The sequence below is a fragment of the Gymnoscopelus microlampas genome (assembly GCF_963454915.1).
Source record: "Gymnoscopelus microlampas genome assembly, chromosome: 6".
Classification (NCBI taxonomy): domain Eukaryota; kingdom Metazoa; phylum Chordata; class Actinopteri; order Myctophiformes; family Myctophidae; genus Gymnoscopelus; species Gymnoscopelus microlampas.
In genome coordinates, this window is record NC_139943.1 from 6,604,691 (window position 1) to 6,659,924 (window position 55,234).

General features: G+C 41.9%; 1 protein-coding gene across 1 annotated transcript; it reads right to left on the bottom strand.

Moving 5' to 3' along the window:
- Positions 1–3,280: 3,280 nt before the first annotated feature.
- Positions 3,281–48,922, bottom strand: LOC311046843 (mucin-5B-like; the record flags this gene model as incomplete). Its single annotated transcript, XM_084059418.1, has 50 exons — positions 3,281–3,539; positions 4,363–4,486; positions 5,275–5,314; positions 5,767–5,895; positions 7,089–7,190; positions 7,445–7,567; positions 8,436–8,476; positions 8,682–8,786; positions 9,411–9,588; positions 10,033–10,064; positions 10,363–10,463; positions 10,715–10,784; positions 11,441–11,616; positions 12,676–12,886; positions 13,788–13,971; positions 15,302–15,549; positions 17,157–17,331; positions 19,569–19,686; positions 20,035–20,423; positions 21,817–22,096; positions 22,301–22,538; positions 22,628–23,719; positions 24,608–26,520; positions 27,178–27,562; positions 28,660–28,785; positions 29,716–29,872; positions 30,674–30,913; positions 31,398–31,583; positions 32,139–32,249; positions 32,991–33,132; positions 34,059–34,210; positions 34,923–35,026; positions 35,130–35,182; positions 36,179–36,437; positions 36,916–37,042; positions 38,188–38,282; positions 38,954–39,118; positions 39,331–39,468; positions 40,249–40,318; positions 40,526–40,639; positions 41,131–41,281; positions 41,814–41,928; positions 42,225–42,350; positions 43,688–43,878; positions 44,281–44,333; positions 44,881–45,014; positions 45,687–45,774; positions 46,094–46,208; positions 47,201–47,444; positions 48,847–48,922. The coding sequence occupies 50 exons, from the start codon at positions 48,920–48,922 to the stop codon at positions 3,329–3,331; spliced, it is 10,197 nt and encodes a 3,398-aa protein (XP_083915544.1). The 3' UTR covers positions 3,281–3,328.
- Between the last annotated feature and the right edge of the window lie 6,312 nt (positions 48,923–55,234).

Consider the following 55,234-nt stretch of genomic DNA (forward strand, 5'->3'; position numbering starts at 1 on the left):
GTTTTGCACCTATCAGGTTATTTACATTTCCTACACATTTTACACTGTAATTCTACTCTATTGTCCCTTGTATTATTTATGTCTGGTTGGCTTGTGGATTTTAACACTAAGCTGAACCCTGTCTTTTAACCATTCTTCCTTGGCTCCAAATCCTATTAATGACTGCCAGTAGATTCTGGATCGTCCATTCGTTGATGTGTTCAATGCATTTCCTCAGTGCTTATTGGACCATCATGCTCAGTGATATGGTTATGATATGGATTATGTAAAAGTGTGAGCCACGCCAACATTAAAGTTCAAATTCTCCTCCCCCCCATCTCGGTGAAATACACATAGGCCATTCATCTACACTTCTATCTACTTACTGCTAACTAAAGCTCTCATTGGCAGCCTAATTGTAACACTTATTCTCTAGGCTACATCGTAACAATATTCCCGGATTATTTGATCATAGATTAATGTCATAAAATCTTGTTGTACCCTGGCCTGCGTCTGTACATTTATCTCCCGGAGATTCAAAGGTGTAGTGAGTAAACAGGGTAATTCAATTAGAATAAAAAACTATGTGACAGAGATGGATGGAGAGAGAGAGACAGAGAACCAGAGATTAGATCAGTGGTCTTCAACAGGGGGTCCGGGACCTCTAGGGGGTCCTCAGAGTTACTACAAGGGGTCTGCAAAATCTTTGTGTGATATGATTCTTTTTTTTTACTTTAACCACTTGAACCCTAGCATCCTTTTTCTGAGGAGAACTTTAGCCAAAAATAGCCGATCTACAAGCTCACAACGCCTCGTAGCGCGCGAGGCGTTGTGAGCTTGTAGATCGGCTATTTTTGGCTAAGAGGTATAGGTGTAGAGGGAAAAAAGAGCAGACCAAGTAATCAAATAAAGTTGAATCTGAAACACAATTTTATACAATATAGAGGGGGTCCCTGCTTCATCTCTATCTCAGCTAGGGGGTCCTTGGCCTGAAAACGTTGAAGACCCCTGGATTAGATTATGTTAATTAACTTTACCCTGTGAAGCTTCATAAATCTACCTCCCACCACCTTGCTTATAGTCTATAGACCATTTAAATATAAACAGGTTTACCCTGGACGTGGGCATTATTTTCTATCATAGCCGAGCTACAGCTCATTCATAACAACAGGGCTTAAATTACACTACAGGTGCACATGGATGGACTCTTAACGCACTCGTCTTCTTTTACAACAACAACACTACTATATAAACAACATAATGATCAGGAGGAGGGCTTATGACTCTTGATGCAACAGCCTACTATTCAGTGTAGGCTATATGCCAATGAGACAGACAGAGAGACATGACATGAGTTACTAGACATTCAACACGTTCACAAACACACATTAGATATACCAGTCCACGTAAGAGCAGTGAACAAGGGAAAGACTGCTTTCATGTATTATGCTCCACACAACTTCAGGACTCTCTGAAACTGGTGCGATTGGGTCTCAATAGAGACATTCAGGGTGCTTCTCGAGGACACACTACATAGTGACTGCACATGTTTCATGTATATGTTTATTTGCATCTGCGACATTGTAATGTGATTCAAATGTTTGTTATTGTTCTTCATTATGTATGTATTGTATTTTATATGCTGTTATCTATCAGGGCGTCCTTGAAAAAGAGAGCTTTGCTCTCAATGGGCTTCCCTGAATAAATAAATAAAGAGAAAGAAAGCTGCTTCGTTACCTGAGGAGCTGTCCAGGTGCTGAAGGGTCTGACCGCTCACCTCCATCGATAAGGACTGGACGCGTTGCTTTCAATAGAGCTATATGGTTCCATCTACACTAAGGACCGTTATGTAGCCTATACACATAATAATAATACATATGACAGTCCTGATACAGCTGGTGCTGACAGACAGACAGCACAGTGCAGACTCTCTGTGAATGTATGGGTGGAGTTTAAGTTGTGATGGCTTGTTGAGAGGCTCTCTCTCTCTCTCTCTCTCTCTCTCTCTCTCTCTCTCACAGTTAAAATCTTAAAGCTAATATTGATTGGTGTTCATATCGATTGAGCTTCACTTTCCATCCAGAGCGCACTACATCATCCTCATCATCATCATTATGCTTAACAGTAAGTTAACACTGCATAACACTGTGTAAACTTGACTTTGGAACCCCCCCCCCCCTTAACTAACCCTACCCCTTTAAGTCAGTGGTTCTCAAACTTTTTCATGTCAAGAACCCCCAAAATAATATGTGTTTAACCGCGGACCCCCATCTGAAAATGTTTTGTTCCAGGGACCCCCCAGAAGAGAAGATTTGAATTAAATGAGCTCAAATGCATGTAATATTTGTTCCAATACTTTCAAGATTTAAAAAAAAGTATTAGTATTAAAAAATAGCAGATGTACAAGCTCGCAGCACGGCACTAAGTGTAGATCTGCTATTTTTGAATAGCCAAATTTAGCTGGGGACCCCCTTTTGACCGGAGTCAAATATGTATTAATTTAGGGGTCCTTGATATGAAACACGTTGAGAAGCACTGTTTTAAACATTATGAATATAAATGAATGTGAGTGTCTGGCTCTGAACAGCAGTCTAATCTAATGGCATTTCTTGGCACCGGTACCAGAGCCAGCTTTGCTTTTAGAGATAAAACCATTTAAGATAAAACTCCTCACTACAGGCTGCACCGGAGGTGATTCTCTGGAGATTCAGAAGCTGTTGTCTGAAAACATTGTAAGTAATGCTGTATAGGGCATAGCAGTGGCAGCCATTTTGTGGTTCCACTTCAAAATAGTCAATGCATTTTTCCCATTGACATTTCCAAAAATATTTATATCAATTATTTTAAGCCTAGAATCAAGCCATCCAGGGTCCTGGTGAATCATGACCATAAAACGTTTGATTCTGTGAAAAACATAATTGAAAACGGCAAAACAAAGGGTATTTAGTAAATATAGTATATCATATAATTAAATATAAAATAAATAAAAAATCACAGAAACAAATGTTATGCATAACACACACAGATGTGTGGGGAGGAATTAATTGGCATTAACGACTAAATTGGACTACATTGGGGAGAAAATTTGGTAAAAATAATTGGCTACTCTAAATTAAAAAATAATAATAATAATAATAATTTTAATCCTTGGACATAATGAGGTTTCCACCATACAGCTAAAATCTGAAAATGACACACATGCTGACATTAAATATGATAAATAAAAGAGCAGAGACGTGGATATTATAGTTGCATCTTTATTAAAATATGATAAATATAATTTCTCTGTAGGGACCCCCCCAGTCAGTCAGGTGACCTAGTATAGGGGGGAGGGGTGGGGTGGGTGGTCTCAAACGAGGCTGAAACTCCGCCTCTTCCTGGCGGTCAACGCGGCGTTCCTGTTGCATTCCGACAGGCTGCAGCGACACTCCTCCAGGTGGACGTAGGTGAACGGGACGATGTCTCCGTTCAGGCAGCGCAGATCCACCGTTCTGTTACTCGACCGTGAGCCCTGGCAGCACGAACACGAGTGTTGCATCACCGCCGAGAGCTCAGAGTATCTGAGAGGAGAGGAGAGGAGAGGAGAGGAGAGGCATTACATCTGACACTGACACTTTTTCAGTGGCGTGCACAGAGATTTTGAGGGCCAGGTGCTCAAGTAAATTATACTTTTTTTTGTTTACTTGGTCGGCTATCTTTTCCCTCTACACCTATACCTCTTTGCCAAAAATAGCAGATCTACAAGCCCACAACGCCTCGCAGCGCGAGGCGTTGTGGGCTTGTAGATCTGCTATTTTTGGCTAAAGTTCTCCTCAGAAAAGGGATGCTAGGTTTCGAGTGGTTATGGTAAAAAGAAAAATCATATCACATAAAGAATTGGCGGACCCCCTGTAGTAACTCTGAGGACCCCCTGCTGAAGACCCCTGCTGTAAACTGAAAAAAAAAAAATGAAAAAAAAAATCTTTAATTTTTCTTTTTTTCAGAAGGGCACTTCTAAAGGGCAGGTGCTCTTTAAACACCCTTTAAACACAATTTATGTCTGTGTGTGGGTTTTACAAATACTAAAATACAAATACTTCTGACTAAACCTTCTAACTCCATTGGATCCTCAACTCCCAACGTGTGGAGGTAGTTGTGTTGTCCATCATTGATTAGAATGACCAAGTCAGATGGGGGGAAAAAAATAACTATCTCCACATTAATGGTCAAAAACCTCCACTTGAGCTGTATGTGGGTAAAGTGATGATAATATAACGTATCTGACAATGTGTAAAGTCACCATACCAACTTTGATGAGGCAGTGTTGTGTTTGTTGAAAAGTTCATATTTTGGACATGGTTTCTGCCCGACAACAAAGAGGAATGATATGAATATAATAATTACTTGGTAAAGGTGTTGCAGGCTCCCTGGCAGTAAGGCATGTCCACCTCCTCTACAGACTGACATCCTCCATGACTGATCCTGGTCTTCATGCTGCCTATCTTACAGGCCTTCTCCCTCTCCACACCTGATGAATATTCATACATCATTTACATATATCATATACATATTAAACAGATCATGCTGCCTAAAGCTTACAGGCCTTCTCCCTCTCCACACCTGATGAATATTCATTTAAAATGTACACTCATAATCCAGAGTGATTTACAGTAAGCAAGGTACTGTAAAAACGAGGTAATACATCAAATGCATAGTAATCTTATCTATCATAGGTAAACCAAGAACCTGTCAGCAGTCTAAACAGTATAATACCAAAACATTAATAATCTGTACATTGAAACTATACATGCCAGGTCAACAAATGAACCTGGCATCCTGATGGAAAATCTCTGAGGTTGAATACAGATTTATTTTTGGTCCATTACTTGCACCTTATACTGTGACCAAATCCTGTGTTTGTATGTTTCCTTTAGGACACACACACACACACACACACACACACACACACACACACACACACACACACACACACACACACACACACACACACACACACACACACACACACACACACACACACACACACACACACACACACACACACACACACACACACACACGCATGTAGATAACATGCTATCTAAATGACATTTTAACCTACATTAACATGACTAACTAATTTTCATTCATTTACATATCATATAAATATTAAACAGATCATTCATTTCATTTACATATTATATACATATTTAAACAGATCATTGATGGCATTTACATATTATTTACATATTTAAACAGATCATTCATTGAATTTACACATCACATACATGTTCAAAAGAACATGGTCATACTCACACATGGTACAGCATCCATCCGCAGCTGTCTGTAATGTATCCTATGAGTAAAAGTACAAAAGTATCCAAAATTACAAAAGCAACTCAGAACGACTGTATTTTGCATTGTGATATATATATATATATATATATATATATATATATATATATATATATATATATATATATATATATATATATATATATATATATATATATATATATATATATATATATATGTATATATGTATATATATATATATATATATATATATACAGCAGCATATCAATTTGGAACCATGATAATAGTTTCATTTGATCAAATGTAATTAGGTCATTTATAACACAAAATGTCTTGAATGACCACAAATGAGTCTAAAAGACCTCTAACACCCCCTAGAGGCTGTTCTGCTCCATACCACCAACCATAGCAATCTGCCTATCATAGGCTCTGTGCATAATAAGCATAAAACATGTAAATATACATCATGTGTTTGTTATAAACCATACTTACAGGTTGACAGTTGCTCTCCTGGAAGGGAGGGCAGAGGGTGCTGGATCTGCTGGTCATGAAGGATCCACCGTTCTGGACGCAGGTGTAGCGCTCACATTTGTTCTCTGGTGGAGAGTAGCTGTGTCCGGGCTGCAAGGACAAGTTACACACAGAGACAGTGAGACAGAGAGACAGTGAGACAGTGAGACAGAGAGACAGAGAGACAGTGAGACAGTGAGACAATGAGACAGTGAGACAGTGAGACAGAGAGACAGAGAGGCAGAGAGGCAGTGAGACAGTGAGACAGAGAGACAGAGAGACAGAGAGACAGTGAGACAGTGAGACAGAGAGGCAGTGAGACAGAGAGACAGAGAGACAGTGAGACAGTGAAACAGAGAGACAGTGAGACAGTGAGACAGTGAGACAGAGAGGCAGTGAGACAGAGAGACAGAGAGACAGTGAGACAGTGAGACAGAGAGGCAGTGAGACAGAGAGACAGAGAGACAGTGAGACAGTGAAACAGAGAGACAGTGAGACAGAGACACAGTGAGACAGAAAGACAGAGAGACAGAGAGACAGTGAGACAGAGAGACAGAGAGACAGTGAGACAGAAAGACAGAGAGACAGAGAGACAGAGAGACAGAGAGACAGAGAGACAGAGAGACATAGAGACATAGAGACAGTGAGACAGAGAGACATAGAGACAGTGAGACAGAGAGACAGAGAGACAGTGAGACAGTGAGACAGAGAGACATAGAGACATAGAGACATAGAGACAGAGAGACAGAGAGACAGTGAGACAGAGAGACATAGAGACAGAGAGACAGACAGACAGAGAGACAGAGAGACAGAGAGACAGACAGACAGAGAGACAGAGAGACAGACAGACAGACAGACAGACAGACAGAGAGACAGACAGACAGACAGACAGACAGACAGACAGACAGACAGACAGACAGACAGACAGACAGACAGACAGACAGAGAGACAGAGACACAGAGACACAGAGAGACAGAGAGACAGTGAGGTGTGTTTGGTTCTGATGGTGAGGTTCTTTAGCCTTGTGGCCAGACTATATCACTGCGTGGATATGAGTCTGGTGCTTCTATGAGGACGTTATTTTTCCAAGGGGCGGGATCAAAGCAATGGCTCTGCAGGCAATTGGTTAGACCTACAACCAACCAACAACTACAGTCTCGCATATTTGAATACTGGGGCCTGATTGGTCACCCCAGACTTCGGAAACAGGAAATGGATTCACAACGGAGCGGTGCCAGACCCAAATCATTTTTTTTTCTTTTTGCACTGGCAGATTGGTCTGGTCCCAGGCTAGAGGTTCTTACCTGTAACAGAACGATGTGTTTGGTCTGCTTGTCGTTGAGGAAGCAGTGGGTCTGGACGCATTTTCCACAACAGTCATCCAGATCATCCACGTACTCATATCCCTGAAAGCAATGACACCAACCTTATGTATTGTACAGTACGTGCATACAACCTCATGCATTCCACATGTACATACATGTTTCAATCTTTAAAAACACTTTCAACTTGGAGTCCCTATTGTGGGCTTGTCATCATAGGAGAAAATGGGATATATACAAAATTCATTTTCAATAAATGTGTGCGTGCGTGTGAGCATGTGTGTTTGTGTGAGCGTGCGGGTTATAATATGAACCATAAGGTACTGTAGGAGTCTCACCTGGTCACAGTTCGTCTCACAGGCCTGAGGTTTACATTTGATCATGAACAGGTTGTTGTTGGGATCCAGCTCTCTGGAGCAGACACAGTCCTGGCATACTGCCATGGGTACTGGAGAGCCAGGCTAGAAGAACACACACAACAATACACTATCACTGGTACTGGAGAGCCAGGCTAGAAGAACACACACAACAATACACTATCACTATCAATGGAGACCCAGGCTAGAAGAACACACACAACAATACACTATCACTGGTACTGGAGAGCCAGGCTAGAAGAACACAAACTACGCACACACTATCACTATCAATGGAGACCCAGGCTAGAAGAACACACACACACACACACACACACGCGTGCTATCACTGGTACTGGAGACCCAGGCTAGGAGGATAACACACACACACACACACACACACACACACACACACACACACACACACACACACACACACACACACACACACACACACACACACACACACACACACACACACACACACACACACACACACACACACACACACACATTAAACTTTCACATGTTCCACAGCTGCATTTTTATTTAAAATTTAAAAAAGCAATAACCTTAAAGGAGTCGTTCACAACAAAAATTACTCCTATCAACTACTACCTTCAATTCATGGATATTTCTTTGTCTTTGTAATAATTTGATGACCGGGTCATCGGTCAGTAGGAGAGTCGACTCCACCGGTCATGAAATTATTGTCTCAGGAATGCGACAAAAACAAGAAAATCTCCATGAATTCAAGGCTTCAACTTTAACAACAAAGCGTATTTGGTTAATAGAATTTCGAGGATAACACGCAATTAAGTCTAGGACTTATTTCCATTGTGCTCCTCAACATAAAAACACAACAAATACACACAAATACAATACATAAACATATTTCTCTGGCTGCAGTCAGTGGACTTCACTATATATAGTAATATGATGGTGATGATGATGATGATGGTTCATTACGTACCTCAAACTCCATGTTCTTGTGGACACAAACACGTTTGGGCTCTAAGGACACATAGAGACACAAATAGAAGTAGTCATGCAGTGATTTTAAATGATTGAATCAAACATGACAACTTAGCTTGGAGTAAAAGTTCATACATAATGACAATTATAATATAATTACAAAATGGTCATTATGATGAATGATAATGACAATCCAAGTCAAGACAAGACAATTACATGCCAATGTCATCCAATCAGAACTTACTGCAGGTGTGCTCTGGGCAGCACTTTCCGTCTGGGACGTTGACCTCAGGGACGTGACCCACTGGACAGTTCATGTTGACCGGTGGACACTTACTGCTGTCACATTCTGACCACCAGAGGGAAACATAAAGACATTTACTACTGTCACATTCTGTTCACCAGAGGGAGACCTAAGACATTTACTACTGTCAGTGTCACATTATGTCCACAGTAAGACATCAGACAGTCAACTATAAAACATAGTATGTGGTTTGCAAGATTAGCTCCGGACACGCAGACAGACAGACAGACAGACAGACAGACAGACAGACAGACAGACAGACAGACAGACAGACAGACACGCAGACAGACAGACAGACAGACAGACAGACAGACAGACAGACAGACAGACAGACACGCAGACAGACAGACAGACAGACAGACAGACAGACACTCTTACAGACAGTTAGCCTCTTGTAGAGCCACACCATAATGAAACAAGAAGCCATCTTAATGTGGATCTCAGACTTCATGTGTCCCAACCCAAGTTAAATATTTAAAATTAAGTTGTGAGGAAAACTATGTGTGGGGTCCAGGGGTTTGCGACATACACATACACACACACACACACACACACACACACACACACACACACACACACACACACACACACACACACACACACACACACACACACACACACACACACACACACGGTACATGTGTATCAGTGATAGTTATGCTCTCTTACGGCAGACATAGGCAGCGCAGCAGGGATCGTGTGGGTTGGTTTGGTTGACCAGAACAAAGCCCGGTGCGGTGCAGTTCTTGGCGGACGGCGCCGGACAAACTTTGGGTGAACAGTGGACAGCCTTGGTGGAGCCGTCACACACACACTGCTGACAGTTCAGCTCGAACCTCTCGTTGAACTGAGACCACAGACACAACAGACAGTAAGGTCATTAAACTGAGACCACAGACACAACAGACAGTAAGATCATTAAACTGAGACCACAGACACAACAGACAGTAAGATCATTAAACTGAGACCACAGACACAACAGACAGTAAGATCATTAAACTGAGACCACAGACACAACAGACAGTAAGATCATTAAACTGAGACCACAGACACAACAGACAGTAAGAACATTAAACTGAGACCACAGACACAACAGACAGTAAGATCATTAAACTGAGACCACAGACACAACAGACAGTAAGGTCATTGAACTGAGACCACAGACACAACAGACAGTAAGATCATTAAACTGAGACCACAGACACAACACAACAGACAGCAAGAACATCATCATGAAATGTCAACAAGAGAACAACCAAAGTTAAGGTTGTAGAACTGTGACAGCGCTCACCTCACGTGCGTTGCCCTCGGCGTCAATACATCCTGAATGAATGAACACACACATCATGTTAGGATGACAAGATAAACATTTATGAATGAGATAATAATAAGAATCTATCAGTGAAAATACATCTATATAGACAATGGATATAATGAATAGATCATTTACAATTTTGGCATTTAGCAGACAATCTACAGTTAAACTTACCACATGTATCTACACGTATAAAGTTAAACTTACCACATGTATCTACACGTATAAAGTTAAACTTACCACATTTATCTACACATATAAAGTTAAACTCACCACATTTATCTACACATATAAAGTTAAACTTACCACATTTATCTACACATATCCCAGACTCCTTGTTGAACAGTTTCATGCCATCAGGACAGAAGCAGCCTTCAGTAGTAATGTTCAAGATGGATTCAGTCGGACTGTAAGATTAAAGACAGCAGGTTACATGTATTCTCTGCGTCACTTCCATACAGCTGAGCTGGACATGGATGCTACACTTGAAATTCATATTCTTTACATTACTAGAGTAGACATGACTTTTGGGACTACAATATACGTGATAGAGTCCATCCTATTAAAATTGGCCAATGGGAGTCACTGTGACTCAGTGTGACGTAGGTGTGAGGGCCGAACCCCTAGTATTTTAAAAGTCCATTTAGTAGGAACGTACTTGTCTTCACAGGTGGGCGGTTCGGCGGGACCGCATGGCTTGTAAACCTTGTCAGCTGGGCAGGTACTGGCTGTTAAAGAAGAAACAAACTATTATATTAGAAGTTATACAAATAAAACCTTTCCACCATAATACTATTATTGTATTAATGCCGCAACGTTTCGACCTTAAATGCCTGATGAGGACCTATAAGTTGTGCCATTAATACAATACGTTCTGGGAGCTTTAAACCAGTGTGCGGATGTTTTACGTTTTCCTTGATTCTTGCCTCGATGTCCAGCACCTGGCCTAAATACAGGTACAAGATGTGCAAACAATCTCCTCTGCTAAAGGAGTCTTACCACAAGATTAGTGTGGTTTAAAGGGGTATTACCACATAAAGTAGTGTGGTTTAAAGGGATAAAGTAGTGTGGTTTAAAGGGGTCTTACCACATAAAGTAGTGTGGTTTAAAGGGGTCTTACCACATAGAGTAGTGTGGTTTAAAGGGGTATTACCACATAAAGTAGTGTGGTTTAAAGGGGTCTTACCACATAGAGTAGTGTGGTTTAAAGGGGTCTTACCACATAAAGTAGTGTGGTTTAAAGGGCTCTTACCACATAAAGTAGTGTGCTTTAAAGGGGTCTTACCACATAGAGTAGTGTGGTTTAAAGGGGTATTACCACATAAAGTAGTGTGTTTTAAAGGGGTCTTACCACATAGAGTAGTGTGGTTTAAAGGGGTCTTACCACATAGAGTAGTGTGGTCCCTCCAGTTCAGACACACCCCAGCCTGGGCGCAGGCACCAGCGTAGGCCTGCAGGCTGGTACACTCCACCGCAGGGTTCACGACGTGGCAACTATCGAACACACAGCCTTCGTAGAACTTGTCAGGAGAGACCAGGTGATGGCAGGCTTCAAATACACTGTGGAAATTACACACAGATCAGAGTCGATACAGTTTTTTAAAAACCTTCTAGGTTCTGGGGAAGTAATATTCTGTCTGTGGAACAATGAAAATATGCATAACTGTGGCTGTTCTAAGTCCAAAACCATCAGAAAATGGGAAAAATGAAGCGTTCCAAATGGCTCTGGGCTGTTTTTGGTATAAGTTTTAGTATAAGTCAGGCATTACGACACCATCAAGACCTGTCAACATAACATTTTGTCGACTAAAACTAGACTAAAAGTAAAACAAATATATATTCAGAAGATGGAAAATATTATGACTAAAACTAAATTAAATTGTATTCAATAGAGTGGTTCTCAAAGTGGGTGCCGGGCACCCTTGGGTGCTGTGATGAAAGTCCAGGGGCACCGCGGTATAATTTGATCATTTAAGATAATCCAGATCACTTCAGTTTAACCACTTTCAAAGACCCTCCTAGGCCAAAAATATCAGATCTACAAGCGTCGCAACGTGACGCGTTGTGAGATTGTAGATCAGATATCTTGCACGCGCACGTCATTCCGTGCATAGTCGCCTAAAAAACCTGTGCATATGTACGCCGAGTCCCACAGTGGGCGTAACCAGTTGCGACCCGGAAAAAGCCGGAAGCAGAGCAGTCCCCACAACAAAATGTACGATTTTGTGCCTATCGGTACATAAACGGCGCTGAGTAGGCTCAAGGGAACTGGAGCCACGTTGAGGGACCATCAAGTGAGCTAAAGCGAGCGAGTTGCCGTCCCGAACGTTGCAACGTTCCCTGCGCGCCTCCGAAATGGTTTAGTCAATGGGAGAGATGCGAGGCGGCTATGCACGGATTTTCGGGTTTTTCAGTTGTCTATGCACGGAATGACCACTCTGTGCAATGTATACTAAGTTGTGTGAGATCGGGTTGGTGGAAATATCGTGGCCCTCTACATCATCAAAGTTGCATCACCCCTGAGCTAGACTATGACTAAAACTAAATGAAAATGTATTCAATAGACTGACCAAAACTAAATGACATTGTATTTAAAAACACAGTGGTGAGTGACGGTACCTGGTCTTCAGCAGGTCACACATGGAGTGAGGTTTGCAGGGTTTCTGTGTGGGTGGTGCCGGGGGGATGTTGGTGGGGGTGACAGAGGGCACGGGGCAGTCAGGCTGGTAGATGTGTGTGGCGGGCCAGTAGTCTGCCATCACCGCACAGCTGTGGACCAGCTGACCGCTGGGCAGCATGCAGTCATCAGCCTGGTTGTTGTTGCACGTCCCTGAAAGAGACAGACATGCAGAGCAACAACTATCACTATATACACTTTACTGTCATGTCACATGATCGCAGGTGTGAAACAGTGGTTGAATTTTTTTTTTCTTTTTGTGTGATCTCTCAACACCGTTACAGAAAGAGTTAGGATATGTAAAGAGACAAGAGAGAAGAAAGGAACACACAAGTGAAATGACAGGAAGGCACAGTCCATTAACATCCATAAGTATATCATGGACAGTATCGTGCGTAGCAAAAAATCCTGAAGGGGGCGTCAACAAGTGTCATTTGGAGCAGTGGACATGTTGGTGCGGGATAAACAGGTTGACTTAACATTGACCCCCACCAGTATGTCTGTAGCTACTGTACTATGCCACACCCCCCCGTGGTGACGACACGTTGCCAAGCACTATACGTCTGCTGCTATGCTCCTATTCTGATTCTGATTCTCAAATATCTCTGCTGTCGGGCAGGGGAGCCAGATATGCTCCCTATGCAGCTAGACAGCATATACAAATAGCTGCACATACATAATATCACAGTTTGATGATGTGCATGGTTATAGTGACCAAATAAATGTAAAATTGGTACAATCATGGAAAAAATCACATAAAATACTGATGTTTAACATAAGCATCCAAGCTGAATAAACAGAAGTACAGAACTACTCACCACAGTGGCCCTGGGTGTTTTTGAATAAACAGAAGAACACTACTCACCACAGTGGCCCTGGGTGTTTTTGAATAAACAGAAGAACAGTACTACTCACCACAGTGGCCCTGAGTGTTTTTGAATAAACAGAACTACTCACCACAGTGGCCCTGAGTGTTTTTGAATAAACAGAAGAACAGTACTACTCACCACAGTGGCCCTGAGTGTTTTTGAATAAACAGAAGTACAGTACTCACCACAGTGGCCCTGGGTGTTTTTGCCAAAATGCTCGAAGGGGAGGTTGACGCTGAAGCCGCTCACTCCAAACGTGACGACCACGGCCAGGAATGGGATTTCCAGGAGCAGGTTGAGGCCAGAGTTCAGCACCTTGATGCCTTTCTGGGAGTACGGCAGCTTTAATGACACGCCGTCTTTGAGAGCCTGGAGAGATGAAGTCATCACAGAACAAAAACAAAAACAAAACCTCAATCACAACGTGGACGTTTGTCAGAACCAGGCAGCAAGCATCCGTTTTTTTTTTTTAAGACCTGAGGCAGCTTCTAAAGATTACGTTTTTCGGAAAAAAATATTTAAAAAATCATTTTTACGATTTTTCAAAAATAGCAGATCTACAAGTTCATAGCGCGGCACTCGGTGCCGCACTATGAGCTTGTATATCTGCTATTTTTGAATAGCAAAAGAAATCTAAAGTGACACAGATGCGTTCCAGGTCTCAAAGGGTTATGAAGCCCAAAAGGAAGTGCCCTTGCACTTCCTTCCCTGCGGTGCTCATTAACATATGGACTGCCTGAGATTAAAACATTGTTTTTCCGCCGGGGACGCTGTGGGCGCTGGGGGCGTGTCTTCTCCTCCACGTCACCAGACACCCCACCATACCCTAGGTGGGGTTGGCGAAAGGGCCTACTCTGTGTGGAGTTTGCATGTTCTCCCCGTGTCTCCTAGGGTAGTTAATACCCTCACAAAAACATGTAGTAATCCTGGTCACTATACTGCCTCCCCCTGGTCAGCCGGGGCGCCTGATGGAGGGGAAGGGAACTGGTTGGAATAACGTGTTCCTTCCACGCGCTACGTCCAACCAGGGAAACTCCCCCCTGTCAGGTGATAAGGTCAGTTGGCTCTCATGCATTGAAGGAGGCATGAGCTCGGCCCTGGGCTCCAGGAAGGCTGGTGGGGGGAGTGTAGTGCCCAGGATCACTTAGAAAATTGGCACCGGGTGAAAAAAAAGGGTTACAAAATCGTGGGATAAAAATTTAAATATTTTTTAAAAAACATCGTTTTTCATCCCCATGCCAGAGTTTTTACCTTAAATTGACGATCTTTGGAGAGCCGCGGAAGCCACGTTGTAGACACGGAATTAAACAAAGACTGGTGGGTGGAGGAGAGTCTCTGGAGCAAAAACATTCTACAAATCCTAACATAGGAGTGGATGGAAGTGACGTTTTTGGGGATGACGTCACATCCGTCCATTCCTTCTCTCAGAGTCAAGGGATCATTCCTAAGTTGCGTTAGAGCGCCCTCTTGTGGAATTTTCGAAAACGTATTTTTTGGTTGAAAGAACGCATATTTGCGTTCTTCGCAGGCAATGTGCTAATGGCCCGGCAGGTGTCTTCTTCTTTCAATTACCATGATATGCGTTTTTGGAAACGATGTTAAACCATCATTTACTATCAAACATTAAACCAAAGGGTGACGTCACTGTTCCCTCGCTGTCTTATCGTATCATCCTAAACGTGAAACGTTAGTCTTTTACCTCTAACTCCACGGCGCCAATGAGGTTGTGATTCTTGAGCGTGATGACCTCTGATCCGTAGGACACGGTTATGGATCGAGGACAGGACACGGGTTCACGAGGATCGCACATGATGTTGTCGATATAGATCTTTAGATGGTGGCGCAGGGCGATCTCCTCCATCAGGACGTACGTGCAGTTCCCTTGATAGCTGTAGAAGAGTCCGTCAAACGTGATGTAATGAGGGTCGCCCCACCCCTCACACAGACCTGCACACAACAGGCAAACATGTTAGTGGTGCTGGGTGACTTCAACATTCTGACATAGTTCAACTAGCCGATCTACATCGTCACGTTGTGAGCTTGTAGATCGGCTATTTGAACTATTTTAAAAGGTTTTTCAAAATAGTAAAACAATGGCAAAAAGGTTTAGGGATAAGGGGTAAGATAGGGCCCTAAAGCTTAAAGGGGATACACCATGAATTTCTTTTTTTGGGCTCCCCAGTGTCTCTTGTACCCCAATTTTTTTTTTTTTTTAACATTCAGTCATTCATTCTCATTTCAGAGATTTTCAGAATTGGCGTGTCTGAACAGGCCATCTCAGAATGGCAATGTTGCTTACATCACTTGCATTTCTGCCCATGTATTTTGACAGACAGAATTGCTCAGTAGCACCCCTATGCCCAACAGGACGTTTTGGTATTGCAGCTGAAAGTGCTTTATAAGCCAGAGAGAAGTTAGTTGGAATGAGTATATCTGAGGCTTGATTTAGGCTCAAACCTTTTGAAAAACATTTGAGGGACATAAACAATATGATATTAAATATTATTATTATTTTTTAAATTCATGGTGTAGTCCCTTTAAAGGTATGGTAAGTGATATTTTGTGTTAAAATAAGTGTTAAATAGCTCTATATTGTGATAGTGCTCTTTGCTATAGAGTGTTTGTTCGGTAACAGGTTTCTCCCTGTCTCTCCAGCTCTTATATTTTCAGGTAGGGGTACCAATTTCATCCAATCAGGAGAGAGAACTCATACAGGATACAGGAAAAACACGTGTAATTGAAAGTGATGACACAAAGAAATGAGCAGACTGCAACACTGTAAAATTTAAGCTGATAAGTCTCTGAGACTCCGCCGGTCATTTGACCATTTAAAGGGATATTTCACTTTAAAAAAAAATGTTTGGTAATTTTATCGTCTACTCAGGCTTACTCAGGCTTTTGTGAGCCCCCCGTGTCAGTGTTTAAGTTGCTTGAAAAAGTATTTAGATATTTGATATTAATTTTATCAGACACGGCCCCTTCCTATACAAACCCATTGTAACTTCAAACTCCATTTTTTAACATGTTAGATTCATCAGAAACACCTGTCCTTGGTTCTGGTGACTCATCCTGCCCTCCTAATACGTGAGGGGCCGTGTTTTTTTTATTACTTTTTTCATTTATTTTATATGTTTTTTTATTGTATTTAATTTGTTTTCATTTTATCATAAAAATATTTAAAATAAATGAAAAAAAGTAATTGAAAAAACACGGCCTCCTCACGTATTATAAGGACAATATCAGTCACCAGAACCAAGGATGGGTGTTTCTGATTAATCTAACATGGTTAAAATGGAGTTTGAAGTTACAATGGGTTTGTATAGGAAGGGGGCGTGTCTGATAAAATTAATATCAAATATCTAAATACTGAATCAACGACTGTAATAGCTGATGTACAAGCTCACAGCGTTGTGAGCTTGTGCATCGAAAATGAAAGCCAGTGGCAGGCTATGTATTGTACTGTATGTGTTGTCTAGAATCAACTCACAGTCGCAGACATAGTGTTGACAGCAGGCTATGTATGGTACTGTATGTGTTGTCTGGGATTAACTCACAGTCGCAGACATAGTGCTGACAGCAGTAGTTTTCATCCCATACAAGAATGGGCTTCTTCCCGTTGGTACAGGTGATCTCCTCGAGTGGCGGACACTCGTATGGAATGATCTCGATGGTGTTGTTCTCGATGCATCTGGCCATGGTGCAGTTACACAGCAAGAACGTCTCGTTTGTCTGGCAAAGAAACAGAGGAAAGTCAACGGCGTTCAAACATATCAGGGGCCTTTAGAAAAACAGCCCTTTAGTGACAGTAAAATTGTACCCTCCCCCTCATTATCATAACACAACAGGTGTGGGCATGAGGGGGAGGACGAGGGACTAGGACAGGTGGGTGGTGCTAAGGTGGTGGAGGAGGTGCTAAGGTGAGAATCAGGTATACTTAATGAACTGGAGGCGTGTCCACATAAAAACATAATTTTAACAATTTCTGTACACTTTTTTTTAACAAAATCTTCCTCCTAGTATAACCATAATACCTGATGATTATGTTTTAGAGGGGGAAAAAAATCACTGAAAATCACGGCACCCCGTCTTTAAAGCACACTTTCTCTAAACATCTAGTGTGCTTTGACATTTTGTGACAACCACACATTATTACTGCAATATATACAACTATACAATATACTTGTATTTACTGCATCTTTACCTTGTGCGCGCGTATACAGTGGCAAATGCTATACCCTAAAAAAAAAAAAAAAAAAAAAATATATATATATATATATGTATATATATATATATATATATTATTTATTTATTTAATAAATACAAAAATCGGCCACTTTCTACCTGGCTTCCCTATTTGGGCATGTCATTATAGGTGAATATCTTGATTCGGCAATTTGTCATGACAAAGACCGGTGGGTCTTGATATTTTGGTGTGTGGGCACAATATGTTTGTAAACCACTGGTTTGAAGGTGTTGTATTGTATTTACCATCTTATCCCATTCAGGACAGTCGGGTGTAACACCAGGAGAAGTAGAAGGTATTGGTGGTCTTGTCGTGGTTGTGGTAACACCAGCCACTGCTTCTGTTGTATGTTGTGGTGGGGTTGTGGTGCTGCAGTCGACCGTTGCGTTCCATAACTCACAAATGCCGGAGCATATGATTGTCAGACACACTCCCATTCCAAGGTCTTTGTTCTCATATATTGTCGTTCCTAAAAGCCAAAGAGAAAAGTATTTGTAAATGATTAAGAGTTCTTCCTTGCTTTGTGGGTGAAACGTCTGGGGTGTCATTTGTTTCGTTTGTTAATTTTGGGGGTCCTGTAAAACCCTCTGAGACTGTAGAAGTTATAACGTATTAAAACATACGAGTTGAGTTTGAGTGGAGTTGATGATGCATAACACAAGGCCTGATGCATAAGAGATTATAATATAATAGAATTCAAATTAAGAATTCCACTAATATCTAAACTATTTATTGTGTCACTACGTGACACAATAAGTGACTTAATCATAGTCATCAGCATACAATAACAGAGCTTGTTTACATCAGCTATTCTTGCCACTGTATCTTTGAAGATTTTTGAAAAAGACTAAAACTAAAAACATTTTCTCTTTGATTTTAGTTACTTTTAGATAGGTTTGTAAACACACTACAGTCTCAGTCTCATTAAATGCCAGACAAACAAACCTCAGTGTCTCAGTTTCAAGTCAATGTATTAAATGTAAACGTAATTTACAATCAAATTACCCAACAGAAACTAACCCAACAGAAACTAACAGAAAAAAAACAACAGAAACTAACAGAATCCAACCAGAAACCGCGCGTGCGAAAAAAAAGTTTCTGGTTGGATTCTGTTAGTTTCTGTTGGGTTTTTGGTTACTTTATTTCAGTTATAGGGTTAGGGTTAGGGTTAGGGTTAGATTAGGGTTAGGTTTTTTAATTCATATTTTTGCCTGATTTTACTGATTTATTATTAATTCCCAGAATTTCCCAGCATAACATTTGGGAAGGCTTAGCCTATCCTAGCCTTCATTACCCGCCGCCTCTGCTTGCCACTGTATCTTTGAAGATTTTTGAAAAAGACTAAAACTAAAAACATTTTCACTTTGATTTTAGTTACTTTTAGATAGTTTTGTAAACACACTACAGTCTCAGATAGTTCTTGTTTTTTTTTTGTAAATACAATACAATATTAATATTAAATGCCAGACAAACAAACCTCAGTAGAAATACCATCTTTAACACAAAGCTATGCATCAAGAAAAAATCACACCCTGTGTGAAGAGAGTGGTGCCATTGATGAGTACACACCCCATGAACCCTTGAATTTATATTTGTCGCATTCCTGGGCCAATAATTAAGATTAAAATAATTTATTTTGGGTGAACTACTCCTTTAATTCATGCTATGACAGGACTGTGCTCCATTCTTACCAGGTGGGTAAAGAACACCGTCAACGATGCACACGCAGGGTGTAGTTCCAGATGTTCCTGGAGTTGGGCTGGTTGGACCAGATGTGGTTGAAGGTGTCATCGTGGAGTGAGGCGTAGTTGGTGTAGTTGTAGACTTGGGTGTTGTACTGCCTGTTGTCGTTGTAGTTGTAGTTGTTGGTGTAGTTGTAGTTGTAGATTCAGGTGTAGTACTGCCTATGGTGGTTGGTGTAGTTGTAGACTTGGGTGTTGTACTGCCTGTTGTCGTTGTAGTTGTAGTTGTAGATTCGGGTGTAGAACTACCTATGGTAGTTGGTGTAGTTGTAGACTTGGGCGTTGTACTACCTGTTGTCGATGTAGTTGGTGTTGTAGTTGGTGTAGTTGTAGACTTGGATGTTGAACTACCTATGGTGGTTGGTGTAGTTGTAGACTTGGGTGTAGTACTGCCTGTTGTCGATGTTGTTGGTGTAGTTGTAGTTGTAGACTCGGGTGTAGAACTACCTATGGTAGTTGGTGTAGTTGAAGACTTGGGTGTTGTACTGCCTATGGTAGTTGGTGTAGTCGTAGATCCAGGTGTAGTACTGCCTGTTGTAGTTGGTGTAGTCGTAGATCCAGGTGTAGTACTGCCTGTTGTAGTTGGTGTAGTCGTAGATCCAGGTGTAGTACTGCCTGTTGTAGTTGGTGTAGTCGTAGATCCAGGTGTAGTACTGCCTGTTGTAGTTGGTGTAGTCGTAGATCCAGGTGTAGTACTGCCTGTTGTAGTTGGTGTAGTCGTAGATCCAGGTGTAGTACTGCCTGTTGTTGTTGTTGTAGTTGTTGTTGGTGAAGTTGTAGATTCGGGTGTGGTACTGCCTATGGTAGTTGGTGTAGTCGTAGACTTGGGCGTAGTACTACCTGTTGGTGTGGTTGTAGACTCGGTTGTCGTGCTAGTTGGCATCGTAGTTGGTGTGGTTGTAGACTTGGTCGTTGGTGTAGATTTGGGTGTAGTACTACCTATGGTAGTTGGTGTAGTTGTAGACTCGGTCGTCGTCGTGGTGGTTGGTGTAGATTTGGGTGTAGTTCTACCTATGGTAGTTGGTGTGGTTGTAGACTCGGTTGTCGTGGTGGTTGGTGTAGATTTGGGTGTAGTACTACCTATGGTAGTTGGTGTAGTCGTAGATCCAGGTGTAGTACTGCCTGTTGTAGTTGGTGTAGTTGTAGACTTGTGCGTTGTACTACCTGTTGTCGATGTAGTTGTAGTTGGTGTGGTTGTGGTAACCTCAACCTGTGCTCCTGTTGTATGTTGTGGTGGGGTTGTGGTGCTGCAGTCGACCGTTACGTTCCATAACTCACAAATGCCGGAGCATGTGAGTGTCAGACACACTCCCATTCCAAGGTCTTTGTTCTCATATATTGTTGTTCCTAAAAGCCAGAGAGAAAAGTATTTGTAAATGATCAAGGGTTCTTCCTTGCTTTGTGAGTGAAACGTCTGGGGTGTCATTTGTTTCGTTTGTTAATTTTGGGGGTCCTGTAAAACCCTCTGAGACAAAACATACAAGTTGAGTTTGAGTGGAGTTGATGATGCATAACAAAAAAAAACACAAGGCCTGATGCATAAGAGATAGAATTCAAATTAGGAATTCCACTAATATCTAAACGTTGTAGTGACACAAAAATGACGTAATCATAGTCATCAACATACAATAACAGAGCTTGTTTAGATCAGCTATTCTTACCACTGTGTCTTTGAAGATTTTTGAAAAAGACTAAAACTAAAAACATTTTCTCTTTGATTTTAGTTACTTTTAGATAGTTTTGTAAACACACTACAGTCTCAGATACTTCTTGTTTTTTTTGTAAATACAATACAATATTAATATTAAATGCCAGACAAACAAACCTCAGTGAAAGACTCATTGCAAACACACATAGTTTTTTTTTTACAGACTAGAAATACCATCTTTAACACAAAGCTATGCATCAAGAAAAATCTGCTTACTTTTAGGTAAATGCATTAAATTTAAACGTAATTTACTATCAAATACACACCCCATGAACCCTTGAATTCATTAATTTGTTTTTGTCGCATTCCTGCGCCAATAATTAGACCGGTCATCAAATGATTGGCTCAGGAATGCGAAAAAAATAAAAAAATAAAAAATCTCCATGAATTCAAGTCATCATGGGGTGTCATTGACAGAACATAAGTCATTTTGTTTGGGTGAACTACTCCTTTAATTCATGCTATGACAGGACTGTGCTCCATTCTTACCAGGTGGGTAATGAACACCGTCAACGATGCACACGCAGGGTGTAGTTCCAGATGTTCCTGGAGTTGGGCTGGTTGGACCAGATGTGGTTGAAGGTGTCGTCGTGGAGTGAGGCGTAGTTGGTGTAGTTGTAGACTTGGGTGTTGTACTGCCTGTTGTTGTTGTAGTTGTTGTTGTTGGTGTAGTTGTAGATTCGGGTGTAGTACTGCCTATGGTGGTTGGTGTAGTTGTAGACTTGGGTGTTGTACTGCCTGTTGTCGTTGTAGTTGTAGTTGTTGGTGTAGTTGTAGTTGTAGATTCGGGTGTAGTACTGCCTATGGTGGTTGGTGTAGTTGTAGACTTGGGCGTTGTACTACCTGTTGTCGATGCAGTTGGTGTTGTAGTTGGTGTAGTTGTAGACTTGGTTGTTGAACTACCTATGGTGGTTGGTGTAGTTGTAGACTTGGGTGTAGTACTGCCTGTTGTCGTTGTAGTTGTTGTTGGTGTAGTTGTAGTTGTAGATTCGGGTGTAGAACTACCTATGGTAGTTGGTGTAGTTGAAGACTTGGGTGTTGTACTGCCTGTTGTAGTTGGTGTAGTTGTAGATCCAGGTGTAGTACTGCCTGTTGTAGTTGGTGTAGTCGTAGCAGGTGTAGTACTGCCTGTTGTTGTTGTAGTTGTTGTTGGTGAAGTTGTCGATTCGGGTGTGGTACTGCCTATGGTAGTTGGTGCAGTCGTAGACTTGGGCGTAGTACTGCCTGTTGGTGTGGTTGTAGACTCGGTTGTCGTGCTAGTTGGCATTGTAATTGGTGTAGTTGTAGACTCGGTTGTCGTGGTGGTTGGTGTAGATTTGGGTGTAGTACTACCTATGGTAGTTGGTGTGGTTGTAGACTCGGTCGTCGTGGTGGTGGTTGGTGTAGATTTGGGTGTAGTACTACCTATGGTAGTTGGTGTGGTTGTAGACTCGGTTGTCGTGCTAGTTGGCATCGTTGTTGGTGTAGTTGTAGACTCGGTTGTCGTGCTAGTTGGCATCGTAGTTGGTGTGGTTGTAGACTCGGTCGTTGTGGTGGTTGGTGTAGATTTGGGTGTAGTTGTTGTACCAGCTGTTGTTGTACTTGGTGGTGTAGTGGTTGTACCAGCTGTTGTTGTACTTGGTGGTGCAGTGGTTGTACCAGCTGTTGTTGTAGTTGGTGGTGTAGTCGTAGCATTGAAACACTCGACACAACATTCCACTCTGATCTTGTAGTTGTAACACTTGAACGGACGTTCCTTCTGCTCTTCTTTCCGACACATTAAACCGTAGCTGATGTTACAATGAACCTTCTGACGACTTTCAGCCACAAAGTCCTCCAGGTCCATGTCAGGATAGTCTGACGCTTTACATTCTATATCGTTGGGCTTTTCACAGATTGTCTTTCCGTTCTCTTTGATGTTCTCGTAGGTTTCATAGTCACTTCCATCCACTCTATCCATGGGGTTATCCACGTCAAACCACTCTGTCCACTCACAGGTTGGGATACAAGGAGTAGTTACCTGGGTTGGAGATGTAGTTGCTGTGCTCCCTGTTGTTGTTGTTGTTGTAGTAGTTGGTGTTGTTGTTGTAGACTTGGGTGTAGTACTACCTATGGTAGTTGGTGTGGTTGTAGACTCGGTTGTCGTGGTGGTTGGTGTAGATTTGGGTGTAGTACTACCTATGGTAGTTGGTGTAGTCGTAGATCCAGGTGTAGTACTGCCTGTTGTAGTTGGTGTAGTTGTAGACTTGGGCGTTGTACTACCTGTTGTCGATGTAGTTGTAGTTGGTGTGGTTGTGGTAACCTCAACCTGTGCTCCTGTTGTATGTTGTGGTGGGGTTGTGGTGCTGCAGTCGACCGTTGCGTTCCATAACTCACAAATGCCGGAGCATATCAGTGTCAGACACACTCCCATTCCAAGGTCTTTGTTCTCATATATTGTCGTTCCTAAAAGCCAGAGAGAAAAGTATTTGTAAATGATCAAGGGTTCTTCCTTGCTTTGTGGGTGAAACGTCTGGGGTGTCATTTGTTTCGTTTTTATTAATTTTAGGGGTCCTGTAAAACCCTCTGAGACTGTAGAAGTTATAACGTATAAAAAAAAACATACAAGTTGAGTTTGAGTGGAGTTGATGATGCATAACAAAAAAAAACACAAGGCCTGATGCATAAGAGATTATAATATAATAGAATTCAAATTAAGAATTCCACTAATATCTAAACGTTGTAGTGACACAAAAATGACTTAATCTAATCATAGTCATCAACATACAATAACAGAGCTTGTTTAGATCAGCAATGCTTGCCACTGTATCTTTGAAGATTTTTGAAAAAGACTAAAACTAAAAACATTTTGTCTTTGATTTTAGTTACTTTTAGATAGTTTTGTAAACACACTACAGTCTCAGATACTTCTTGTTTTTTTTGTAAATACAATACAATATTAATATTAAATGCCAGACAAACAAACCTCAGTGAACACTCATTGCAAACACACATAGTTTTTTTTTTTACAGACTAGAAATACCATCTTTAACACAAAGCTATGCATCAAGAAAAATCTGCTTACTTTTAAGTAAATGCATTACATTTAAACGTAATTTACTATCAAATACACACCCCATGAACCCTTGAATTCATTCATTTGTTTTTGTCGCATTCCTGCGCCAATAATTAGACCGGTAATAAAATGATTGGCTCAGGAATGCGACAAAAATAAATAAAAAATCTCTATGAATTCAAGTCGTCATGGGGTGTCATTGACAGAACATAAGTCATTTTGTTTGGGTGAACTACTCCTTTAATTCATGCTATGACAGGACTGTGCTCCATTCTTACCAGGTGGGTAATGAACACCGTCAACGATGCACACGCAGGGTGTAGTTCCAGATGTTCCTGGAGTTGGGCTGGTTGGACCAGATGTGGTTGAAGTGGAGTGAGGCGTAGTTGGTGTAGTTGTAGACTTGGGTGTTGTACTGCCTGTTGTCGTTGTAGTTGGAGTTGTAGTTGTTGGTGTAGTTGTAGTTGTAGATTCAGGTGTAGTACTGCCTATGGTGGTTGGTGTAGTTGTAGACTTGGGTGTAGTACTGCCTGTTGTCGTTGTAGTTGTTGTTGGTGTAGTTGTAGTTGTAGATGCGGGTGTAGAACTACCTATGGTAGTTGGTGTGGTTGAAGACTTGGGTGTTGTACTGCCTGTTGTAGTTGGTGTAGTTGTAGATCCAGGTGTAGTACTGCCTGTTGTAGTTGGTGTAGTCGTAGCAGGTGTAGTACTGCCTGTTGTTGTTGTAGTTGTTGTTGGTGAAGTTGTCGATTCGGGTGTGGTACTGCCTATGGTAGTTGGTGCAGTCGTAGACTTGGGCGTAGTACTGCCTGTTGGTGTGGTTGTAGACTCGGTTGTCGTGCTAGTTGGCATTGTAATTGGTGTAGTTGTAGACTCGGTTGTCGTGGTGGTTGGTGTAGATTTGGGTGTAGTACTACCTATGGTAGTTGGTGTGGTTGTAGACTCGGTCGTCGTGGTGGTGGTTGGTGTAGATTTGGGTGTAGTACTACCTATGGTAGTTGGTGTGGTTGTAGACTCGGTTGTCGTGCTAGTTGGCATCGTAGTTGGTGTGGTTGTAGACTCGGTCGTCGTGGTGGTTGGTGTAGATTTGGGTGTAGTGGTTGTACCAGCTGTTGTTGTAGTTGGTGGTGCAGTGGTTGTACCAGCTGTTGTTGTAGTTGGTGGTGTAGTGGTTGTACCAGCTGTTGTTGTAGTTGGTGGTGTAGTGGTTGTACCAGCTGTTGTTGTAGTTGGTGGTGTAGTGGTTGTACCAGCTGTTGTTGTAGTTGGTGGTGTAGTGGTTGTACCAGCTGTTGTTGTAGTTGGTGGTGCAGTGGTTGTACCAGCTGTTGTTGTAGTTGGTGGTGTAGTGGTTGTACCAGCTGTTGTTGTAGTTGGTGGTGTAGTGGTTGTACCAGCTGTTGTTGTAGTTGGTGGTGCAGTGGTTGTACCAGCTGTTGTTGTAGTTGGTGGTGTAGTGGTTGTTGTAGTTGGTGGTGTAGTCGTAGCATTGAAACATTCGACACAACATTCCACTCTGATCTTGTAGTTGTAACACTTTAGCGGACGTTGCTTCTGCTCTTCTTTCCGACACATTAAACCGTAGCTGATGTTACAATGAACCTTCTGACCACTTTCAGCCACATAGTCCTCCAGGTCCATGTCAGGATAGTCTGACGCTTTACATTCTATATCGTTGGGCTTTTCACAGATTGTCTTTCCGTTCTCTTTGATGTTCTCGTAGGTTTCATAGTCACTTCCATCCACTCTATCCATGGGGTTATCCACGTCAAACCACTCTGTCCACTCACAGGTTGGGATACAAGGAGTAGTTACCTGGGTTACTTCTGTAGTTGCTGTGCTCCCTGTTGTTGTTGTTGTTGTTGTTGTTGTTGTAGTAGTTGGTGTTGTTGTTGTAGTACTACCTATGGTAGTTGGTGTGGTTGTAGACTCAGTTGTCGTGGTGGTTGGTGTAGATGTGGGTGTAGTACTACCTATGGTAGTTGGTGTGGTTGTAGACTCGGTTGTCGTGGTGGTTGGTGGAGTTGTTGATCGTGTTGTTGATGGTGTTGTTGTTGTTGATGGTGTTGTTGTTGTTGAAGACTGAGTGGTAGTTGTAGTGGTGGGTGGTGGTGTTGGTGGAGTTGTTGATGGTGTTGTTGATGGTGTAGTTGTAGACTGGGTGGTAGTTGTAGTGGTAGGTGGTGGTGTTGGTTGAGTTGTTGATGGTGTTGTTGATGGTGTAGTTGTAGACTGAGTGGTAGTTGTAGTGGTGGGTGGTGGTGTTGGTGGAGTTGTTGATGGTGTTGTTGATGGTGTTGTTGTTGATGGTGTTGTTGATGGTGTTGTTGATGGTGTTGTTGTAGACTGGGTGGTAGTTGTAGTGGTGGGAGGTGGTGTTGGTGGTGGAGTTGTTGATGGTGTAGTTGTGGACTGGGTGGTGGTGGTGGTAGTGGTGGTTGGTGTAGGTGGAGTTGTAGTGATGGGTGGTGGTGTTGATGGAGTTGTTGATGGTGTTGTTGTTGTTGGTGGTGGTGTTGGTGGAGTTGTTGTTGTTGATGATGGTGTAGTTGTGGACTGGGTGGTGGTGGTAGTGGTGGTTGGTGTAGTTGTAGTGGTGGGTGGTGGTGTTGGTGGAGTTGTTGATGGTGTTGTTGGTGGTGGTGTTGATGGAGTTGTTGATGGTGTTGTTGGTGGTGTTGTTGGTGGTGTTGTTGGTGGTGTTGTTGATGGTGTTGTTGTAGACTGGGTGGTAGTTGTAGTGGTGGGAGGTGGTGTTGGTGGAGTTGTTGATGGTGTTGTTGGTGGTGTTGTTGGTGGTGTTGTTGGTGGTGTTGTTGGTGGTGTTGTTGATGGTGTTGTTGTAGACTGGGTGGTAGTTGTAGTGGTGGGAGGTGGTGTTGGTGGAGTTGTTGATGGTGTTGTTGGTGGTGTAGTTGTGGACTGGGTGGTAGTGGTGGTAGTGGTGGTTGGTGTAGTTGTAGTGGTGGGTGGTGGTGTTGATGGAGTTGTTGATGGTGTTGTTGTTGGTGGTGGTGTTGGTGGAGTTGTGCCACAGGACTCGTTAGTAAAGATCACGGTAGTGTTGATGCAGATTGCATAGTAACACATCCCCAGGTTATCGGTCACATTGTAGATGACCTCATAGTCGTCATACTGAACGCCGTTGTAGAAACATCCTTCACACGTATCCACACACATCAGCTTCTCCTCGTCGAATAAGGGCTTATCTTCTGGACACTCTGGGTAACAGCCTAGAAAAACACATGGAATAAGGGCTTATCTTCTGGAAAAACACATTGAATAAGGGCTTATCTTCTGGAAAAACACATTGAATAAGGGCTTATCTTCTAGAAAAACACATTGAATAAGGGCTTATCTTCTAGAAAAACACATTAAATAAGTGCTTATCTTCTAGAAAAACACATTGAATAAGGGCTTATCTTCTGGAAAAACACATTGAATAAGGGCTTATCTTCTAGAAAAACACATTGAATAAGGGCTTATCTTCTGGAAAAACACATTGAATAAGGGCTTATCTTCTAGAAAAACACATTGAATAAGGGCTTATCTTTTAGAAAAACACACTGAATAAGGGCTTATCTTCTAGAAAAACACATTGAATAAGGGCTTATCTTCTGGAAAAACACATTGAATAAGGGCTTATCTTCTGGAAAAACACATTGAATAAGGGCTTATCTTCTGGAAAAACACATTGAATAAGGGCTTATCTTCTAGAAAAACAAATTGAATAAGGACTTATCTTCTAGAAAAACACATTGAATAAGGGCTTATCTTCTGGAAAAACACATTGAATAAGGGCTTATCTTCTGGAAAAACACATTGAATAAGGGCTTATCTTCTAGAAAAACACATTGAATAAGGACTTATCTTCTAGAAAAACACATTGAATAAGGGCTTATCTTCTGGAAAAACACATTGAATAAGGGGCTTATCTTCTAGAAAAAACACATTGAATAAGGGATTATCTTCTGGACACTGGGTAGCAGCCTAGAAAAACACAGCTGGGTTACAGCTGAACTTGTTTGTTTTAACCACAAAAAAAATGTTTTCAGACAGATATGAGAATAAAAGCCTGTATTTGGGGGGCCCCTGAGAATGGACGCGAGACAAAAAAAATATTTCAAAATAGGGCCCATGTTTAAAAAACAAAATTCCCCTGTAAGCAATATAGCATCCCCACATTCTTATAAAAAAAAAGAAAAACAATTGTCATGTCATTGCTGAATTGAAATGACATGAACATATTATATACGGTGAGTATCCTTATTTAATTGAAGTGTTATGTTCAAACCATATGATGGATAAATAAGGACCAAAAGGTTCTTACCCTCCATTGTGGGTACAGAGTTGTTGGTGCAAATCCCCAGGGGATTTCTACATGTCTTGTAACAAGGGCAGGGATGGTAATGCCAGACACACTCCTTTGGGCCGTTGTAATAGTCACAGAACACCGCTAAGAGAGAGAGAAAAACAAATATATAGTATTGTGTTACTAAATCAAAGAATGAATTGAACATGTCAGTAAATAATTGCCTTAATCATTTGTTTTAGTTAATAGTTCTATATCAGTGGTTTTCAACCAGTGGTTCGGGGACCACCAGTGGTCCTTGTGGGGGGTACCAGGGGGTCCCCAACAAAATCAGTTAACATAGCGTCAGAATCTTTTTAACCACTTAGCTTTGGCTATTCAAAAATAGCAGATCTACAAGCTCATAGCGCGGCACCGAGTGCCGCGCTATGAGCTTGTAGATCTGCTATTTTTGAAAAATCTCGAAAATGTGTGCATGTCTTTGAATATGTTTATTTTAAGAGAACCTTTTTAACTCTAAATCTTTGCTTCTGGGGGTCCCTGGCACAAAACATTTTCAGATGGGGGTCCACAGCCAAATGTTTATCAATTTAGGGATCCTTGGCATAAAAAAGGTTGAAAACCACTGTCCTATATAGTAATATATACAGTGACATTTGATAAGAACATCCATAACAACAAATTGTTGGTGTGTGTGTTCTTCCATAGAACCTGGCGTCTATAAGAAACAAGCAACCAGCGTCATCTTGTTCTGAACCAACGGTGGCTCGTTCGCGACATTCAGTGCATGTTTGAGTATCATGAGACTCCACTATGAGCAGGAGTAGAGAAAAAACTAACTTAGCATCGGTTATATTAGGCGAATTTCAGCCTTCCACGCGCCTCCCATTTTGCCAACGGAGTGGGTCTCCAGACTGGACGAATGGGGAATCTCTGGAATATCTCAACGTCCCTTCCTACGTTGGTGAGTGATTAGCGACACATCAAAGATAACACTTAACATGTCCGGATCTCTCCTTTAAGACAGATCTCTGGGGTTCTCCATGCTACACAGTAAAGAGTCAGTGTACTTACGACAGATCTCTGGGGTTCTCCAGGCCACACAGGTTCCAGCCTCGGTGCAGGCCTGAGCGTAGGCTGACACAGCCGTACAGAAGCACTCACAGTCCCCTCCGCTATCACACGCACACGAGTCCCTCACACAGCTCTCATAGAACGGGATGGGATTCACCTGGACAGCATTAAATATGGCACTTACTATCAAAATACTTTTTACTACCGTAAAATACCACTTTAACCACTTAACCCATTAAGACCTGAGGCCGATTCTACAAATGTCTTTTAAATCCTAACCTTTTTCTGAAAAACGTATGTTGCTATGGTTCCCTGCCAAGGTAAAGTGCAGTAACTACGAAAAAAAAAATCACTGAAAAATGGGTTTAAAAGTGATTCAACTGGTCAGCCAAATGAGATATCGGCATATAAGTGATATTGCACTAATTTTGCATCTGTTCTTGAGGTAATTGTTTTCCCCCAAAATCACAAAGGCTAATTTGACCTTTGGGATACACAAATAAAGTCGGCGTGTCCAAAAACGTAGTTACTGCTCTTTACCTTGGCAGGGCAGTATAATGGTTCTCTTTGAATAGCCAACGCTAAAATCAAAAATGACACAGATGCCTTCCTGGTTTCAATGAGTTAAGACCTATATACTTCGTAGTACGACAAATAGCAAAAACAATGCCGATCTGCAGTGCTTGTAGAACTAGAGGTTTTTTAAGATTTTTAAAATGTGTGTGTTCATGTTTTTATTTACTGTATTTGAATTTAGTTTGTAACACTGTGTATATAAAAAGAAAACAAGAAAATCAAAGCAATTAGAATAATATGTAAACATGAAATGTAATATGAAGTAACAGCAAAATAAAAGTACAGACAATTTGTTAAAGAAATTCTCTTCTTTTGGAGGAAAAAAATGATCTGCCCAAAATAGGGACACCAGGGTTAAAGTAGTTTAATCAAATATTGTTACCTTATTGTGACAATCTTTGAAGGTCTCTCCTTTGATGATGCTGCATTGTATTTTAGCCCAGTTGTGACGGGTGGGCTTGACGGAACAGGCGTCGGTGACGATGTCAGCATCTGGACAGGAACTGGACGCCTTCCAGCTGTTGGCAAACTCCAGGGCGCTGCTGACCACCATCTGACCCTGAGTGGTGAAGTCGTTCTGCCCGTCCTCATCGAAGTCTCCACACAGCCCACACACCTTCCCCTTTATAAAATATATGAATATTATTCATAGTTAATTATGTCATAATGCCTGATTTACGTTATACTTAAAATAGCAGATCTACAAGCTCATGTTGCAGCGCGATCGGCTATTTTCCGAGCATGACACCCACACACAACCAAGCATAAAATAACTAGTCTTAGTTCTACTATATAATGGCCGCGGACCCCCATCTGAAAATGTTTTATGCCCGGGACCCCAGAATAGACGATTTGTGTTAAAATCTTCAAAATCATAAAAAAAAACAATTTCAAGATTTTTTAAAAATATTCAAAAATAGCAGATATACAAGCTCGCAGCGTGGCATGAAGTGACGCTCTGTGAGCTTGTACATCTGCTATTTTTGAGAACCACTGTTCTAAACCACTGTTCTAAATCCTATAGGAAAAACTTATGTTGCTATTTATAGCTAAAATGACACAGATGCTTTGCGGGTTCCAATGGGTTAAGTTAAGCAGTAACTTACGCTGTGCTTGGGCTGCAGAATGATGCGGACGGTGGTCTTGCGATCCCACATCACTGAGAGGCCGATGGCCGTGTCTACCACCAGGTACAGCCCTACCGTCCTCACGTTGTGTTTGATGTGAGCCCCATGGCCATGGCCCAGGTCCAGCTCCTCATAGGTCCCCTTAGACAGCTTCACCTCTGTTCTCTGGAGAACAAACACAACAAGCATTACTGTAGGTCTATTTATTTTAACCCATTAAGACGCATCTGTGTGTCATTTTTTGATTTCTTTGGCTATTCAAAAATAGCAGATCTACAAGCTCATAGCGCGGCACCGAGTGCCGCGCTATGAGCTTGTATATCTGCTATTTTTGAAAAATCTTGAAAATGTGTGCAACTCTTTGTATGTATGTATATATTTTATCAAATCTTTGAAAGATTTTATTATTCAAAGATTTGCACACATTTTCACGATTTTTTTCCCAAAAATAGCAGATCTATTGAATCAGATTTCAATAGCAGATCTACAAGCTCGCTATGAGCTTGTATATCTGCTATTTTTGAATAGCCTAAATTTAAAAATGTGTCAATCTAAAAATAACACAGATTCTTTCCCGGTCTAAATGCCAAATGGGTTGAATTATTATTATTATTTTTTTACATTTCTGCAGAAGTAACGGTTTTGGACATACAAGGTTGCATCATAAAAACATGAAAGTGAATAAAAGTAATAAGTCATGCTGCATATGAGCGGTTTTACCCCCAGCTGGATGCGGACTGATTTGGAGCAGGTGGTCCCTGTGGTCCCACACGGCATGTTCTCTGTGATGACCCGGAAGCTGTCCTGGGACGTCCTGTTGCCACATTTGTTCTTTTGTTCCATGAAACACATTGTTAGACATGTACAGTGTTCATTTTGTGTACGTATAAATGTTGGAAGCCAGTGTATGTATATACAATTATGTGTATGCTGCTTGTTCCTGATATGATCAAATACAAATACAGTCAAACATATATAAATCATGGTTATCATTTGATTACCAGGAGCAAGTTATGCTTGCATTTCTCATGAATTTACCAGAACCTGGATGATTTACATTAAAGCCACAATCCATAGGTTCTATGTATGGCTAGTGTCCTCTGCTTCAAATAACTTTATTGACGCTAGTCAACCAATATTGTTCTACCCGACAAGCTTCCATACAGATTGGTTCAACAATTTTATTACATTTTTTCATTTTTTTTAATCCCGGATTGTAGCTTTGCAATCAAACCTTTTCATTTAGTGTATATTTATAATTAAGATTAGCTTCCGTCTTTAACCCCTTTTTGTAACTATACCTTTCAGGACGCGAACCCCATTTGGGGTTCCTGTTGCTATGTACAGTACAGTATATAGCAACATACATGTTTTGTAATTTTTGAAGTTTTTCAGAAAACTTAAGTCAGGATTTAGAAGGCTTTTTTATAATCGGCCTCTGGTCTAAATGGGTTAAATGTATGATAGTCAAGAGAGTTGCATTGAAAGTGGATTAATTATTTACAAGTACATTGTTATTTTTGGTACCTCTGCACGTTAACAATTGACGTTAAAATGTGTTGCATTATTTACCTGGACAGCCACATAGCTACATTTGCCCTGGAAGTCGTATGTTTGCTGGTCAAAGGTGCTGTGATGTCCGGTTCCATAGATAGTGCAGGTTCCTGGACATTTGTTCTGCGTACATTCCCACTTCCCTCTGCCTCTGCAGGTGCTGCAAGGAGGACAACAGTGAATCAAGCATATTTAACCTGATTTAGGAGACAGTCACACACACACACACACACACACACACACACACACACACACACACACACACACACACACACACACACACACACACACACACACACACACACACACACACACACACACACACACTCTGAAGGAAGCGTAGCCTCAATTAAACTTCATCTAGTCTCACGTAGACAGGCAACTATTTCACAATCATGTGAAAGCTATAGAGTCTGGAACTACACATCCCAAAGCTTAGAACAGGAAGTTGAGAACAGGAAGTTGAGAACAGGAAGTTGAGAACAGGAAGTTGAGAACAGGAAGGTGTCTCGTTTGTCATTTCCGTTCATAAAGAAAATATTTTAAAATATCTTTAAAATAGTCTCTATTTTTTAATTCTCATTTCTGCAAAGCAGCAAGCTATATGCTTTGATTAATTAGGATGTATTATCATAAAGGTTCCCAAACGTTTTCATGTCAAGGACTGCCCAAATTAATGAAAAATATCTGAAAACATTTTGTGCCAGAGAGAGACCAGATTTACAAGATTTGTGTAATTAAAAGGTTGGATATAGCAGATCTACAAGCTCACATGTCCCATCAGAAGCAGCCTACCAGGTGTTGTGTGTGTATTATTGTGTCGCATTAAAACAAGCCTACCAGGTGTTGCATGTATTATTGTGTCCCATTAAAACAAGCCTACCAGGTGTTGCATGTATTATTGCGTCCCATTAAAACAAGGCTACCAGGTGTTGCATGTATTATTGTGTCCCATTAAAACAAGCCTACCAGGTGTTGCATGTATTATTGTGTCCCATTAAAACAAGCCTACCAGGTGTTGCATGTATTATTGTGTCCCATTAAAACAAGTCTCCAGGTGTTGTACGTATTAGTGTGTCCCATTACCATGTGTTGCACTGGTACTGGATGTGTTTCCCGGGGGCGTAGCTGAATCCATGGTGCTGACAGGGACACATTTCTGGTGTAACACAGTGACCTCTGCCATCCTCTACCAGACCACTGGGACACTGGCAGCCTGACTCACACTCTGCAGAGAACTGGCAATACAAATGATCCGTTAGTCCAGGGGTCTTCATTGTGTTTCTGTCCAAGGACCCCTTAGCTGAGAGGGCGATGAAGCAGGGACCCCCACTACACATTGTATAACATTCCATAGATAGCTTCATAGACTAGTTTGAAAGCAACTCATCAGTGTTGTGTAAATTAACGTTTTTGTTTATTTTTTACACATTATCTTCTCTATTAATTCATGTTAATGTGTTTATTTTTTTTACACATTATCTTCTCTATTAATTCATGTTAATGTGTTTGTTTTTTTTACACATTATCTTCTCTATTAATTCATGTTAATGTGTATTCTTTTTTTTACCACTTGGCCGTTTGCTCTGTTTGCTCTTTTTCCCTCTACACCACACTTCTTAGCCGATCTACAAGCTAACAACACCTTGTGGCAGCACTCAAACAGTGGACATAGTCCAGCGTTATTATTAATATTATTATTATAACACTCACACAGTGGTCAGTGTCCAGCGTTATTATTATTATTATAACACTCACACAGTGGTCAGTGTCCAGCGTTATTATTATTATTATAACACTCACACAGTGGTCAGTGTCCAGCGTTATTATTATTATTATAACACTCACACAGTGGTCAGTGTCCAGCGTTATAATTAGTATTATTATTATTACACTCACACAGTGGTCAGTGTCCAGCGTTATAATTAGTATTATTATTATTACACTCACACAGTGGTCAGTGTCCAGGTTGGTGCAGCTAGGAGAACACTGTGGTCCCATGTCTCCACTGAGCGCTGTGGAGCAGTTGAAGAAGACCTTGGGGGCGGGGCAAGCTGACACACACACACACACACACACACAGAGGTTACAGTTCATGTCATCTGAAGTCATGCAATGTAAAATAATATATGAATACGTGACAGAACATAAACTCACTGGATGAACGAGATCTCCACGAATGGCAGCGCAGCTTGCCGTTGGTACACACACTGGAGACACAGATAATACAGAAACGTAAGAAAACATCTGAATTGAAAGACTTCTGAGCCACTGTATCAGGTATCATATTTGTCTGTAAAAAATATTTGTCTTAATGTATGTGTATTTTGTAATTTGAGGACCCCCTCGAAAACGAGATGATTCATCTCAGGGGTTACTCCTAATAAAGAAATGTCAGACAGCTCACAGGAATAGAAAGACTGGATTATCTGGCTCATAGGCGATGCTAGCCTCTGTCAGGAGGGGGGGCAAGATTTTGTCAGGGGGGGGGGACAAAAACTATGGAACTCTGACTGGTATTATTTTACACTATGGAAATAATACCAGTCAGACAGAGAATCCTTTATACCAGACACCACAGAGCTGCATAAGGAACTGAGTCGAGCACAGGCTACAGTTAAGGAAGCAGTTATATCTGTAAATAGCAGGTGGGCTGGGCTCACTATTAATCTACTGTCACCAGTATGGCTAATACAGTGCAAATACATCATCCTATAATGAACACTGAATAAAAACGGTACTCCATCTGCAAGGTAGCCTACCTAAGCCAATAAAACAATTAAACTAGCAGACTATGCTCGTTAACTCCTGCAGGGCAGAACAGAGATCAGAGAGAGAGAGAGAGAGAGAGAGAGAGAGAGAGAGAGAGAGAGAGAGAGAGAGAGAGAGAGAGAGAGAGAGAGAGAGAGCTCCATCCATGGTGGTCACTTTATTAACGCCTTGTTAGAAGTACCTGGCAGGTTGTATCCAACAATATAATGTCTTACTTATGGACGGCATAGGGGGGGGGGTGTTCAGTGCCTTGCTCAAGGGCCCTTCAGCAGTGTTGGGGGGATGGGGTGAACGGTTACCATTCACTTCCCCACGCAGATCTTTTCTGCCGGTCTGTGTAATCGGATCGGGAACCTTTACAAACTCGCACCTCTAACCTTTACACTGCCCTCAAATTATGAATCAACCAGTGTGCATGTCAGCCGTTAACTAACCAGTGCTCCTCTTTGATGCTGATGGATTTCCCCGGCTTGATGAGGACGTCGTTGTGGTAGCAGGGACACTTGGCCATGGGGACGCACACGCCCTGGTCGTCCAGATAGTGGCCCTCTGAGCAGGAGCAGCCATCTACTGGCAGGAAGCTGGAAGTGCAGCTGCTTTGCTGCTCCGAGGCCAGAGACCTGCAGGTCAGCTCACATCTCTGCAGCTGGTAGGAGAAGCTCTGAGAAGATGCGCAGCTCCTGGTGTATTTGTCTGTTGGGATGCACAATGAAGGGTAAGGGTTAATCCATTAAGCCCGGGAACGCATCTGTGTCATTTTAAGATGTCTTTGGCTATTCAAAAATGCCAGATCTACAAGCTCATAGCGCGGCACTGAGTGCTGCGCTATGAGCTTGTAGATTTGCTAGTATTTTTGTAAAATCGTAAAAAAAATGTAAGCGAACATTAAGATGTAAGGGTCCATTTGGTTCATCAGTATGAATCATTTAGCTGGGGAACCCCCTCAAGGACCCCTGGGGATCCCTGGAGCCCAGGTTGAGATCCAATGGTCTATAGCACCTTTAAGGCTATGTAATAAAGGCTCTTCACTCTTCATGAAGTCAACCAAAAGTTTTAAATGAATGTTTGCTCGTGTATGGAAGTGTTTCTAATAACTCTTCATGAGTCGACTCGTAGCCCTCTCCTTTTATGTATTTTTGTCCCACTTCTGTGTAGCATATCAGATCCTTACCACACACGTGGTCTCTCCATCCCGTCAGGAACACTCCTTTAGAGGCACAAGCCCTCACGTAGGAGGAGAACACGGCACACAGGCAGGACTCGCTCCTCTCACAGTTACAGGTGGCATAGATGCAGCGCTGTAAAGGACAGAACAGGAAGGTTTAAAACATCATAGATGCAGCGCTGTAGAGGACAGAACAGGAAGGTTTAAAACATCAAACAACAGACCGGAATGCAGGATGGTTTAATACAGCAGTAAGCCACGAGGAGGCTTTACAACGGCTAACCGCACCAATGCAACTAGTCGCAACTCCTAGCAACAAAACAGTTTTAACCCATTGAGACCTGAAGCTGATTCTACATGTCTCCTAAATCTCAACAGTTTTCTGAAAAACCTATGTTTCTATATCAGTGGTGCTCAATCTTTTTCATGTCAAGGACCCCCAAAATGATATGTATTTGGCCGCGGACCCCCATCCAAATATGTTGTTCCAGGGACCCCCAGAAGCAAAGATTTGAGTAAAAAATGTTCGCTTTAAATATATATATATTGAAAGATTTGCACACATTTTCACGATTTTTCAAAAATAGCAGATCTACAAGCTCGTAGCGCGGCACTCGGTGCCGCGCTACGAGCTTGTAGATCTGCTATTTTTGAATAGCCAAAAGCGTAAAATAATGCTTTTTAGCTCAAATCTAAAAATGGGTTAAGGTCAGACCGCACCAATGCAACTCCTTGCAACTGCCATTGGGGATAATGGTTGCAAGTAGTTGCATGTTGCAAGGAGTTAAATGGCGAATCATTGGTGTGGAGTGGGCTTCATAGGCGTGTTACGTACGGAACAAATCTGAGTGCTTCCGACCCTCTTCGCCGTTGTAAAATCCACAGTAATTTCTACAAGACACTAGTCCCCTCGACTGGCAGCAACAACCAGGTACAAATGGAAGGTACCGAGTGTACCGGGCGGTCCGCGCCGCAGTATGTCTGTGTTGGTTTAGTAGAACCTTTGTACATATAGGAACGCTTTAACCTCTAACCTCTCCATATGAAAAACTACATCTCCAACCGTGATACATCCATGGAACGGCACAGTGAATATTGTAAACAAGATGTTGGCACATTGACACTGATACAAGCGCTCCTACTACAGTAGGTGAGTGTTTATCAATTTTACCACGGGACTGAGCTAATCAGATCGATTTGTAGTAGGTGTCGGGGTCAACAGAGTGTTGAACAGTACCTTGTAGTAGGCGTCAGGGTCAACAGAGTGTTGAACAGTACCTTGTAGTAGGTGTCAGGATCAACCGTGGCGTGGCACTGAGACAGCGCGCTGTTGGGTTTTCTCAGCAAGGAGCACCAGTGTTCAGCATACTTCTCTGAGGGAAGATGAACAGTGAACATCAGACAGACAGACAGACAGACAGACAGACAGACAGACAGACAGACAGACAGACAGACAGACAGAGTAGCGTTGAGACAGCAAATTTTGATTCCGTTTTGGTCATAGACTTTTCAATCAGATTCCATTTAGTTTTAGTCATATTTTAGTCATCTGAAATGTTTTAGTTTTAGTCTAGTTTTAGTCGGCTAAATCTACAGTTGATTTATAATAAAATAAATAAAATGTACTTTGGCGGTGCCTTGATGGCGTCGTAATGGCTGACTTTACACTTGGTTGAGCTCTGAAAATAGCAGATCTGCGACGCGTTGTGAGCTTGTAGATCTGCTATTTTCAGAGCAACCAACCATAAATTGACTTGTGTTTTAGTTCTACTGGATCTCTTCTCCACTAGATCCCTCACTGACATTTTAGTCTAGTTTTTATTTGTTGACAAAATTGTCAACATAATTTAGTCTTAGTTTTAGTCATCATACAGTAGCTTAGCTTTTATTTAGTTGACTTATTTAGTCAGTGAAAAAAGGTAGTCGACAGACATTTTTTTGTCATAGTTTTAGTCGACGAAATCAACACTGAGACAGACAGACAGACAGACAGACAGACAGACAGACAGACAGACGGTGATTGATAGATGGATTGATTGCTTACCATTCTCCGTGCTGATGGCACAGGGGTCGTCCAGCCGGTCGGGTCGGTCCTGGCAGGTGGGGCTGCTCTTCCAGGAGTTGGCGAAGGAGGCGGCGGTGCCCTCCACCAGACCCTGAGGGCTCTTCATGTCATCACCCAGCGCCATGTTGTAGTTCCCACACAGCCCTGAAACCACACCCACACTGTTATGTCATCACCCAGCGCCATGTTGTAGTTCCCACACAGCCCTGAAACCACACCCACACTGTTATGTCATCACCCAGCGCCATGTTGTAGTCACACACACACACACACACACACACACACACACACACACACACACACACACACACACACACACACACACACACACACACACACACACACGTAATCCTCACCAGTGGCCTTGGTCTTGTAGGACTGATCCAGGGTCAGATAGACCTGCAGTACAGGGACATGCTGCACCTGCACCTGCAACCCGAAACTGGTCTGGAGCAAGATGTGGAAGGAGGACGGCTGGAACACGTTGACGTCCCCTACAAACAAAGATACATATGAATTATAATATACACCATAATTAACCCAGGACCTGGAACTGTGTCATTTTGGAACTGTGTCAGCTTGTAGATCTGCTATTTTTTTAAATTCGTGGAAAATGTGTGCAAATCTTTGAATATATATATTTTTAAAGCAAACATTTTTAACTCAAATCTTTGCTTCTGGGGGTATTTTGATGGGGGTCCGCGGCCAAATACATATAATTTTGGGGGTCCTTGACATGAAAAAGTTTGAGCACCTCTGATATAGAAACATACGTTTTTCAGAAAACTGTTGGGATTTAGGAGACATGTAGAATCGGCTTCAGGTCTCAATGGGTTAAAGTGGCACCATGTAACTGTTCTTTATGAATTTAATGTAATTTTGTCACAATTTTAGCACTTGCACAGGAGACAGGTTCAAATCCAGGTTAGAACAGGAAAGTTACATATATACTGTAGTGCAGCTTTAAGTGTTTTTGGTCTTCACAACTTTAACCCTTTAACCCCCAGGGCTCTGTATTTGACTCTCCTTCTTTCCCTTACACCAAAAATGTCTTCACAGAAAATAGCCTGTCGACAATGTTGGCATGTCGCACGACCCTTCGTGAGCTTGTAGATCTGCGGTTTCGACCAAAATGTTTTCACATACTGTAATGTTGGCCTATTATGACATGCTGGCCAGAATGTGGATGTTTGTGGTTAAATGACAACAAATGAGAGATGTAGGTAATACAATACTGTTTACAGTTTAACAATACATTCATAATAATATCCTACCTGTGTGGTACGGCAGTTTGATGCTCTGCGTGTTGTGTTTCACACTGCCGTCAGCTTTAAACGTCAACACCTGCAATCACAGTACGTTTATCACATGTCTGATGATTATACTGAAATAATGTCTTTACAGATGAAGATGAAATAATGTCTTTACAGATGAAGATGAAATAATGTCTATAGATGAAATATGAAATAATGTCTATAGTTGAAAGATGACATAATGTCTATAGTTGAAAGATGACATAATGTCTTTACTGATGAAAGACGGACGCTTTACATTGTTTCTGTCGTTGTTCAGCAGGACGCTGACAGCCTTCACACACGTGTCGAACTCTGAGTTCACACATGGAACCAACTGGACCAGAACGGTGAACCTGGGCCCCGTAGAGTCCTGCAATACACAACATAAGATTTACATTATATTACATTGCTCTCCACTCTAACAGTAATAATATATATTTTACCTTGCTCTCCTCTCTAACAGTAATGGTATATATTTTACCTTGCTCTCCTCTCTAACAGTAATGGTATGTATTTTACCTTGCTCTCCTCTCTAACAGTAATGGTATATATTTTACCTTGCTCTCCTCTCTAACAGTAATGGTATGTATTTTACCTTGCTCTCCTCTCTAACAGTAATGGTATATATTTTACCTTGCTCTCCACTTTAACAGTAATGGTATATATTTTACCTTGCTCTCCTCTCTAACAGTAATGGTATGTATTTTACCTTGCTCTCCTCTCTAACAGTAATGGTATGTATTTTACCTTGCTCTCCTCTCTAACAGTAATGGTATATATTTTACCTTGCTCTCCACTCTAACAGTAATGGTATATATTTTACCTTGCTCTCCTCTCTAACAGTAATGGTATATATTTTACCTTGGGGTCCACCCTGGCCATGGTGTAGTAACAGTCTCCATGGAAGGTGAAGGTCTTCCCATCGAAGGTGGTGAAATGTGAACCCTCCTCAATAGAGCATGTAGACGGACTGGGAAGGCTCTTACACGACCATCTGCCCTCAGAACATGTACTGAAATATATAAAACATATATTATATTACTATATGTCCTCAGTACATGTACTGAAATATATAAAACATATATTATATTACTATATGCCCTCAGTACATGTACTGAAATATATAAAACATATATTATATTACCATCTGCCCTCAGTACATGTACTGAAATATATAAAACATATATTATATTACTATATGCCCTCAGTACATGTACTGAAATATATAAAACATATATTATATTACCATCTGCCCTCAGTACATGTACTGAAATATATAAAACATATATTATATTACTATATGCCCTCAGTACATGTACTGAACTATATAAAACATATATTATATTACTATATGCCCTCAGTACATGTACTGAAATATATAAAACATATATTAGATTACTATCTTCCCTCAGTACATGTACTGAAATATATAAAACATATATTATTATGAGACAAGACAAATGATCCCAGAATCTCTTTAAACAAACGCGTCACTCCCAACATACATGATTTAATATGGTTATTTGTATGATGATGAAACATACCATTGTTCTCTGTCCGTTTGGAACACCTGACCAGGGTTGTAGATTTTGTCGTGTTTACATTGACATTCAGACTGAGGGATGCAGCCAGTGTGAGAGATGTCATCCAGCACCGTCCCTAGAGAGTAATATTAATATTAATATCATAAATACTGTCCCTATAGATTAATATACAATATATTATAAACACTGTCCCTGTAGTTTAATATACAATATATTAAAAACACTGTCCCCATAGATTAAATACACACATTAGAAAACACTGTCCCAATGGCAATAGAGTACCGAAGGAGTGTGTGTGTGTGTGTGTGTGTGCGTGCGCGCGTGCGCGCGTGCGTGCGTGCGTGCGTGCGTGCGTGCGTGCGTGTGCGTGTGCGTGTGTGTGTTCTTTAACCATAACTCTATGGTTCTAACCTGCAGGACAGAAGCAGCCGTCCATCTTGTGCTCCTCACACAGTGAGCTGGTGTCTGAGTGCGTGCACGTGTCCACGCACGGCGAGCCGCTCTCCTGGTACAGCATGTTGAACGGACACTGTCTGGCTGTAGAAACACACACACACAACATAACATTTAGAGAAGCAATAATATAAACCTGATTACAGGGAACCAAACCACTCTTTATTGTATTGAATACACTGAAATGTCAGGACCTGGTTGAGTTCAAAACTATGTACAGAGCAGGGACGTGCACAGATAGACTCTAGGTGGTGCTAGAGCACCTGCCCTTTGCCCTCTTGACCAGAAGTGCCCTTTTGAAAAAAAGGGGGAATTTTTTTTTTTTTTTTTTTTTTTTTCAGTTTACAGCAGGGGTCTTCAACAGGGGGTCCGGGACCCCTAGGGTTTTCTTTTTACCATAACCACTCGAAACCTAGCATCCCTTTTCTGAGGAAGCCAAAAATAGCAGATCTACAAGCCCACAACGCCTCGCGCTGCGAGGCGTTGTGGGCTTGTAGATCGGCTATTTTTGGTAAAGAGCAGACCAAGTAAACAAAAAAAAGTATAATTTACTTGAGCACCTGCCCCTCGAAATGTCTGTGCACGCCACTGGTACAGAGCAAAATATTACACCCAGTGTGAAGTGAGTGATGCCTCTGATGTGTTGCACTGTCTCCTATTTGTGTTTAATTAGTGTAACTGGTTGCATCTTTGTGTTGCAATCAGCTGCAGCTGTTGTTGCTGTGCTCATATACATACAGACCCACACAGTCACTTGAAGGAGTGGTTGACACCACTCAAAAACAGTTACCAAACCGTATCCAGGGTTTGTTTCAATTGAGGGAAATATGAATTAAGAGGAAAGTATATGTTTTTTTTTTTTTTTTTTAATGGTAAGAACCAGTGGTGGGAAAAGTACTGCATTTTTTTTTACTTAAGTAAAAGTATCAATACTGCAATGGAGAAATACTCTGTTACAAATAAAAGTCTGGATTTTTTTCTAAAATTCTAAAAATTCTAAAGTAAAAGTACAAAAGTATTGGCATCAATACTTAAAGTAGGCTACCAAAAGTAAAAGTACCAAAATATTTGAAAAAAAGCAGATCTACATGCTCACAACGCGTCGCATCGCGACGCGTTGTGAGCTTGTAGATCGGCTATTTTCAAATAGCCTATAGGTATAAAATGGGGCTAAAGTGGTTACTGTATGTTTTATAATATAATCATTTATATCAGCAAAGTAACTAGTAACTAAAGTTTTCAAATAATTGTAGTGGAGTAAAAGTACAATATTTGCCTCTGAGGTGTAGGCCTAGTGGAGTAGAAGTAAAAGTACTGAAATTGGAAATACCCCAGTAAAGTAAACATACCTCAGAATTGTACTTAAGTACAGTGCTTGAGTAAATGTGCTTAGTTACTTTGCACCACCGAGTATAACTCACCACAGAAGCCTGGCCTCCTCCAGTCTGCAGGCTGACCTCCTGCATGGGAGCACTGGCGTGAATACTCCCCCAGGGTGTGGCATACACAGCCCTGCCCCTGGGCGGTGCTGTTGCTGTTTTTCTCCTCCTCCTCGCACGCGCACATGTCCTGCACGCACGTCTGGATGTAGGGCTCCGCGCTCAGCACAGATCTGCAAGACCTCCACGACTCTGAGGACCACAGGCGCTCACACACGCCTCTCTGAGAGAGAGAGAGAGAGAGAGAGAGGGAGAGAGAGAGAGAGGGGGGGGGGGGTGGAGAGAGAGAGGGAGAGAGAGAGGGATAGAGTGTTTGGGCTTGTTTCTGAAGTATAGTTGCTTATTTGGGCTTGCTTTCAAGATTACTTTTTGAAAATAGCTGATGTAACAAGGCTCAAGTGGTGAAACTGGTCGCTTCTTTTGCGCTTGTGTTCATCGACCTGGTCGCTTGTTTCACTCACATAATCTGGCAACACCGGAGCCAGCTCGGACCAAACCTTTTACCCCCTCTCTCTCCCCCCTCTTCACTACCCCACGGCTATCGACAGCTCTACCAGTCGGCCCAGCGACCGAACCTGCTCGGTTTGTCATCCACGGTAATCTGCGAGTCCCGACCGACGACACAGTGCTAGCGACGACAGGTTGTCGGCAAGAGACGCTTTCCAGCGCTTTGCAACGCCAAGTCGGCCCAAAATCGGTGAGGTGGAGAGCTGCCTTAAAGATTCTATGACATTCATTTTGACTTTTTTTATTTTATGTTTTTTGGGGGTTTTATGACCTCAATTACACCAAAAAAAAATGAACTTTGAACATTCAGTGGATTTTCTGTGGTCTGGGGTTTTCTGAATAATTAGGCTGAAAAGTAATCTGCGATGGCTCACTGGAGTGGAATTTTCAGTTAAAACTTTTATACACGTTTGAAGGACCATGACAAAGACTTTTAATGTGTTGTAAAACTGAATGTCATGAAACCTAAAGCCTCATAAACATGCTGAGATGTTTGGGAGGGACCTGGGAGTGGAATATTTTATAAAAGGTCCATAGGAAGTCAAATCAATCAATCATCAAAACATCTTAGTCAGAGAACGGTCACAGACAGAATGTATAGGTTTTGGACCCCCCCCCCCCCCCTCCACTACAAACGGGGGTCCGTGGTGGTTGAAGTGAATGCTTACAAACTCCTGGCAGGGGTCCGCGAGGGTCTCAGCATCGTCCGTTTCATCTTCCTCTTCGTAAGGGTCTTCACACTCATCCTCCGCACGATGGACCCTCTGTCTGTTACCGAACTCTACCGGAGGAATCCTGCGATCTGAGATATGAATATGTAAATTAGTATTATAAACCAAACCTTAACGTGCTTTATCCATTAAAACCGGGAACGCATCTGTGTCATTTTTACATTTCTTTGGCTGTTAAAAAAATAGCAGATATAAAAGCTCATGATTCTACAAATGTCTTCTAAATCCTAACCGTTTTTTGAAAACACGTATGTTGCTATATCAGTGGTTCCCAAACTTTTTCATGTCGAGGACCCCCAAAATTATATGTATTTAGCCACAGACCCCTATCTCAAAATATGTTGTTCCAGGGACCCCCAGAAGCACAGATTTGAGTTAAAAAATGTTAGCTTTAAAAATATATATATATTCAAAGATTTGCACACATTCTTTTTTTTTCCAAAAATAGCAGATCTACAAGCTCATAGCCAGCACTCAGTGCCACGCTATGAAATCTAAAGATGAAACAGATGGGTTTTAATGGGTTTATGTGTTTCCATACAATAAATGAATGTCCACGCAACGCACGCACGCACGCACGCACGCACGCACGCACGCACGCACGCACGCACGCACGCACGCACGCACACACACACACACACACACACACACACACACACACACACACACACACACACACACACACACACACACACACACACACACACACACACACACACACACACACACACACACACACAGACCTTTATGGATGAACTCGTTGTCGACCACACCGTTGAAGTCTCCACACAGACCACAGGTACGATTAGCAAACTCTGGATCAAGCTCCACCTAGAAGTACAGCATAGATACATTAAAGGGATAGTTCACCCCCAAAATGACTTTTTTTCCTATGGATTAGTCATCCCATGGAGACTTGATTTTTTTTTTTTTTGTCTCATTCCTAAGACAATAATTTGATGACCAGCGGACCGGTAGGCAGCGGTTCCGGTAGGAGACACAAAGGAGACTCTTTGTGTCTCCTACCGGAACCGCTGCCGGTCATCAAATGATTGGCTTAGGAATGAGAAATCCATAGAAAAAAAGTAAAATATCATATTAATGTAAATTATTGTATTTTTATGTCATTGTAGAGTATGTTGTACTGTACCATGACCGCATCATCTCCGTTCCACATGATGGTGATTCCAGCTCTGGCCTGTAGTTTGGTGTAAACGGCGTTTCTCTCCAGTTGGATTCCTCCATCATAGTACGGCAAGTCAATGCTAGGAGGAAACAACACATATTTGAGAAATGCCACCCTCATCTTTTCAAATCAGGCTCATGGTGGCGCTATAACAGGCTGATTTGCATTTTTACCTATAATCGCAAAGATCAGTGTGAAACCTATTTGCACGCACACTCCCTAGAGGCCAAGGAAAAACATATAGATAGCATGCACAGAGCACAGAGCGTGTATCATTGCTATAGTTTATAGCAACCAGTGGTGGAAAAGGTACTCATATTTTTGACTTAAAGGTAGGGTAAGTGATTTAATTTGTTAAAATAAGTGTCAAATAGCACTATATTGTGATAGTACTCATTGCCATAGAGTGTTTGTTCAGTAAAAGGCAGTGGCGTGCACAGACATTTTGAGGGGCAGGTGCTCAAGTAAATTATACTTTTTTTTGTTTACTTGGTCTGCTCTTTTTTCCCTCTACACCTATACCTCTTTGCCAAAAATAGCCGATCTACAAGCGTTGTGGGCTTGTAGATCGGCTATTTTTGGCTAAATTTCTCCTCAGAAAAGGGATGCTAGGTTTCGAGTGGTTATGGTAAAAAAAAAAATCATATCACATAAAGATTTGGCGGACCCCCTGTAGTAACTCTGAGGACCCCCTAGGGGTCCCGGACCCCCTGTTGAAGACCCCTGCTGTTTTTGTTCAAAAAGGCACTTCTGGTCAAGAGGGCAAAGGGCAGGTGCTCTAGCACCACCTAGAGTCTATCTGTGCACATCCCTGGTAAAAGGAGTCTCCCATGTCTCTCCAGCTCTTTATTAAACATAAAATGCATTTTCAGTGCTCTCCCCTGATTGGCTTAAATGTACTATATTATGTTTACTAAAGAGCTGGAGAGACCCCGTGATCAAACACTCTGTAGCAATACGATCAGAATATAGCACTTTAACCTTTTTAACAAAAAATACAAAATTACCAAAACATATATATGGGTTCAAATAAAATTAAAATTACAATTAAAATAATAGCGCTTAACTTACGGCTCTCCGTTGACAGTGACGGTGTCGTTGGACATGTGGAAGGTGACGTCGTTGACGGCTCCCAGGAGGTAGAGGACTCTGGAGCGCCCCCTCCTGACGTGGAGGGAGAAGCGCTGGTAGGTGTCGTGGCAGTCGGACACCAGGTTGTACTCGCACTGACCGGGGAACTGGAACACTGAGCCGTCAAACGTCTTGTAGTGCTGCCTGCCCCACGCGCTGCAGATGCTGCTCACATGGTTCTGAGCTGCAGGCCAACAAAACCAGGACAGAAACTTGTTGTTGTTGTGTGAAAACCATAAGAATAGTAGACTACAAATATAGGCCATTTGTAGTTTTGGGGTGAATAATACGAGAATTTCCAAAGGTTACCGCCAGATATCAAATTAAATAACATGCTATCTAAGTGACAACACAGAAATGTGTGTGGGGAGGCATCAATTGGCATAACGACAAAAAAAAAGGTGTCAAAAGTAAAAAGAAAGACGCTACGGGCCGGGGGTTGAGTCTGAAGAGATGGAAAGTTCTCAGTTATGCCAGATTTTGCCAAAAGAAACAGGCAGCCAGGCCCACGAAAACAAGCCCAAAACAAGCGACCGGTTTTACCACTTGAACCCTATAATATAATAAAGGACAAATCAGTCACCGGAAGCAGGGACTTGTGTTTTCAATGAGTCTAACGTGGAATTGTAAATTAAAACAGGTTATTATTATCAATATCAAATATCAAAATATTGAATCAAGCAACTTTTAAAACTGTCTACGTTTAGAGCGTTGTCGGCACAACAACCATTGAGGTTATGAGAGTGTGTGGATGCATGATGACCATGAACATAATATTTAGTGAAATTGTCCACAAATAGAAAGTTATTGGGATAACGCCTACATGGGCAATTGGCTGCCCGGGGGCCACATGCGGCCCCCACCTTCACTTCATGCGTCCCGCAGGTTAATATCACAATACTGATATATTATTGATTTCAGCTGTTACAATTCCTAACATGCAAACATGACCCGCTTTAATTACTTCAGTCTATATTATAGTAGCTTAATGACTAGGATAAAAATTCTATTGTCTTTTCCAAAAAGTCCAAAAAGTTAACATAAGTATAACTAAATGCATTTGAAATTAAATAAAAACGTTACTTTTCAGGATTCCAATTAAAAAATAGCACTAAAGAAATCTGGATTCCAATTCAAAAGTAGCAAAAATAGCCGATCTACAATAAGCTCAAAACATGTCGCACCGCGACGCGTTTTGAGCTTGTAGATCGGCTATTTTTGCCGATTTTCATATTTCTTCATAGAATGGTCGAAGTATGGCATTCATTTAAGAAAAAAGTTAAAATACGGAGATAAGACGTGTCTGCCCGACAGTATATGAAATGTGGCCCTCTGGAGTGAGTGTGGGAATATAGTGGCCCTCTCCATCATCAAAGTTACCACCCCTGGGATAACGTATGGTCTGTGATAAATAGCCTACTAAGCTATGAAATACCCAACATAAGTGTGGCACTGTAATAGCTGCGGTTCCGATAGGAGACACAAAGATATATATATATACTTTGTTCACCACATGCCCCAGAAGTGTTTTAAAGTAGAAATAACCTTTTTAAAACTAACACTATGTGAGTAACAGTGGATCTTACCTTGTCTGGCTTGTACTACGGTGGTGCTCCAGGTGAGAGAGGCGGCCACTAGGACCCAGCAGATCCATGACTCCATGACTGCTGTCTGTCTGCCTGTGTGCCTGTCAGCTGTGCCACTCCACGGCCAATCGCCGCCTCTTATACTGGACCACCTTACAGGAAGTCCCGCCCCCCTCCTCCTCTGACGCTCTGCTCCAGTCTTCTTATCTTAATTGACACACACAATGTGTGTGTGTGTGTGTGTGTGTGTGTGTGTGTGTGTGTGTGTGCGTGTGTGTGTGTGCGTGTGTGTGTGTGTGCCAAAACGACAGCTGACTGACAGGCCTCTGACATCATCATCATGGTGCATCTACCAGCTGTTTGAGGTGTGAATGACAGGTTGATCATTAACAGCCTGCATCCTGCATCAAGATGAAGAAATGAATATGATTCATGAATCATGACGAAGACATTAACACATTGTCCGTGGACAAAATACATATAATGTTGGGGGTCCTTGCCATGAAAAAAGTCTGAGAACCACTGATATAGGCCTATAGCAACATATATATATATATATATATATATATATATATATATATATATATATATATATATTTTTTTTTTTTTTTAACTGTTAGGATTTAGAAGACATTTGTAGATCCCCCCAGAAACAAGGATTTGAGTTCAAAATGTTTGCTTTGAAAAATAATATATATTCAAAGATTTGCACAAATTTTCACGATTTTTCTAACAAAATGCAGATCTACAAGCTCATAGTGCCGCACTCGGAGCCGCGCTATGAGCTTGTAGATCTGCTATTTTTGAAAAGCCCAAAGTATAAAACAATGGTTATAGTAAACAAAAAAAATCTAAAACGACACAGTATGCGTTCCCAGATTGAATGGGTTCGTGAAAATCAAGCCTTTAAAATAAATCTGCTCAGGAGGCACTGATGGTAAATGGTGCCTTCATATAGCTATGGTTTTCTCTTGCAGCTTTCTAAGCAAAATGCTGTAGTCGGGTAAAGGGAAGAACTAAAAATATATTTTTAAAAACCATTGAGAACTGGTCCTAAAACAGTAGTTTTCAACCTGTGGTTCGGGCCCAGATGACAGTGAAGTGACAGTTCACATCATGATTATTTTTTTGTTGGGGGGGGGGGGGGGGGGGTCACGGCCTGAAAAGGTTGGGAGCCACAGGTCTAAAGCAGTGGTTTTCAACCAGTGGTCCGGGGACCACCAGTGGTCCTTGAGGGAGTACCAGGGGGTCCCCAGCGAAATTAGTTATCATAGCTTCACCATCTATTTAACCGCTTTAGCTTTGGCTATTCAAAAATAGCAGATCTACAAAGCTTGTAGATCTGCTATTTTTGAAAAACCTTGAAAATGTCTGCAAATCTTTGAATATATATTTTTTAAAGCAAACATTTCTAACTCAAACCTTTGCTTCTGGGGGGGGGGGGGGGGTCCCTGGCACAAAACATTTTCAGATGGGGGTCCGCGGCCAAATGTATATCAATTTGGGGGTCCTTGGCATGAAAAAGGTTGGGAAACCACAGGTCTAAAGTACCAGTATCGTGGTACTTGAGTTGGAGGCCAGTATACTGCTATGACGTCAGTACTAATGACTTCAGGTCAGACATTTATTATGGTGGAAGAGAAGACGACAGCGTTCTGTACTGTATGTTCTGGTGTGAAGACATTATGTCTGGTCTGTAGCAATGTTTAAATCCTGGTTATTGTGTCATATTATGAAACGCCTCCATGAATAAACAGCTCTGTGTCCTTCCTGCTGTTTGACTACATGAGGTACAGCTGTGGCACCACTCCCTCAGAGTCAAACACAACTTTATTGTTCCCACAGGGGGAGACAGCTGCAGGGCCTCACATGTTGGTTTAGGGAGGATATGATTATGATATGATATGATTATGAAATAATAACTGAGCCAATTGGACACCTATTACTCCACGACAATTATTTGAAAACTTTAGTTACGAGTTACTTTGCAGATATAAATTATTATAAAACATACATTAACCACTTTAGCCCTACTTCATACATAGGCTATTTGAAAATAGCCGATCTACAAGTTCACAACGCGTCGCATCGCGACACGTTGTGAGCTTGTAGATCTTCTATTTTCAAAAATGTTATAGTACTTTTACTTTTGGTACTTTAAGTACATTCTTATACCAATACTTTTGTACTTTCACTCAAGCAAATTTTGAATTCCGGACATTTACTTGTAACAGAGTACTTCTACATCGCAGTATTGATACTTTTACTTAAGTAAAACATGTGAGTACTTTTTCCACCACTGCTGGTATGGTGTCTATTAAAATACACTCAGTATTAAAATTCGTTTCAGTATAACTTAACCCATTAAGACCGGGAAAAAATAGCCGAGCTTGTAGATCTGCTATTTTTGGCTAAAGTTCTCCTCAGAAAAAGGGATGCTAGGGTTCAAGTGGTTAATGTAAAAAAAAAATCATATGACAAAGATTTGGCGGATCCCCTGTAGCAACTCTGAGGACCCCCTAGGGGTCTCTGGGGACCCCCTGTTGAAGACCCCTGGGTTAGACCTACAAACCAACTACCAATTACAGTCTCCCATATTCGAATACTGGGCCCTGATTGGTTACACACGTCCTCTGGAGCAGGAAATGCTCTGGAGCGGTGCCATGCAGACCCAAATCGCAGAGTGCAAATTTATTTTTGCACTCGCAGATTCGTCTGGTCCCAGGCTAGGGGTTGAAAGTGTTTGAGGGGTTAAGAAGCTGCCACCTGACCCCCTGGATTAACCACGTCAAGGACCACAGGGGGTCCCCAGCTCTAGAAGAGGGTCTGTCTGTGTGAAAATACATTTCCATACAAATAAAGCTGTTAAAACTTTCCTTACCTACTATCTATCTATCTATCTATCTATCTATCTATCTATCTATCTATCTATCTATCTCCTCATGCATGCTAAACTGCTGGGTCCATGAAATGAGAACGTTTGAAGGCACAGTTCTAGATCAGAGGTTCCCAAACTGTTAAGCTCGAGACCAAAAGGAAACATTCTCTCCGGGACCCAAAACTAGTGAAAATAGCCGATCTGCAAGTGTGAGCTTGTAGATCTGCTATTTTCACCGGCTGAAAGGACAGCCAAGGAGGAGAAAATCTAGCCTGGCATTGGCCAGACTGATGGAAACGTGGATTCACTCACACGTTCCTCCACGGTATCAGTCTGGACTTCGGCCCATAGGCAGAGAGTATGAGAAATCAGAAAATGAACCGGGCCAATCAGGGGCCTGCTTTTCACTGTTGTACGGACAGCAGTTGAAACGCAGTCACTGATTGGCCCCCCTGTCAGTGTTGCCAGATTATGTGAGAGAAACAAGCCCAAAAGAAGCAACTATGAGCCACATGAGCACTTTAACATATACATCAGCTATTTGAAAATAGCAGATCTACAAGCTCACAACGCGTCGCGATGCGACGCGTTGTGAGCTTGTAGATCTGCTATTTTCAAATACAATTTTGCGGGGCAATGATAATAAGCAGATCTGGCAACCGTGCCGCCAGTCGCATAGTTCAGTGACTGAATATGGACCAGCTTGCTCACCATAAAGCTGGTAAAAAAAACATCATGATTTTTTTTTGAGTGGTGCCGAAGGCAACCACTCCTATACATGACTTTGTCCATGTGTCCGTATGTATGTATGTATGTCTGTCCACAAACATTGATGACAACATCAATACGCGGGTCAATACGGGGCTCATCAAAGGCACCACTCACTTCACACAGGGTGTGATTTTTAGCTAGCCGCTCTATACCTTTAGGTATAGAGCGGATCCTGCTCTATACCTGACTTTGTCCGTGTCCGTCAACGTTCTGATTGGTCAGGTCCGTCAACGTTCTGATTGGTCAGGTCCGTCAACGTTCTGATTGGTCAGGTCCGTCAACTTTCTGATTGGTCAGGTGCGTCAACAAAGTGATTGGTCAAGCTTCACATGACACGTGGCTATAAACACATTATAAACACATATCGATGACAAAATGTATCAAAGGCGCCGCTACCTTCACACAGGGTGTGATTTGTTTTAAGAATGTGGAATATTTTTTAAATATGACAAATGATGTGGTTCCGTGGGACAAAATGTTTTCAGATGGGGGTCCGCGGCCAAATATACATGTTAATTGGGGGGTCCTTGACATGAAAACGTTTTGGAAACACTGATGAAGATAATATCACTTACAATTGATATCTTATCTTATATATTATCTTATCTTATATACTACTATAATTGAAATGACCTCCAAAAGTACGTCCGGGGTTGGTCAGCACGCGATCACTCCACTTGCCCAAAAACTTGCCACAGACTGTTGATCAGTGCTCTGGCTAATACTTAGGCTTCTTTCCCCCGCCTTCAATGCTACTTACATATTGTACAGTTCATATAAAACTACATTTTAACATTTTAGCCACAGCGGCTTTCCTTCTTTTTGGCAGCAGCAACTTTATCTTTGGCCGCAGCAACTTTGTTCTTGGTCGCTAGGACCCCACCCTACTGCGCATCTCCATATATGGCCATATCAGTTGGATCACTGGTGCAACGTAGCTGTGATGTAGCTGATCAGGCCCAGATGTGAGGGCCGCGAAGCGGCCCAAACCTCTAGTTATCTTAATTGCAGCGCACGGCGTCCCATTCCCTGTCTGTTGATATCAAGTTGCCACGGTTACCTGATATTTCCAATCAGAGTACTTGGAGACCGGTCTGTTGCCACGTGGAACTCCATATTTGGGCAAAACTGAGGTCATATTTGATGTCGAGATTTGAGGAGCTCTATTTAAAAGCTGGTTCTACACAGTGGAGGTTTTGTTCATAGTTATCCTCAGTGTGTAGAGATGGCGTTTGCCAGCGTTCTCCATTCTGAACAGCAGTTCCTGTGTTCTATCTGTCTGGATCTGTTCACCGATCCAATCAGTACTCCATGTGGACACACCTACTGCAGAACCTGTATCACACATTACTGGTACACTAGCGATGTGTGTCAGTGTCCACTATGTAACAGGACCTTCGATAAGAGACCAGAAGTATCTGTCAATATTTTTATTTCTGAGATGGTTCAACAGTTCAGGAGTCAGAAATTGAAAGACGATTATGACAGAAAGACAGAGGCTGAGATCCAGCAGATGATCCAGGACAGACAAGTGAGGATTCAGGAGGTCAAACACTCAGTAGAGCTCAGCCAGAGGGATGCAGACACAGAGATAGAGGACAGTGTGAAGGTCTTCACTGCTCTGATCAGCTGTATTCAGAGAAGCCAGGCTGAGCTCATTGATGTGATTGAAGAGAAGAAAAAAACAACAGAGAAACAGGCTGAAGGCTTCATCAAAGAGCTGCAACATGAAATCACTCAGTTAGAGAGGAGAAGCGCTGAGCTGAAGCAGCTCTCACACACTGAAGACCACCTCCACCTCCTCCACAACTTCACATCCATCAACACCCCTCCACCCATCAAGGACTGGACAAAGGTTAATGTCCATCTGTCTTCATATGTGGGGACTGTGTGGACAGCTGTTGCTCAGCTGGAGAAGACACTCAGTGAAGAAATGAAGAAGCCGTGTGGTGTTGATCTGAGGAGGATCCAGCAATATGTAGTGGATGTAACTCTGGACCCTGATACAGCTCACTGTGCACTCATCCTGTCTGAGGATGGAAAGCAAGTGAGTCATGGAAATGTTAGGAAGAATCTCCCTGACAACAAAGAGAGATTCTCTACATGTCACTGTGTCTTAGGAAAACAAGGATTCTCCTCAGGAAGGTTATACTATGAGGTTCAGGTTGGAGGGAAGACTGACTGGACAATAGGAGTGGCCAGAGAGTCCATCAACAGGAAGGGAATCTATCTGACACCCAAAGATGGTTGCTGGACTATATGGTTGAGGAACGGAAATGAGTACAAGGCTCTTGCTGACCCTGCTGTCCTCCTCCCTGTAAGAGAGGAGGTCCAGAAAGTGGGAGTGTTTGTGGATTATGAGGAGGGTCTGGTCTCCTTTTATGATGTGGAGACCAGAGTTCATCTCTACTCTTTCACTGGCTGCACCTTCACTGAGAAACTCTGTCCATACTTCAATCCATGTTCAAACCGTAATGGTTCAAACTCTGCTCCTCTGATTATCTCTCCTGTCAATCACAGCAATGGAGGACAAGGACTCTGAACCGAGTCCAGTGAGGCGACTCAGCTGTTGTCTGTATGACAAGCAGGTCAAGAGTTATGGCAAAAGGTTCTGGACAACCAGAGCTCCATATGCCTATATATGGGTATATCGGTCAGATCGGCGGTTCTGGACAACCGCTGATCTGACCGACTTCACACCGGGCACCGCACTCCCTCGGGTCCTTGTGGTGATAAACG